This window comes from Aquarana catesbeiana, linkage group LG02, assembly GCF_042186555.1.
Source record: "Aquarana catesbeiana isolate 2022-GZ linkage group LG02, ASM4218655v1, whole genome shotgun sequence".
Taxonomy (NCBI): Eukaryota; Metazoa; Chordata; class Amphibia; order Anura; family Ranidae; genus Aquarana; species Aquarana catesbeiana.
The window spans coordinates 591,310,451-591,382,539 of NC_133325.1; the positions used below are offsets into that span (position 1 = coordinate 591,310,451).

Below are 72,089 nucleotides of genomic sequence, written 5' to 3' on the forward strand. Positions count from 1 at the left end.
CCTGGTGGATACATGGAGACATCGTTAACCAGCGGACAGGGCATTTTCCTGCTTCTCAACCACACATAATTCTATGTCACGTATAGACCTAATATTAATATCCCGTAATATTCTCCCTATTTTGGGCAAGGTAGGCTTTAATCCACGCATCCTCTCTGACCATGCTCCATACTGGATTGAACTACGGATAGATTCTCCTCTCACGACATACACCTGGAAGCTGAATCCCTTTTGGTTGATGATTGTTCCGGACTTGAAAGATGCTGGTACTGAGTGGGAATTTTTCTTTTGGATTAATAGAGACTCTGCACCATTTGACATGGTCTGGGACTCTTTTAAATCACATGCCCGCATGATATTATGCCAACACATAGCCAGATATCGCAAAAATTCCTCTCATGTGGTTAGACAGGCGGAACAATCCCTTGCGGAAGCGAAAAAAGCTTCTATTCCAACCCCTCCCCCTCTACAGTGGACCAGCTAAAGTTACAAGCCAGGGTGGTAAATAGTCTCCACTTTGAGAAGGAGGAAAATATTCTATAGCAAACAGAGGCTGTATGAGTGTGGGGAACGGGCAGGATGTCTCCTGGCATACCTTGCTCACTTGGATCATAGGCCTCCTACGGTGGTCTCCCTTCGTACTGCTGATGGGGTTCTGTTAACTGATCCTGATATGGTGGCTGAGGAGTTCCGTTCTTTCTTTGCATCACTGTACTCCTCTATTACTAATAACTCCCGGGAGGAGATAGTGACACTCTTGGCTGACATAGAACTGCCCACTCTCTCACAAGACCAGACTGAGATGCTAGAGACTCCCTTTTCCAAAGATGATATACTAGAAGCTATGTCCCTGCTTAAACCGTCCAAAGCACCTGGTTCGGATGGACTGCCCCTTGAATTCTACACGACATACGCTGAGTCCCTGGTCCCTAGACTACATTAATTATTCTCCCATATATTTGAATCTGGCTCTCTGCCCTCTTCTATGAGTGAGACATATGTTGTACTTATACCCAAACATGGTAAAAACCCAGAACTTCCTGAATCATACCGCCCAATATCCCTACTTCAGTTAGACATCAAGATCCTGGCAAAGTTCCTGGCACTACGTCTGAATAAAGTGATTCTTACATTAATCCACCCGGATCAGACTGGGTTCATGCCTGCTAAAAATACGGCATACAATCTCCGTAGACTGCATATGAATATACAGGCTGAACATGATCAGTTGGGTTCCAGAGTAGTCGCGTCTCTCGACGCCGCTAAGGTGTTCGACTCAGTCGAATGGGACTATCTTTGGGAATGCCTAACACATTTTGGATGTGGACCCAACTACATTAAATAGATTTGACTCCTTTATCAGAGTCCGTGTGCCAGGATCTTGGTCAATGGAAAAATCTCTGCTCCCTTTCCCCTTTCGAGGGGTACACGCCAGGGTTGTCCATTGTCCTTGTTACTATACGCTTTAGCAGTGGAACCCCTCGCCTCTTCTCTTCGAACACACTCAGGTGTCCGGGGTCTGAGGTGTGGAGACTTGGTGGAGAAGATCAGTCTATATGCAGACGATATGCTGCTATACCTAGCAGACGCTGGCCCATCCCTACAATTTGCCCTTGCAACTATTCAAAATTTCGGTAAATACTCTGGCTTAAAGATTAATTGGGACAAATCCCGAATCCTTCCCATAGATATTTGTGTCCCTACAGAAATGCAAGCCTCCTCCCCACTTCTGAGGGTTAGTTCCATATCGTATCTTGGCATAATAATCACCCGATCACCAGATGATTATCCACTTCCCACCCGGCCACTGCACATAAACGGCCGGGTGGGAGCTTCCTCCTTCTGACTGGACGTTCCCGAACGTCCTTCAGAAGGAGTGGGATCGCGCGGGCGCGTTCCCGCGCAGCCGCGCGATCACGATGCGTGCGTGTCACCCGGACACGCCGCATCTCGGAACAGCAGGAGGGCAATGTGATTTGCCCTCCTGATCCGCACGATGGCTGTGTGTAATCACAGCCATTGTATAGTAAACATGGGGGAGGGGTGGCACTTGACAGGAGATCGCGCCGCCACATGCCCACGCAGCGGCGTGATCCCAATCTGCCTGTGCCCCCCAGAGACAGAGTAGTGGTATAACACAGGAGGGCCCTGTGATTGGCCCTCCTGATCACATGACGACTGTGTCCAATCACAGTCATCATGTAATGTAAATAGAGAGCGTTATAACTGCTCTCATCTCTTCCTCTCCTCACACAGAGCCTGTCAGTAAGGAGCCTGTCACTGATCTCCCGCCTGCTGCAGCCAGGAGATCAGTGAGTTTTATAGCTGTTTGTCTGCTGTTTACCCACTGATCACCCAGCTAGTGTCCCCAAAACACAGTGTCCCCAAAACACAGTGTCCCCAAAACAGTGAAAACACCTGTCAGTGAACATCTGCCCGTCAACAACTGGCACATCTGTCCGCCAACAGCGGGCACATCAGCCCGTCACCATCAGACACATCTGCCCGCCAGTCATCAGGCACATCTGCCCGCCAGTCATCAGGCACATTTGCCCGCCAATCATCAGGCACATCTGCCCGCCAGTCATCAGGCACATCTGCCCGCCAGTCATCAGGCACATCTGCCGCCCGCCATCAGGCACATCTGCCGCCTGCCATCAGGCACATCTGCCGCCCGCCATCTGACATATCTGCCGCCCGCCAACATCTGGCACATCTGCCACCTACCATCTGTCACATCTGCCATCCACCATCTGCCCACGATCAGGCACATCAGCCCGTCAACAGCTGGCACATTAGCCCGTCAACAGCTGGCACACTGGCACTTTGTACGTTTTACACCATTTATAAGGATATGTTTTTGATGGTTATTTCTGATTTATTCTATGTATTTTTATTTAGAATTATTCACATGAAGTAGTGTTTATGTCCCTTTGTGCACCTACACATGATTATCTAGATTTATATGTTTTTAGTGTCAACACTTATTTATGCGATTTTACATACGATTTTTTTTTTTTTTGTCATTTAGTATATACCAACTGAAAAGGATTTTTTATGCACTTTTTTTCACATACACATGATGCTGATTATTAAGACTTAAATGTTTTTATTGTCAACACCCATTTATGCGATTTATGCGATTTATTATGCGATTTTATGTCATTTTATTAATTGACCACAGACAGAGATTTACAGCTTTCTTCTGGTTAGCGCAGCACCTCCCCCCCTATACCTCAGCTGGCACATCAGCCCGTCAACAGCTGACACATTAGCCCATCAACAACTGACACATCAGCCCGTCAACAACTGACACATCAGCCCGTCATCAGCTGGCACATCAGCCCGTCAACAGCTGACACATCAGCCTGTCAACAGCTGACACATCAGCCGCCCATCATCAGGCACATCTGCCTGCCATCATCAGGCACATCTGCCTGCCAATCATCAGGCACATCTGCCCGCCAACATCAGGCATATCTGCCGCCCACCATCAGGCACATCTGCCGCCCGCCATCAGGCACATCTGCCGCCCGCCATCAGGCACATCTGCCGCCCGCCATCTGACACATTTGCCACCCGCCAACATCTGGCACATCTGCCACCTGCCAACATCTGGCACATCTGCTGCCCGCCATCTGGCACATCTGCCACCCGCCACCTGCCCACGATCAGGCACATCTGCCCGCCAACATCAGGCACATCTGCCCGCCAACCATCTGGCACAGCCGCCCACCATCTGGCACATCTGCCGCCCGCCATCTGACACATCTGCCGCCTGCCATCTGACACATCTGCCGCCCGCCATCTGGCACATCTGCCCGCCAACATGACAAAAAAGATCTTACAGCGCAGAGGAGGCTCTCCAAATACTCCAGAGTATGTCGGATGAGAGTAGCGGGGAATTCTCTCCGTCAGACTCGGATAGCAACTATGAGCCAGTGGAAAGCAGTGGCTCTGAGTTGGAAACAGAGGAAGATAGAATCCTAACAAGGAGAATCAGGAGAAATGAGCAGGAGGAGACATTCACCAGGAGCGCAGCACTCCAGGGCATCCACCAGCAGCGCAGCACTCCAGGATGATATGCAGGCATCCACCAGCAGCCCAGCACTCCAGGATGATATGCAGGCATCCACCAGTAGCGCAGCACTCCAGGGCATCCACCAGCAGGCATCCACCAGCAGCGCAGCACTCCGGGATAGGCAGGCATCCACCAGCAGTTCTGCAACCTTCCTAGAAGATAGGCCAGATGCTAGCAACGGATCCCATCAACGAGGCAGTGCCCATACCAGCCTCCCAGATGTTCTACTGTATCCAACATGGCTGCCCGATACGTCAGTAGAACCTGTAATACCCCTTTTTACAGCCCAGCCAGGCCCTCAGATGCAGACGGAAAATATAACCTCACTTTATTATTTTCATTTATTTTTTACCAATGATCTCCTAACCTACATTGTGGAGCAATGTAATCTATCTATACGCCAGCCAACATATAGCCAACAATCCAAGTTCCTCATATGCCCGTCCTTTTGTTTGGAAGCCCCTCACCATGGAAGAATTTAACATTTTCCTTGGCCTAACCCTCAACATGGGGCTGACAAAAAAAAAAATGAACTCCATTCCTACTGGTCTACCCAACCTATCCACCACATGCCGGTCTATACGTCATTGATGCCCAGAACCCGTTATGAGATGATCATGAGATTTTTACACCTCAATAACAATGCCCAATGCCTCCCTCAAAATCATCCCAGTTACAATAAATTATTCAAAATTCGGCCCCTAATCAATTTTTTTTGCACCAGCTTCAAGGAGATGTTTACCCCTGATAGAAATATATGTGTGGATGAATCCCTAGTACACTTCACCGGAAGACTCGGAATAAAACAATACCTCCCCAGTAAAAGAGCCAGACGTGGGGTAAAATTTTATAAGGTGTGTGACAGGGCCACGGGTTACACATATGACTTTATAATTTATGAGGGAAAAGACAGACAGCTAAACCCCCCCTCCCCCTGGATGCCCTACCTACATGGGAACAAGTGGCAAAATTGTCTGGCAGCTGATCCAACCATTACTTGGGAAAGGTTACCACCTATATGTAGACAATTTCTACACTAGTCTCCCACTTTTCCGCCATTTGTACCTAAAGAACACTGTGGCCTGTGGGACAGCACGGACCAACTGCAAAGGCTTCTCACAAAGATTGGTCGCCAAGAAATTGAAGCAGGGTGAAATGGCCAGTATGCGGACTGAAGAGGTACTAGCGGTGAAGTGGAGAGATAAAAAAAGAGATGTCTACATCCTTTCAACAATACATAATGACACCTTGGTGGAACTTCAGAGAAAAGGAGGCCCCATACAGAAGCCAAAATGTGTGCATGAGTACAACCTATACATGGGGTGTGTGGATATGAACGACCAGATGATGCAGCCCTACTTGGCCACCAGGATATCACTATTTTGGTACAAGAAAGTCGCCATTTATTTGATGCAACTTGCCCTATTTAATTCATATATAATTTTTTCTAAGTGCACCCAAAGTTCCCTAACCTATCTAAAATTCCAAGAAGACGTTGTCACAGCCCTTCTCTATCCCCAAGGCCAAGCCCCTCAACTAATTCGCTCCAATTCATTAGCCAGACTCCATGAAAGGCACTTTCCCGAAATCCTCCCTCTTACCCAAACAGGTCGCAAACCCCCAAAAAAATGTTGTGTGTGTGCAAGTAGAGGAATTCGCCGTGACACCCGATACTACTGTCCCCAATGTCCCTCCCAGCCAGGCCTCTGTATTGGAACGTGCTATCAGAGCTATCATACTTCACTACACTATTAGTACAGTGAAGATGATTTTTTTCCACTATCTGCCATTTCTGTGAATGACCCGGACTGTTAACGATTATGCCTCTGCCAAACATGTTTCTGCCTGCAACGTAAATTGACCCGGACTGTTAACGACTATGCCTCTGCCAAACTTCTTTCTGCCTTCAACGTGAATTGACCCGGACTGTTAAATGACCATGCTTTTTGCCTGCCTCCTGAACTGATCATTTGCCCTGCCACTGTACAGCACAGGGGTCTCACATATGTGAGGGGCTCCAGAAATTTTTTCCAAGTGGAGAAAACATTTTTCTCCGGGTTTTTAGTTTTTCTCGGATTAGGGTCTGGAGACTCGGAGACTTTTAGAGATTTGGGTGGGAAGAAGCCTCTACCCCTGTCCTCAGGTCTTACCTGACCAAGGCCCAATGTACAAAGTGCTGCCTGCTGCCACCTGAACTGGTCATGCCTCTGCCTGCCACATGACCTTGCCATGCCTTTGCCTGCCACATGACCTTGCCATGCCTTTGCCTGCCACATGACCTTGCCATGCCTTTGCCTGCCACCTGGACTGGCCATGCCTATGCCTGTTACCTGAACTGCCTGCTAAACCTTGGACTGTACTGAACCATGTTCATACTTTTCTATATCTGTCTGCTGCCTGGACAATTCCTGGACATTTCCTTTGGCTGTCAGGACAAATGCTTTGGATGCTCTGGAACGGTATTCCTGCCTGCTAAAACCACAGGTAAGCTTTTTTTTTTACCTCAGCAGAATGTATTTTGGGGTGTAATTCTTGGTGTGTACATGCTATGTGTTAGAAGCCTGGAGGTGCTACTTGCATGTTGGGCCTCTGTATGTGGCCAGGTAGTGGAAAAGTCTCACACATGGGGTATCGCCATACTCAGGACGAGTAGCAGAATGTATTTTGGGGTGTCATTTTGGCTATGTACATGCTATGTGTAAGAAAGATCTTCTAAATTGACAATTTTGTGAGAAAAAAAAATAGGTTTTCATTTTCTTTCCACATTTTCCAAAAACTTGTGGAAAGAAATGACATGTTCAAAAGATTCATTATGCCTCATAGAATATACATTGGGTTGTTTTCTTTCCAAAATGGGGTCATTTTGTGGGTAATTCCATTGTCCTGGTGCTCCAGGGCCTTCAAAAATGTGATAGGTATTAAGGAAATGAAATGTGTAATTTATGCCTTTAGAACGTCTGATGGTGCTATATGGATGTTGGGCCTCTGTATGTGGCCAGGCTGTGGAAAAGTCTTACACATGGGGTATCGCCATACTCAGGACGAGTAGCAGAATGTATTTTGGGGTGTCATTTTGGCTATGTACATGCTATGTGTAATGCCCCGTACACACGGTCGGACTTTGTTCGGACATTCCGACAACAAAATCCTAGGATTTTTTCCGACGGATGTTGGCTCAAACTTGTTTTGCCTACACACGGTCGCACAAAGTTGTCGGAATTTCCGATCGACAACCACGCGGTCACGTACACCACGTACGACGAGACTAGAAAAGGCCGGTTCAGAACCAAGCGCGGCACCCTTTGGGCTCCTTTTGCTAATCTCGTTTTAGTAAAAGTTTGGTGAGAGACGATTCGCGCTTTTTCAGACTCGTGGCTTTCAGATCGTTTTCTGCCGTTCAGTTTGTGCTTGTGGGTTTCTATCTGTTCTTCAGTGCGTGCAGCAAGTTCCGCGTGACTTTAAGTAGTCATTGTATTCTTGTTCATTCGTTACTGGTTTTCAGGTCGCTCTTCACAGGCCTTGCTGTTCTTCAGTGCGTTCTGTTACTTCGTTCTGAGCAGCCGACCGTTTTCTAGCCATGTTTCGTATGCGTACTCCTCGTAGAGTTTGTGCTGTGCAGGGGCTTGGTGTTGGGGTCCTGACCTTGACACAAGTCCAGTCCATGAACAGGGTGAGGAGGAGTTCATGGACCAAGAATTGGTTGCTTCAGCATGACCAGTTCTGTCATATGCCTTTGCTCCGTGAGATCCGTGAGAATAATCCTGATGATTTCAGGAACTTTCTCAGGATGACGGACCCCGTATTTCACCGTTTGTTGGCTTTGCTGACCCCCTATATTAGCAGGCAGGATACCTGCATGAGGCAAGCCATCACTCCGGAGCAGAGGTTGGTCGCTACCTTGCGGTATTTGGCCACAGGGAGAAGCCTGCAGGACCTCAAGTTCTCAACAGGCATCTCCCCCCAGGCTGTGGGGATCATTATCCCAGAGACCTGTTCTGCCATCATACAGGTCCTGCAGAAGGAGTATATGAAGGTAAGATTTTTATCCTTTTATATCACATTTTATTGTATTGAATGTTTGCTAATATATTGTATTTCTTCCCTCATTCCCTAATTACCATGATTGTAATATGCTGTGAATGTCCCCTTTGTTCTCATGCATGCTGGATCTTTATGTAATTATTATTTTATGTTCTTCATACATATTTGCCCTTCAATAACCTCCCCTGCATGGTGTCTCCTGGCCTATATTCACCTCATGTAGTCACTTAACAATGTATTTTATCAGCTCCATAGTAGTGCTTTACCCCAAACACCCCCTAAAATGTTTGGAAATGTTATTTTTGATTTAAATTCAGGCAGAGTGCCAGAGGCTTTTTTTTGTGGTGTCCCCAAATTTTTTGTAACCCTCCCTCCCCCAACTGCTAAGTCAGCTGATCCCAATTCTCTATCCTCAATCATCTATCTGCTGACTTTGCCAAATCCATACACACTATACCCACCTCTTTACTGGTCAGATTTATGGATGAATTCCCCAAAGCATGTAGTGCAAGGACCTGCCTGTATACTTTCCAATGGTACTGTTTAAAGTTTTTGTATCCTATTATTATCTTGATAGGTAATATCAGAATGTTCAAATGTGCTCAAATGTGTACAGTGTGTATTTATATCTTTGTATTATGACACTTCTTACCTGTCCAGTGGTCTGCCAATAGTGTAACTAAGGAGGGGCTGTTCCAAGTAATACCCTGTATTTAGGCATTCATCTCTCAATGAAGTGAAGAGGGTTACCTGTCCAAGAGTTCCCCCCCCTATAATGTTAGAAATGGCCCATGAGAGGGGGGGAGGGGGAATATGATAGGTGTACCTTATACTTTGTTGTTGTTAAATTCCCCTTAGTAAATGCTATCTGGAGGTTGCCCCATAATGTTTGTGTATAATCTGCTTGCCATGTATCTTTGAAAAAATAGTAATGTTTATTGTTTTTTTCCTCAACAGTTTCCTTCAACGCCACAGGAATGGCAGACTGTGGCCTCCCACTTTGCCCAGCGGTGGGACTTTCCTAACTGCGGAGGGGCAATTGATGGGAAACACGTCCACATCGTCCCACCACCCAACTCGGGGTCGTACTATTATAATTACAAGGGGTTTAATAGTATAGTGATGTTGGCGGTGGTGTCGGCTAATTACGAGTTCTTGTATGTGGACGTGGGGAAGAATGGCCGGATGTCCGATGGTGGAGTCATCGCCCAGACGGAGTTCTACAGGCGTCTCCAGAATGGCAGCTTGGACTTGCCACCTCCAGAGGACAATGTTGAAGGTCTCCCATTTGTGTTCGTTGCTGATGAAGCATTTGCGCTGGGGGACCACCTGATGCGGCCATTCCCAATGAGGACCCTCACCCCGGAACAGAGGGTTTTTAATTACCGGCTGGCCAGAGCCCAAAGAGTGGTGGAGAACACATTTGGAATCCTGGCCAGCCGGTTCCGATTATTTCTGACACCCATCCATATGGCGGAGTATAAACTGAACCATATAATACTTGCCTACTGTGTTCTCCATAATTTTTTAAGAAAACATTCAGCCAACTATGCTGGCTCAGTTGGGCCTGAGGCCGGAATCCCAAATCCATCAACACTGACGGCGCTTGAAAGTGGCCGTCCTGGCTTGCCCTCCCTGAATGCCCGTGATGTCCGGTTACGATACCTGGAGTTCTTTGCGGGTAGGGGGGCTATCAATATGCCAGACAATCTGTGACACCTTTTTCAAATAAAAAACAACCAAAAGAAATTCTTGGTGGACATTTACTGCTTGTGTTTGTTTTAGCTGACCCTGACAGAAATGTGTTGAGTGCAGAAAATGTCGTGATTGGGTAACCTTATAAAAAACACTGTTGGCTGGTACTTCCTAAATGCAAAAACACATTTCACTACAAGTGCACTTGCAACTGCACTGAACCTGCACTTGTAGTGCAAAGTGTATTTGCCCTTAGGAAATAACCCCCATTTTTGCATAATACAGCAATTACATCACCCCAAAAGTGTTGTAGTGTTGAGACAATAATCCACACATTCTTGAGTAAGGCACTTTTTTATACCTGCACAATCACATGTGCATTTACCAAAGGTTTTTAAAACAAACCAACATGTTTGTTGTATAACAATTTTTGCAGTAGCATTATCAAAAATCGAAATATCCATTTCAGATAAAACAAGCCTGTGTAAAACCAACAAGAAAGCCAAAAAACTTGAACTTACAAAGTTCACATATGGTAAAACCTGAAGGCTATATCAGACATCAGTATTTAGGAACTGGGTTTGATATAGCGTTCAGATGGGGGGAAATCACCCCTGGAAAAGCCAAATTTGGAAGATGCACACCAATTTACGAATGTCAACATGTGCTATCTGCCATCAGGGGGGATCAAGGGACGTGTTTTGGGGGAGCAAGCCCTTCCTCAACGCTACTTTATAATTGAGGAAGGGGTTGCACCCCCAAAACGCGTCCATTGATCTCCCGTGATGGCAGATAGCACATGTTGGCACACTGTGTGCATCCTCCAAATTTGGCTTTTCTAAACATTGAAAAAAATTTGGTAAGATTGGACCACGATAAAACAGATGATTTTGTGGGGTTTAAATTCGCCCCAAAACATCAATGATGTTATTATTTTTTTTAATAACATCACTGATTTGTTGCTGGATGTTTTGCAATTGGAGATTACACCCCATGATCTCCCCGATCAGTACTTGGGCACTTTCAGATGGAAAGCGTTCTGGATCATGATCACCTAAAAAGAGATAAAGAACAAAAAAAAAAGGTCTCAAAAATCTGCCACCATCCATCTCTTTTACCTGAGCCTGTGGTCGCAGACACTCACCTGTTGTGGTGCCAATCTCCACCACATCTTCTTCTTCCTCCTGCTCAGCTTCTTGGGTTGGGATTTCCCCTTCTTCCAGAGGGGGGGGGGTCTCTGGTCTCCTGGGATGAGGGGTGTCCTCCGAGTCTTTTCTCCCCTATGTAAAACAAAAATGGTATAATTAGCACACAGATATTTGATGGCAGAACTAGAAATAGGAAACATTGCTTGGAAGTGGGGTACAATTGTCTATTTTAGCCGAGTTCCAAGATGTATATTTTTATTGCCCTTTGTCAAGCTGCAATACTTTACCTGTTTAGTACAAGCTTCACAGATGTAGCCCCCCCTATAGTATACACTGGAGCATCAGTGTGCCCCCCCTAATAAAAATGGTGTTCTTGTGTCCCACACTGGTGCTCCAGTACCCAGATGTGAAAACAGCTGCTTAGTGTCCTCTCCTTACACACAATCTAGTTTGCATTTCATTCTAGTAACAAACCCATCTACACAAACAAATATTTGGCATCCAAGTAGGCCCCAAAAAATGTGTGAAAATGCATATGGCCTAAACAATGGTGTTCTAGAGGCCGAAAGAAAAATGTTTGATACGAACGAATAATGGGCCCATGAACATTAAAGTTGACCTTTTTAAACGTTACAATTAATAAAAGCATATGGAGCAGAATGAACGTAATAAAGACAGAAAGAATAGGAGCACAGCACAACTACTTACTTTTTTGCAGCACTCTCCGGATCTTTCGGTACTGCTCTGGCTCTCTCAACTTCAGGTCCGACCACCGCTTCCTGAGCTGATCTTTAGATCTTCGTACCCCGAAATTCCGCTCAAGACTCCTGACCACTTTCGCCATGATTTTGGCCTTTCGGATGTTGGGGTTGGGGTAAGGCCCATATTTTCCGTCATAGTTAGAATTCCTCATGATGTTGACCATCTCCAACATCTCCCCAAATGACATATTTGTGGCCTTAAAACGTCTCCTTCTGGATCGGGACGTGCCTGGATCCGGGCTTTCCTCCTCCTCGTTGCTAGAATTAGCACGCACCTGTTGTAACTCCGCCATCATGCTCTTCCCCCACTGCGCCGAACGAAAAGGGGCGGGGAATACACTAGAAAGAACGTCAGGGGCGGGCGGAGTTACACACATGCGCAGTGTGTATAAAGCGTAACACGCGTGCGTATTACGTACGATCTGTGAGCGGAGGAAGGAGCATTGGACGCGCCGATCGTAAGAACGAAGGTAAGAGACAAACTTGTGCCTATACTGCTTCTAGATTGAGGCCTATATTGTAACAAGATTAGGAGAGTTTTGTCTGACATTAGGCTTTGTCTTGTGTTGTGTCTTGCAGTGAACATGGATATCTTAATGAAAGACAATGACTTCATGTCAGTATTCATAGAGATGCTAAGTGAGCTGCCCTGTCTGTGGGAGATTACCCACCCCCATTTCAAGAACCAAGCAAAGAGGAAGGCAGCACTGGAGCAATTGTGTGAAATTGTGAAGCAGGTGATCCCCACGGCAGACATCACTTATTTAAATATTTTAATTGGTGGCCTGAGGAGCACATATCTGAGGGAGCGCAAGAAAGTCCTGGATTCACAGAGATCCGGAGCAGCAGATGACATCTATGTCCCCAGGATGTTGTACTATGACATGCTGCACTTTCTGGCAGGCCAGACTGAACCCAGGTCATCACTCTCCAGTCTTCCTTCCACGCTTCCTACCCCCTGGCTGAGGCTTCTGACGCCCAACCTGGGCCTTCCAGGCCACATGTAGAGGAGCCCAGATTGAGCCAGGTATAGCATTCCTCTAAATATTTCTGCTTGTACAATCAATGATGTTAACTAGATGTTAGTTGGGAGTACTAATTGAGGATTGTGATTGATGATGCAAAAACTAAAACTATGTCCCTTTTTCATACACAGGGAAGTCTCAGCCAGGAGGTGGCCGGGCCGAGCCGGCTGGCTGATATCAAGGTCCCTCCACCCCCCCTGAAAAGAGAAAGTGGCAGTAGGAGGAGTACCCTAGAGGAGGCTGCTATAGCATTCTTTTGGAGGGCTACAGAGGTCCTGGGAGCACCACACACCATGCAGGAGAACATTGCTGCCTTCATAGCCTATAAAATACAGAGGATGGAGGAGGGCCAAAAAGCCATGTGTGAGGCCCTCATATCGGAGGCTCTGGAGAAAGGTATGAGGGGCCAAATTACACCTCACACACATCTTTGGGATGGTCCTCCTCCTCCTCCTGCAGGTCCTCCTCCTCCTCCTCCCTCTCCTCCAGGTCCTCCCAGTCCTCCTCCAGGTCCCCCCAGTCCTCCTCCTCCTCCAGGTCCTACTCCTCCTCCAGGTCCTACTCCTCCTCCTGCCACATCTCCAACTGCACAGCCACAGCCGTGAAGGAAGCGTGGAAGGAAGACCAGACAGTGATTGCCCTGGGTTCAGTCTGGTCGGCCAAAAGATGCAGCCTCTTGTGGTACCACAGCCTTGGGACACAGATGTCATCTGCTGCTATCCAGATCTCTGCGAATTCTGGACCAGACTGGCCTCCCTTACATATGGACTCCTCAGGCCACCAATTTTGATGTTGAAGAATTAATGTCTGCCGTGGGGGTCCCAGGCTTCGCTAATTTCTCATGTTGATCCAGTGTTGCCTCCCTCTTTGTTTGGTTCTGATCCCTTAATAAAGGATTTTTGTTTTGAATTATACTCTCCTATGTGTTTTACTTCAAAAAGGACAGTTTGTTTGTGAGGATTCAGGTACAATTCAAATATACAATGTGAAATGAACAAGGGACACCAACAACAAACAATCTCCTGGAGATTAAATAATAAAAGATATCAATGGTGTTGGGGTAACTTGACACACAAAACACACTCAAAAATATTCTGGAGTAAAAATAAAAATAACATTGAACAAAGATCAGCCTTGGAAAAAATCCAAACATTAAAGAAAAAAAAAGGCTTAAAATCCAAAATAAAAAAAAATTAAAAAATATAAAACTGTCAGATGTGACAACTAATAACAATATATTCAGGGAATCCCACTAAAAAAACACAAATAAAAGTTTGTGAGAAGTGTGTGTGAATATGAGCAGCAAAACGACTTAATTCTTGTCACATTATAAAAAAGAAGAGAGTGCGCTGTATTAAACCATTTTTAACATTGCAGCGTGACGAAAGTGCTGTATCCATTACGAACGCTAAGAACAGGTGTTCTGTTCTGTCTGTATACTTGTATACTGCTGGTGAGGATTTTTATTGTACATTGCTACTATTTCCATTTTGATGTAGGTGCAATTTTAATAAACTATGTGAAAGTGTTTTAAACTATCGGAGTGCTTTATTTTCATATCCCTATGTGAAATCCTGCAAGAGGATGTTTTGCGGAGGACCACCATAAAATTTCTTGTCCCTTGGGGAGAATGTCTAGAGCTGCTCCTGATGACCTATAACCGGGTCATATTGTTTTAAGCTTTTATGACCTTTCTAGAGCTAAACGGTCATTTGCAGCTGTAAGCATGCATTTCTTCCATAAGAGGTGGCGGTTTTACACAAGGATTTTTTTTACCATTGGTGACGGACTTTTGAAGGATCTGTTGATTCATATATGGTGCACATGAACTAATTATATGACAAGTATGTTGATTATCAATGTTAGCGCAGCTCAAGATGTTGTGACTCTGTATCAATGCCTAGTGTAGCCGAGAAGAACCCACAAATGGGTAGTCCTCTCGTGTGACCCAGATGTGCCACCAACAAGTTAATGGGAAAACATGGAGGAAAGGTCCATTGTCAACCCTACCCCGCCTATAGGTGGCCCACATGCCAGATTCAACATTGGAATGCCCAGTGCCTGGTTACAGCTCACGTGGTCATTGGTATCCTATCTGAGCACCGGGGGGTGAGAATCTGTGGAATTTATATCCCTAAGTGTGGCCAGGAATCTTGGGGATTGATGGAGCCCAGGAGATTGTGGGAGCCCACTGGATTGTGGGAAAAGAAAAAAAAGATTCCTGCACTCACTGCTATATAAGAGGGATGCCTTTATAGGGCATCATAAACAATAGCCATCTTTTTCATTTAACCAGGTATGACTATTGTGAAAACTGCCCTGGGGTTATTTTGTATGGCCATTTTAGTTACACATAGTGCTCAAAAGATGACACAGAGAACACTATTTGCAAAGTATGTGTGTGTGTTTAAGAAAACTTAGAAAATACATAGACTTCATGCACATGGATGTTTATCAGCTTACAAGCCCTCAAGCATAAAATCTCCTTCACCTTCCTGTATACAAGTGAAAGGTTGTATGTGGCCATCATGGTGAAAGTGAAATGTGACGTATTTGAGGAAATATGCCATAAACACATGCACAGGTAAACACCGATGCAACCGCCATTCACAAGACTACAGGCACATATAGCCATTCACTTGTATTGGTGGTTGTACATGCTATGTGAGATTTTCTGCTAGATAGTTGATAAATGTCTGAGTGCATGGGGCCATAGCCTCCAAGTACTAAGCTCTGCTTTTCAATGATAGCAGCCTAACTGCTAATCCAAAGACATCAGCACTTTATGAGTCAATAACCTGTAAAAAAATACACAAATCAGGTATTCTGAATTTCCTAAAAGCGTAACTAGGCTCTCTCAATCAGCAATATCTATTTTCAATTTTTATGCTGCTAAGATTAGTAGATACAGTATATAGTAAGGTATAATATAATCTACTTGTTTACAACTTTCTTTTTACATTTCTTAAGTTGCCTCCTGGATTCTGGCCTAGGCCACAAATTATGTCATACATCCCAGGAGTCTTCATGGTCATTTTTTCTTTCATTTGGAGGAGGGGTTTTTTTTAGCTAAGCACACCCTCCTGCCTGCAAGCCCAAGCTAAGGGCAGATGGATTTCAGGAAGTAAAGGCAAGTAAATGGGGACATGGATAGATGGGTGAGTTTACTTTGAATAATAAAGATGAATTAAATAGCGTTAAAGATATAAAGATTAAGTAAACTGCTTAGATGCAGTTTAGTTGCACTTTAAACTTTGCTAGCTGCATGCTCATTCCAGACCAGTGACCTGTAATCTATTGAGACCAGAATGAGACAAGTAGTATTTTCAGAGGGAAGTCAGCAATGGCAGCCTCCATATTTTGATTGTTACAGGTTTCCTTTAAGATGTAGTGTTGGATTTATTTGCTTATTAGTGAAATCCTACAGCCTTTATCATTTTATTATGCAAATTACAAGAATGTGATTTGTTTTTAAATGCAAAGTGAATTCTTGTTTTAGTTCTTTCACAAACCTTTAAAACCAATATAAAGACTTCAATGGCTAGATTTTCAATAAAAGTTATAATTATTAGCCTACTAAAAGTGAAAACACTCTTGCATACAATCTCATCTGATAATTAGAGGAGAAAATATATTCCAGGCAGTAATTTGTGACTATGTAGTACATAATTTTCATGACATTTGACTACTGTTTATCTGTCTTTAGTGCTGTTATAAGAATGTGAGGAATTCCACTGATCATTGTTTGAGTGCGGATAAGGTTCAATGGTTGTCATGATAATAGAAACCTAGCCTAAATGACTAATCGAAACTGGATTTATTAACCTTTGAGCGTGGGAAAGTGAAGATTAACTGTCTTCAAAGCAAGAAACAGTCCTTCCCGGAAGGATGGCTTTGAATTCCTGTGGTTAGGACAACTCATGTTTTAAAAATGAAAGCTGGTAAGTGTAGGTGATTCCCTCCTGCTACTGTATTTGTGCCATGTATCTTGTGTCTCTGCATCTAACATTATTATCCATAGTGGAATAAAGGAACTTTTTACATGAGATCACAATTGGGATGCTCACTAATCTTAGATATGCTGCTTTTCAGTGTTCTGCACTGTACCAAGCATTTCCAAACATTCCACCGTTCTTACAGATAGATATTATAAAGCCAAGAAAAAACATTATTTATTATACATTCCAACCACCTTTCAACTAACATGTCAGCTGACAAATGACGACTGGTCATATAGCAACATAAAAACCAATGCAAGTGTAGCACCCTTTAGTGTGCTACTAGTGTGAAAGTAGGTAAAACATAATCTGGCTCATGATTAAGCGTGAGCCATGGAATCTGGGTCAGGGTTTACCTGAGTTTAGGCTGGATGACTCATGCAGGCAAGTCTCTGGTGCCTCCCCCTGGGTCTGGAAGTTTTGAGAAACTTCTAGAGTTTAGTGGGCGGAGGGCAGGAACATTAATCTGCATACTCAGAAGAGCTTGGCCAATCCCCAGGCAGTGGGCCTGGCAGGGGGTTAAGCCAGCCTTTAAGTATGGGTGAGTCATGTTGGCAAGGGGAGTCAGGTGGAAGATGGAGATGGAGTGCTGAGGGGACTGTCAGTGGCCCTTGAGGCGAACCCCCTAGTCTAGGGGTGGGGGTGCTCTGCCTCAGGCTGGAGCTCGGCCTGGCTTGGGAGGATCTTGATAACAGGAGCAGTTTGGAAGGAGTGTTCCATGAGAGGCAGCAGGAGAAAGGAGGACATTGTGCGTACTACAGCACAGTCAGGGACTTACAAATGGAGAGACTGCAAAATGTAGCAGGTCCCTCTGGAAGATTCCCTATGACTAAGCCCTGGGGGACAGGATGAAACACGTTGGGGTGTGCCCTGGTGGGAGCCCAGGCTGAGGTAGTCTTTCTCATATCACCATAGGACTCCAAAGATGTGCGGCACCAGGGATCTTTCCTCCCTTCTCTCTGGAAGATAGTGGTGTGCCTAAATCTTCTCTAGCCTTGCCCTGGGAGATCTCAAGAGTGTGTCAGGTAGATTAGTGAAGAGTCAGTCAGGTAGACTAGTGAAGATTCAGTTGGGTGAGTACATAGTAAAGGAGAGGAATAAATCAGGGTTGTACCTAGTAAAGGAGAGGAATCAATCAGAGTTGTACATAGTAAAGGAGAGGAATAAATCAGGGTTGTATAGTAAAGGAGAGGAATCGATCAGAGTTGTACATAGTAAAGGAGAGGAATCGATCAGAGTTGTACATAGTAAAGGAGAGGAATCAATCGGAGTTGCACATAGGGAGTAGGCATGGACGAACGGTTCAGCCCAAGCATAAGTTCGGGCTGAACTTTGGTTGTTCAGACGTTCGGTGAACACCGAACAATATGCGGTGTTCGGGGCAAGTTCGAAAGCTGCCGGAACACCGTTAAAGTCTATGAGATACTAACATGAAAAATCAAAAGTGCTAATTTTAAAGGCTTATATGCAAGTTATTGTCATAAAAAGTGTTTGGGGACATGTATCAATGCAAAAAAAAGTTTTAAAAACCTTTGCCTTTTGGGGAGATTTACCTTCACTTTCCCATAGCCAAACAGGAAATTAAAAATTAATCCTTGAAAGTTAGGGAAATCTATTGGGGACCCCCAGGTCATTAGAACTAGTGTCCCCATTGGATGATTTCCCCTCTATTACTTTTCTGGGAAATTTGGAATTTTCTTTTACTTTCACTTTCAATGAAAATAGTAAACAGGACAAACAGAGAAGGAGAATCTCCCTAACAGAAGCACAGACAGCAATAAAAACCTGACATGGGTTCTAATCCATCTCCACTCTATCCAAAACCAAAAAAAGAAAGTTTTGCTTTTAGTTATACATTAGGCCGGGTTCACACTATGTGTGGCCACGGGGCACAGCAGGGGTTCCGGTGCGTCCCCGTTCACCGTTTCAGGTCCAAATTAGGTCCACATTTTTGGCTACATTTGGAATTGAAACTGAGCCATAGACGCACAGGACTTCTGTGTGCTTTGCGGCCGCCCCAGAGATGTGTGAAAGGCGGTCACACTCTCCTGTCATGCGAATTGGATGCGGGCAAGCCCACATTCAATTCACATAAGTGTGAACCTGGTCTTAAGCTTTTAAAATGAAAGGTAGAAGCTGAATGGTTGCCATGCACAACTGCTCTGAATTATGTCTGCTCTTGTTTTAGTAAATGCTCCTCCCTGCATCTCATGCATGCTGATTTAAATATGTTGGAATATTCTAAGCCAGTTTATGTCCAGTTAGACAAGTGTAGGACCCTCCTAGCGTAAGTTGCTAGACAAATTTAGCTTTGGCTCTTTCTGCAATCAAGAGGTTCTCACAGGCTGGGAGTTTGATCACCACCCCTGCCTCTGGAATAAGCTTCCAGAGCTTAGACAGGAGATTCAGAATGACGGGCCTGAATATCTGTTGGGTTTCAGCCTATCCCTGGAAGGGAAGTATCCAGTAGGGGGCTGAAATGTGAATAAATAGCCTGAGACACTGGAGAGAGGGGTTCCTTCTCCTCGGGAGAGTTCCAGAGGTGCAGGGGCTGCTGCTTCCAGGCAGCCCATGGACTGAACAGCTACTCTAAGGCCTCATTCACACTGGCACCATCAGTTTAGCCATGTTAAAACGTATCAGTTCTTATCCGTTGCTTCATCCGTCTTCCGTTCCATTAATCTCCATTTACATCCATTTACATCTGTTAATTTACCCATTTACATCCATTTTTGCATCCGTTTCGATACGTTTACAGCAGTTTCTGTGACTTTTATGACATTACCTAGAAAGCATTGCTGCTCCCATGCTGCATTGCAGTTTTCGGTGAGTCCTTGCTGTGTTCTTCCTTTGTCCTTGTGGGTGCTATCTGCGTTGTGCAATGGATTCCAACAATTTTTGGGATAGCATGACATTGTTTGTCATATTTGCCTATATGTGAAGAAAGGAGAGCAAGAAAAAGCAGATGGTGGCTAGGAGACGTCAATTTTGGACCCACCCCGTGCTACTGAAGCAGTCTTCTGAAGGTTTTGTGGCTCTGCAATATGCTGATCTCCGACAGTATACTACAAAGTTTTTCAACATCACCAGGATGACCGTATCCACATTCGACTACTTACTGGACCAGCTGCACCCACAGCTGCAGCGGAAACATACCAACATGAGAAGGTGTGTACCTGCAGATGAACGTCTCTTAGTGACCTTGAGGTAAGAAGTCATTCATTTATCAAGTGTAATTTTTTTTGTTGGTCTACTGTGTGTGTGTGTTTTGTGTGTATATATACAGTTTGTATAGATAATAAATATCATATCCATGTATGTGCCAGTAGAATGTTGTTTTAGTTAAAAAAACTAAAAAGATGTTAAATTTTTGTCTAGGTTTCTTGCAACTGGCCAGTCTTTTACCTCTTTAAATCATTATTTTTTAATGGGTATTTCAATTATTTTGGAGATAATGCATGATACTTGCTTAGCCATATGGGAAGAGCTGTGTCCACCAGTGATGCCATTACCAGATGGAAACATGTGGCGAGGAATAGCAGATAGATTTTGGAATCGAGCAAACTTTCCAAATTATATCGGAACCCTTGATGGAAAGCATATCCGTAACCAAAAGCCTCCACGTTCCGGGTCCAGATTTCATCATTACAAAAAATATTTTTCATTGGTCCTCATGGCTATCTGTGATAGCAATTATAAATTTATCACTGTGGACATTGGGGCATATGGCAGCAGTTCTGATTCCAGAGTGTTCCGTGAGTCTGTAATGGGTCAAAGACTGCGAGAAGGGTGATTCAACATACCATCTGATCAGCCTCTGCCTGGAACTGAAGGACCAGACCTGCCTTTTGTGCTTTTGCAGATGAGCCCTTCGCACTTTCTCAATATCTGCTTAGGCCTTATGCCAGAAGTAATCTGGACGACAAGAAGAGGATCTTTAACTATCGGCTGAGCCGGGCAAGATGCCTCATTGAATGTACATTTGGCATATTGTCCAGTAAATGGCGTGTTTTCCAAACACCGTTGCAACTCAGTCTTGAGAATGCTGAGTTAGTAATTCAGGCCTGCTGCATTCTGCATAATATTGTCTGGGATAAGGAGGGCATCCACATTGAGGAAGAGGAAGAACTCCACCTGCCCTCCGTACAGTACAGCAAAGTACGTGCAAGGAGATCCTATATTGCCATGTGGTAACAATTTGCCGACTACTTTCTATCTCCACCAGGAGGTGTTTCATGGCAATATCAATATATGTAATGCAGTGCAAATTTCAACAATTGCACAAATATTTTCTAAGATGTCATATGAAAATTACTTGTGTTATGTTTGCTATTTTTGTTTATTTCATTGTGTTTTGATAGCATAAAAAGGCACAAAAGCACATGATATGTTCAAAACAGTTTTAGTTTTATTATTCTGCATAACCCGTTTAAAATGAGAGGTTTTTTCACTTTACTTTTTTTCATTTTAACAAAGCATAAAATATGCAAGCTTTCCAAAAAATCTTAATTTTACATAAAAACCAGGTTACAAATCCTGATAAAAAGAGATGGGAGATGGGGACTATGAAGTAGAAGGTTGGGAAGAAGAACCAGATCTGGTTTGGCTATTAGCTTGAGAAACATCTGCAGAATTTGAGCTAGTGTTTAACACTCGGATGATATGTTCCCTGTGAGGAATGAGCAGGAGAGGAACTTACATAAGAAGGCCTCTGGGTATTGTGCATTGAGCTGTATGGGGTCTCTGGATAGGGTGGTAGATATAGCTGGGCCGGAAGGCATGGGTACTCGTACGAATATTGACGGTATGACCTCTGAGGGGGTTCATATTGGCTAATAGTGGGCAATGGCATTCCTGACTCGGCAGCTCTAATACATGCCCCCACATAATTAAATATACCCATATGTATCACCATCTGCCTCTCTGCTGGTACTTTTTGAAGTGTATGATAAATTGTCCTCAGGAAGAACGCATTTGAGTTATTTGGATCACAGATCCTTATTCTCCTGTCTTTTGAAGGAGGTCATCTCGTCCATTAAGGACTTTGTCCATCTCAGGATTTTCAGGCTTTTTGTCATGCTGCGAGGATTGTGATGTTGTTGGGCTGTCATGACTAACCTGTAGAGAATAATATGCCGACTGAGCAATGCAATGATGCCTTGGTGGAAATCAGATATAGCTTAGTAAACAATAGTAAGCTTACATGTATGGATCTTTGAGAAGGGCTTGGACGTGCACTCAGACGTGTTGTCTCATCCACAGACTGGGACTGGCCTTCTTCCTCTTGTGTGGCTTGTTCACCTCCCTGCACTGCTTCTGTCTCATTATCTTCAGTGTTCTCCTCACACTCTGATCCGTTTGATGATGTACTACAATAAAAAGGAGGAACATTTGGTCACAAATTCTTACTATATGGAGACTTACTTTTTCACTTTTTAGATGGAACATCCAAACGTCACTTACGGTCTAACGTCCATGACTTTCCTTAGGAAGGACAACATTTCAAAGAACACTGATTTCTTCTTTTTGGTAGCTCCGGAACCGCTTGCACACTCTGCCTCATCATTCAAATCTCTTCGAAAATGGTCTCTCAGAGAACGCCACCTTCTGTTAATTTTGAATCCTGTAAACACACATTGAGAAAGATTTTGAGTAAAGATTTTGATTTTGAGTAAAGTGGCTAAGAAAAAAACCTATAACCAATAGGACTCCATAGTCTGTGGAAGAGTCAGCATACCCTTGCCTATTCGCAATATTAAACATAATGTGCACAGAATATTCAGACAGCAATATTTTTATGCTTAGGTCACCACAAATTTAGCATGCAACAAAGACAGCAATAGACACAAAAATTATGTCTTTCTGGGACAAGGTGCGCACCCTTCAGAGAGGCCAGAAAGGATGTGCACTGACCTCAAATTCACATGCATTACTACAAACGGTAAATAACAATACATACAAAGCAGATTGCCACATGATTTGGCTCTGCTGCAGCGAGAGACTGAACAGAACATAACTCACATGTTTCCATAATCTCATGATTCCATAAAAACAGTGACAAGAGAGCATACTGCAGTTGGGCAACACTTACCACATTGATCACGCTGTTTGGGAGTCAGGGTGGACCAATTTGGTGTCACGAGCTTAGAGATTTCATCTTATAGTTGCTGTGTTGCCATTCTGTCACTGTGGTCCCGACATGTTGAGTCCCACAAGCCTGGCCTTTCATGCACCAGGTTTATTATTTTCTCCTTGGAGACATCTCTGGTCATGTTTCTCCTTGAGGATGTACTTCCAATGTACTTCCTATTATCCACCTACTGCCTGAGCCATAGGTTCAGCTCACAGATAAACAAAAAAAAAATTATTTCTTCAAAACGGATCTTAACTGATCGGACGTTGACGGACATTGTCCGTTAATGTCAGTTAATATCCATCTTCACGGATCTCGACGTAGCCTTGTACGTTAAAAAAACATAAAATGGGAAGTGGAGGTTAATGGATGGTAACAGATGGTCATCTGCTTGCCCATAGGAATGCGCTGTCATCCGTTGACGCATGGAAGAAAAACGGATAGATGGTCCGATCGTGTGAAAGGGGCCTAAGAGGCCTTAGAAGTGCCAAGACTAAGACTAGTGCATGCATGGATGTTGCGCAGAGCTGATTGCAGAACCACACCACTAGGGATCCCTTCCTGAGAGGTTCCATAGCATAGCTCCCAACTGTCCCTGATTTCGAGGGACTGTCCCTGATTTGGAGCAATGTCCCTCTGTCCTTCATTCCTCCTCATTTGTCCCTTATTTTGGTCTGATCCATATAGATGTATATAAAATGCAATATTTTTCTATCAAAAAGTGTTTTCCAGTGCTAAACCTTTCATTTGATTTCTAAACCTCTGCATTTGTAAATTCCAAAAGCCAATATAAAGGAATAGTAGTGGTAAAGAAAAGCACTTGTGGGTTTGACCTATCTTTATTTTTTTGTACAATTCTCCTTTAAGGGGGTGTGGCAAGGGGTGTGTCCTATGCCTGCATACTTTTGCTGATAGGTGTCCCTCATTCCCATCTCAAAAAGTTGTCAGGTATGCCATAGCACTCACTGGGTTGTGTCCAGAGGAAGCTGGAAGAAGACAGCTGTCCTGGGGACTTTTGAGTAGTGACTTTCTTTCACTTCGTTTTTATTGAAAAAGCTAAATAAACATACCCCAAAGACATGCTGGTAGGTTAATTGGATCCTGTCTAAATTGTCCCTAGTATGTATGAATGTGAGTTAGGGACCTTAGATTGTAAGCTCCTTGAGGGTAGGGACTGATGTGAATGTACAATGTATATGTAAAAGCGCTGCGTAAATTGACGGCGCTATATAAGTACCTGAAATAAATAATAAATAAAATATACAACCAGTACATGAATTTTGTATAAAAGACAAATGTGGATGACCATTGTACAAAGTAACATAACTGTCAAAATCTAACATGCTCTACTCACCAGCAGAGTTAGCAAGGATGTGAGTAGTGACTTTTAATTGATCCCTGCGACTGTATGCCAGAAACTGTACTGTGTACGGACAGTTGCGCATTGACACAAGGTAACCATAAACACAAAGACTTGTCCCATGATCTCCAACTGTGGGGCCTTGGACTGTCCACCATTAACTACTGCTACTTGGATTGACTGTCCTCTGATCATTATTTACTACTGAATGTTTTTGGAGTATCCCATGCCCCCAACCCATCTCCTGTTGAAAGTTTAACAAGCAATAAATTACATAAAGACAACCCTAGACTGCGGGGTCTGTACTGTTTGGAAAGAACCAGTTAATATCAGTGGCCCCTGCGGGGTAGTGCTACACCGGAAAATGTTTTGTGTAAAAGAGGTGGTCAGTGGAAATATAGATTTACAAGCTTGTTTTACTAAGCTAATATTTGTTTTAGCTATGATACCATACTATAACAGAGTCTATATGGGTTATTCTGGTGCTCAAAGCTCCAACTAAAATTAAATATTTGCAATATGTTATTGTTGTCTTTTTTCATTTTTGTGTCAACAGGCACAGACAAGGATTTTGTTCTCAGTTTTACCAGGCCTTGAACTGAATTTGTTATAGCACAATGTTCCCTTTTCAATTAATGGTTTAAATGAGTTAAGCAAATTATTGTGACTCTGTCAATGAAATTAAAGGATAAGTTCCCCTTTATGGAAAAAAATAAAATAATTGCACAAATTTTTGGAGAAAAAAAAATGTGTATTTATTATTTTTTCCTGCAAGAGCCTGGAAAACATTGCGCTTGCGGTCAGTAGATCTTGGGTACAATGTGAGCTTCTGCAGACCTGTTCTCTGGCTTTCAGTCTGTGCTTCTGTATGAACTTTCTGTTTAAAAAGCCAGAGGACATGTCAGTGGACTATGAGAGCGCTCATCAGTGTCCCGCAGCCCATTGAAAGTATATGTCTGTCTGCTGCAGTGGAACCTGTGAATGAATGACTTGACTGTGTGGGCATAGCCCTGCACTCCCATGCTGTTCTCAAAAAGTGACAGCGGGTGCATCAAGAACAATGCCCGCCCACTATCACAGGGCTGGGGGGCAGGAGCTGGAACATGTAACATGTTCAAAAGGTGAACCTAGCCTTTAAATTCTCAATAAAGATTTCTCCCTATATTTAAGAAAGTAAAGACTTACCTCTCCCACTGTCTGCACTGCTGAACACTGCTTTAATCATGACTAGGGATGGGTGAACGGTCCGGTCCGAGCATAAGTTTGGGTCGAACTTTGAGTGTTCAGGCGTTCGGCGAACAACGACCATTATGCGGTGTACGTGGTAAATTCAAAAGCCACGGAACACCGTTAAAGTCTATTGGACACTAACATGAAAAACCAAAAGTGCTCATTTTAAAGACTTATATGCAAGTTATTGTCATAAAAATTGATCGGGGACCTGGGTCCTGCCCCAGGGGACATGTATCAATGCAAAAAAAAGTTTTAAAAACAGCAGTTTTTTCAGGAGCAGTGATTTTAATAATGCCTAAAGTGAAACAATAAAAATGAAATATTCGTTTAACAGTTTAGAACAGTACCACAGCAAAATGACATTTCTAAATGAAAAAAGCCACCGTGCAAGGGTTGTGGGGATGAGGCTCTTGTCCCCATCAACATGGGGACAAGGTGCTTTGGGGGTGACTCCAAAGCATCCCCCCATGTTGAGGGAATGTGGCCTGGTACAGTTCAGGGGGGGGCGCTTTCTTGTCCCCACCTCTTTTCCTGTGGCCTGCCAGGTTGCGTGCTTGGATAAGGGTCTGATTTGGATTTTGGTGTGGATACTACGCCATTTTTTTAAATTTGGCGCAGAGTTCCCCTAATATCTATACCGGACATTAAATGTCTGGTATGGATTTTAGGGGGACCCCCACGCAATTTTATTTAAAATTTTTGGTTCGGGGTTCCCCTTAATATTCATACCAGACCCAAAGGGCCTGGTAATGGACTGGGGGGGGCAATGCCGTTTTTTTCAATGAGTTTTCTCTATATTGCCGAGACCTGACAATTCATTACAGCCGCGATCAGTTTTAAATTACTTTTTTTCCTTTGGAAATGTCATTTTGCTGTGGTAATGTTCTAAACATGGGAAAACTGTGCCACTTTACAGGCATACTATAGACACCCCCAGGTATGATATTTAAAGGAATATTTTATTTTTATTGTTTGACTTTAAGCATTATTAAAATCACTGCTCCCGAAAAAACAGCCCTGGGTCCCCCAAATACTTTTTATGACAATAACTTGCATATAAGCCTTTAAAATTAGCACTTTTGATTTTTCATGTTCTTGTCCCATAGACTTTAACGGTGTTCATGTGTTCGTCCAAATTTTTTGCCTGTTCGCAAGTTCTGGTGCGAACCGAACCGGGGGGTGTTCGGCTCATTCTTAATCATGACTAAAGTATTGCTGATGTTGCGGCTGCCATGACCTTACCTCTATTACCCACATACCATTCTTTAACCAAAATAATGACAACACATCTCTTCGATTTAAATGGCCATAGCAGCCCTTTTATTAAAAACCATAAATAACACAATAACTTTTAATTCCATTTCACGTAAACAAGAACTTTCCAAACATAACGTACTGTATCTAACTGCCTGTTTATATGTCTCAGGTAGATTGAGACGCACTCATCCTTTTATGGACCTTGCTATGTGCACTAGTCTAAATCATTTAGTAGAGGGGGGATTATGGTGGGGGGTTGTTTTTCAGGAGTTGGGCTTAGCCCCTTAGTTCTAGTGAAGGGACCTCTTCAAGCAAAAGCAAAAGTGGAAGCTTCCCTTATCTGTCTCCTCCCCCCCGCTCCAGTGCCACATTTGGCACCTTTTGGGGGGGGGCGGGTACCTGTCCCCACTTCTGTCAGACCTCGCCGCGGCGAGGTCGGTCAGAAGCTCGGCCTCCCTCCTTTTCACCCCGCTGCCGGGCCATTCAGAAAGCGCAGCGCGCTTTGCGCATGCACAGTAGGGAATCAGCTGTGAAGCCGCAAGGCTTCATTGCCGGTTGCCCTTACAGGCTATGGCGGCGGCAGCACCTAAGAGCCAATAGAAACTTTGGCTGGGGTGCTGACATTGATGGATTCCAGGACAGGTAAGTGTAGCTGCTGACTTTTTTTTCCATGGGGAGGCTGGAGCACCCCTTTAAGGTGTCAGCATACCAAGACATTTTGGAAAATGTCATGCTCCTGACTTTGTGGGAACAGTTTGGGGATGGTCCCTTCCTGTTCCAACATGACTGTGCACCTGTGTACAGACAAGGTCCACAAAGACATGGATGAGCGAGTTTGGGGTGGAGAAACTTGACTGGCTTGCACAGAGTCCTGACCTCAACCCGATAGAACACCTTTGGGATGAATTAGAGTGTAGACTGTGAGCCAGGCCTTCTCGTCCACATCAGTGCCTGACCTCACAAATGTGCTTCTGGAAGAATGGTCAAACATTCCCATAACCTTGTGGATGGCCATTCCCAGAAGAGTTGAAGCTGTTATAGCTGCAAAGGGTGGGCCAACTCAATATTGAACCCTACGGACTATGACTGGGATGCCATTAAAGTTCATGTGTGACGTGTCCCAATACTTTTGGTAATATCGTGTATTTGAACTTGACCATACAATTTTTCTGCATCACTAGCTCTGAAGAGTGACATTGCCTCTATATTTGCCTAGTGTTTGAGTCTGTATGATTGTGGAAAAACACATTAGTTTACAACATTAGATTATAAGCTTATGGGGGTAGAGATTTATGTAAATAGTCTATGTGCTTTTTACTGAAGAACCTGTCAATGTTATATAAAAGAATATTTTTTTAAAGAAAACTCCTAATTGAAAGCATTAAAAATCACCTACAGTCACACAGCCTGGAGCAAATAAATTTTCATGTACATGATTTCTGTCTGCCTATAGTAAAGATAAAATCTGGTATTTTATAAATGTTATATTTGAATGTACTGCTGTCTTAAAAGCACCTATTCTTATAACAGAGTATTCTAAGTGGTTTTGATTATCATTTGCTATAGAAACAGCCTTGAGGATTTGACACACGGCACAAAAGAGAATTAATTTAGGAAAAACTTGAGATTTCAAAATTTTGAAAAGTTGTACTAAATGTAATTATTGGTCTGCAAAATGTTCTGAACATTAGCAAAGCGGTCATGGCAAAATTACATTGCTGCTTAAAATGTTTAACTGTATCTGTAGCAGGAACCCACATCAACCGTGCAAACTCAGTTTTTCACTAGTTAGTTACTAGAGTTTACTGAAATTAGCAGATAATAATAGATTTTTGCAGCGACTGATTAAATTCCAGTGTGTGTTCTTAAACCTCATAAAAAAAGCTCAGAATGGCATCTTTTAAAGAGTGTTTATCTCTGTGCCATTTATAAAAAAAACTACTTGTTTTGTTAGCATTATGTTATAGGCTTCATGCACATGGCTGGTTTGAGGAATAAAATTCTCCATAGTGTAATATCCTGGCTTTTTTCCATACTTGGGAGCTACAGGTGGTGTGTACAGCCAGCCCAGCCATAGAAATTAATTTTTGCATTCGTGGAATACATAATATGCACATGCACATGTTTACATGGTGTATCAAAGCTTTGGTGTACATCCAAGTACAAGCAAATATTGCAAATCACTTCTATATCTAGATGTAGTTGCCTGCAGCTCCCTGGGTGCGGAAAAATGTCAGGATTTAAAGCCAGGGCTCGACAAAGCTATGGCGACTGGAAATTGCGTCCTGGTGTCTGGGCTTCACCGCAGCAGCGGTCTGGATTCCTCCCATGTATCCCCCCCCCCAAGGACTAAGGTCGGGCTGGCCAATAATTGAGGCTGCGGCCTTACGGCTGTTGGAGCAGGATACACGCTCCTTTTTGCGAACCGGCGCCCTCTGCTGATGGGCGGTGCTGTCATGAGTGCAGCTAACTTTCACTGCCCGCCTACCTCAGACATAATCTTCCCAGTTTCACAGCTGGGGTTGAAGTTGCGGGTTTGACCAATCACCCTTTCCTTTCCACCGCTGAGTGGATGGGGAGTGCTGCCTTTCAGGGCACATCAGTGCCGCCTGTTAGTGCCCCTCAGTGCCACCTGTCAGTGCCCATCAGTGCCACCTGTCAGTGCCCATCAGTGTTGCTTATCAGTGCCACCTCATCAGTGCAGCCTATCAGTGCCGCCTTATCGGTGCCCACCAGTGCAGATCAGTGCTGCCTATAAGTGCCCACCAGTGCAGCCTCAACTGTGCCCATCAGTGCAGCCTTATCAGTGCCCATCAGTGCAGCCTATCAGTGCTTATCAGCGCAGCCTTATCAGTGCCACCTCATCAGTGTCCCCTATCAGTGCCCATCAACGGCACCTCATCAGTGCCCATCAGCGCCACCTCATCAGTGCTCATCAGTGTCACCTCATCACCGGCCATCAGTGGAGCCTCAGTGCCCATCAGTGCAGCCTTGTCAGTGCCCATCAGTGCCGCCTCATTAGTGCCCATCAGCACCGCCTCATCAGTACCCATCAGCGCCACCTCATCAGTGCTCATCAGTGTCACCTCATCAGCGGCCATCAGTGGAGCCTCAGTGCCCATCGTGCAGCCTCGTCAGTGCCCATCAGCGCCGCCTCATCAGTGTCCATCAGCACCGCCTCATCAGTGCTCTTCAGTGCCACCTCATAAGCGCCCATCAGTGTAGCCTCATCAGTGCCCATCAGTACAGCCTATCAGTGCCCATCAGTGCAGCCTCATCAGTGCCACCTCATCAGTGCCCGTCAGTGCAGCTTCATCAGTGCCCATCAGCACAGCCTCATCAGCGCCCATCAGTGCAGCCTATCAGTGCTTATCAGCGCAGCCTCATTAGTCCTGCCTCATCAGTGTCGTCTATCAGTACCCATCACTGCAGCCTCCTCAGCACCCATGAGTGGATACTCAGGGCCCATTAGTGCAGCCTCATGAGTGTCCATAAGCACTGCCTCATCAGTGCCCATCAGCGCCGCCTCATCAGTGTCCATCAGCACCGCCTCATCAGTGCTCTTCAGTGCCACCTCATAAGCGCCCATCAGTGCAGCCTCATCAGTGCCCATCAGTACAGCCTGTCAGTGCCCATCAATGCAGCCTCATCAGTGCCACCTCATCAGTGCCCATCAGTGCAGCTTCATCAGTGCCCATCAGCACAGCCTCATCAGTGCCCATCAGTGCTGCCTAACAGTGCTTATCAGCGCAGCCTCATCAGTGCTGCCTCATCAATGTTCTCTATCAGTACCCATCACTGCAGCCTCCTCAGTGCCCATGAGTGGATACTCAGTGCCCATTAGTGCAGCCTCATGAGTGCCCATAAGCACTGCCTCATCAGTGCCCATCAGCGCCGATCAGCAGTGCTGTTCAGTGCCACCTCATCAGTGCCCATCAGTGTAGCTTCAGTGGAGCCTCATCAGTGCCCATCAGTGCCACCTATTAGTTGCATATAGTTACATAGTTACATAGTTAGTCAGGTTGAAAAAAGACACAAGTCTATCTAGCTCAACCAATAAAAAAAAAGAAAACACACAACCATACAATCCTATATACACAATCCTATACCCAAAGTTGATCCAGAAGAAGGCGAAAAACCCCAGCAAAGCATAATCCAATTTGCTACAGCAAGGGAAAAAAATCCTCCCTGATCCCCCGAGAGGCAATCGGATATTTCCTAGATCAACTTTACCTATAAAGGTTAGTACCCAGTTATATTATATACACCTAGGAAAGAATCCAGGGCTTTTTTAAAGCAATCTACTGAGCTGGCCAGAACCACCTATGGAGGGAGTCTATTCCACATTTTCACAACTCTTAATGTGAAGAAACCTTTTTGTATTTGGAGATGAAATCTCTTTTCCTCTAGACGTAAAGAGTGCCCCCTTGTCCTCTGTGATGACCTTAAAGTGAATAACTCAACACAAAGTTCACTATATGAATCCCTTATGTATTTGTACATGTTGATTATAACCCCCTTAATCTCCTTCTCAAGAGAGAATAAATGCAGTTCTTTTAATCGTTCCTCATAGCTAAGCTCCTCCATGCCTCTTATCAGTTTGGTTGCCCTTCTCTGCACTTTCTCCAGTTCCCCAAGATCCTTTTTGAGAACTGGTTCCCAAAATGGAACTGCATATTGCAAATGAGATCTTACTAATGATATTTCTCTCTCTGCAGTCCTTACCTCTCCTAATACAATAAAGGATTTTGCTTGCTTTGGAAACCACAGCTTGGCATTGCATGCTATTATTAAGCTTATGATCTACCAAAACCCCAGATCCTTCTCCAGTTGAACTCCCCCTAGGATGTATGATGCATGCATATTCTTAGCATATTCTTGCGTAACTTTACATTTATCTACATTAAACCTCATCTGCCGCATAGTCGCCCAATTAAACAGTGCATTGAGGTTGGCTTGTAAGTTGGAGACATCCTGTAAGGATGTTATTCCACTGCATAGCTTGGTGTCATCTGCAAAGACTGAAATGGTACTTTTAATCCCAGACCCTATATCATTTATAAGTGTATTAAAAAGTAAGGATCCTTCCAAAATTTGGGAGTTGTGGATAACTCTGAAGTTAATCCTGATTCATTCCCTCCTATTTCTGAATAATTGTCTCCCCTTCCCTTTTATATATTTAATTGGACTGACTCTTATCCCTTAGTCTCCTTATACCATGGTTTATTCCCCCCCCCTTTCTGTGTAGATACCCCTCAAGACAGCTCCCTCTTTTGTTTTAGCCTACCTATACTGGGCAGTTTTCTAAGTGGTTACTCCATGGAGCTATAATTAATGTTATATGTTGGTTTTTCCCTGCTTCCAAAGCCTGTTCCAATGGGTTACCATTTATATAAAGCTCAAAGCTCCGCCTTGTTCCTTTGTTTTTGTTTCTTTCATCTTGCAGTTTGTCAAAATCCTGTTTTTTCTGTATCACGCATGTAATTTATTTTAGTCATATTGTCCTATTCTCTTTAATGATACTTTTTTTCTGTATACGTATTTTTTTGGAAAAAATTTCAACAAGCATACAATTAAAAAAAAAAAGTAAGGGTCCTAACACTGATCCTTGGGGTACACCACTGATAACCTTAGACCATTCAGAGTAAGAATCATTAACCACTACCCTCTGAATTCTGTCTTTTGGACAGTTTTCTATCCATTTACAAACTGATCATTCCAAGCCTGTAGACTTTACCTTACACATTAGCCGTGCGTGGGGTGCTGTGTCAAACGCTTTTGCAAAATCCAAGTATACCACATTCACAGCCACCCCTCTGTCCAAGGTTTTACTTACCTCCTCATAAAAAGAAATCAGGTTTGTTTGACAACTTCTGTCTTTCATGAATCCATGCTGTCTGTTGTTTAAAATATTTTTTTCCAGCAAGAATTCATCTATGTGGTCTTTTATTAAACTCTCCAGTATCTTCCCGACTATAGAAGTTAAACTAACAGGTCTATAGGTGCTGGGTAAAGACTTTGATCCCTTTTTAAATATAGGCACCACATTGGCCCTACGCCAATCCAGTGATACTATTACAGTCATTAACACGTCCCTAAAAATTAGAAACAATGGCTTTGAAATGACAGCGCTCAATTCTTTTAGGATCCATGGTTGAATGCCATCTGGTCCAGGTGCTTTATACACCTTTATTCTGTCTAAATATTTCTGGACCATATCACTTTTGAGCCATTGAGGATCATTTGGGGCTGTGTCAATACCACCCCCATTATGTACATGAGCAAATATTTAATAAATTTGCCTTCTCTTTGTACCCAGTCACCCATTCCAGATTACATGCTCAGACCTGACCTTTTCACTTTTAATATATTTGAATAATTTTTGGGGGTTTGTCCTACTATCTTTTGCAATCTGTCGTTCATTTTAATTTTTTGCGTCCTTGATTTCCTTTTTACATATTCTGTTATATTCTTTGTAACATTTAAACAATGATAGTGTACCTTCATTTTTATATTTTTTAAAAGTTCTCATCCTATTATTTATGGATTTTTTAACTTTGGCTGTGAGCCATATAGGTTTTATTTTTAGCCTTTAAAACTTATTGCCCATGAGAATATACTTTGCAGTGGGTTTGCATACAGTCTTTTTGAAGAATTGCCATTTCTGTTCTGTGTTCATCGATGTCAATATTCCATCCCAGTCTAATGCCCGTACACACGGTCGGACTTTGTTTGGACATTCCGACAACAAAATCCTAGGATTTTTTCGGACGGATGTTGGTTCAAACTTGTCTTGCATACACACGGTCACACAAAGTTGTCGGAAAATCCGATCATTCTAAACGCGGTGACGTAAAACACGTACGTCGGGACTATAAACGGGGCAGTGGCCAATAGCTTTCATCTCTTTATTTATTCTGAGCATGCGTGGCACTTTGTCCGTCGGATTTGTGTACACACGATCGGAATTTCCGACAACGGATTTTGTTGTCGGAAAATGTTATATCCTGCTCTCAACTTTGTGTGTCAGAAAATCCGATGGAAAATGTGTGATGGAGCCTACACACGGTCGGAATTTCCGACAACAAGGTCCTATCACACATTTTCCATTGGAAAATCCGACCGTGTGTACGGGGCATAAGTCTTGGAGAGCAGCCCTCATCCTTGGAAAATTTGCTCTCTTAAAGTTAAGTGTGTTCGATCGTTTGTCGAAATACGAACATTATGGGGTGTTTGTGCCAAATTCAAGCGGCGTGTCATGCCCCATAATGCACTATGACATTGCAGTGCATTGCTGTCTGATGATTAGCCAAGCATGCACTATGACCTGCATGCTTTGGCTAATCCGAACACTGTCAGCAAAGAGAGCCAAAATTGACTAAAGGCAGGGTGTCTTTGGCCAATTATGACTCAGGGGGTTAAGTCCACGCCCACACTATATAAGGCCGCCTGCACGTCGGCCCTGTGTAGTGTGTTGCTGGCGTTGACCGAGAGAGAGTGTCATTTAATTTAGATTGAGCAGACAGGTGATTCAGTTAGCTGCAGCGTATTTACTATATGTATACATCCAGGCTTGTATATATATATATATATATATATATATATATATATATATATATATATATATATATATATACACACACACACACTGTTTCCAGTTTAGCTAGATCTGACTGCAGGCCGTTCCTGGTGTACTGTTTCTATCTAATATACTTCAGGCAGGTAGGTGATTCCGTTAGCTGCAGTGGATTTAATATATATATATATATATATATATATATATATATATATACAGTCAGTATCGTATATATATATATATATATATATATATATATATATATATATATATATATATATATACTGTATATCCACTGTATTTAATATATAAATATACATTCAGTTTTGTATATATATATATATATATATATATATATATATATATATATATGTATCCACTGCATACAGTTTAGCTATATCTCACTGCAGGCCGTTCCTGGTGTACTGTTTCTAATATACTTCTGGCAGGCAGGTGATTCAGTGAGCTGCAGTGCATAAAATATATATACAGTCTCCTACATATATATATTCACTGCATTCTAGTCTAGCCAAGCCTATATCTGACTGCAGGCCATTCCTGGTGTACGTTTTCAAGTATACTTTCAGGCAGGCAGGCAGGTGATTCAGTGATCTGCAGTGCATTAAATATATATACAGTCTCCTACATATATATATCCACTGCATTCCAGTCTAGCCAAGCCTATATCTGACTGCAGGCTATTCCTGGTGTACTTTTTCTAGTAAATTTCAGGCGGTGTTTTGCTAATAAAATTTTACAGCATGTCTGGAAGGCCACCAAGGAGAGGCAGACGCTCACAGGCCACTAAAAGAGGGCAAGCAGGCTCTGTGTCAGCCAACAGTGCTGGTCGTGGACACTGTGCATCCTCAGCACGTGGCCGTGGGACATGCTTGTCCTTTTTTTCAGCAGCTGGCTGTGTTGATCCACAACATGCAGAAGAGATGGTAGAGTGGATGACTAAGCCGCCCTCATCCTCCTCATCCTCTGTCACCCAAGCTCAGAGTAGTTTTCCTGCCAATGCAGCAGCCAAAGTGGCTCAATGTCATCAGTCACGCCTTCCGTAGCCCCACCATCATGCATGGAGGAGTCTCACAAATTGCTCAACCACAGTGTCAGGTACATGCTGCAGGAGGATGTGCAGCATTTTGAAGGCTCCGATGATGGTACCCAGGTTGAGGAAGGAAGTAACGTGAGCCCAGAGAGAGGAGGTGCCCAAGAAGGACAAGAAACTGGCAGTCATGTTCCCCTAGCTGCAGCATACTGCCAGGTTTGCTCCAGTGACAAGGAGGGAGGGGACGATGAGGTCACTGACTCTGTGTGGGTGCCTGATAGAAGAGAGGAGGAGAAGGAGGAGGAGGCACATCTCCAACAAGGCAGGATGCCCTCCAGGGGCCAGCTTAAGGGCAGCCACCTGACTGCATCACACCGCAGAGCTCCGCATGTGCAGGGCGCTGCTGACTCCCCACGTATTTTGAAAAGTTCTTTGGTGTGGGCCTTTTTTGATACATGTGCATCAGATCGCAGCATTGCTGTTTGCAACATATGTCTGAAGCGTATCAAGCGTGAGCAAAACAGCAGCTGCTTGGGCACCACATGCTTGACCAGACATATGTCGACCTCCCATACAGTCCGTTGGCAACAGTACTTAAAAGACACACACCAAAGAACAAGGAGGACCTCTCCTTGCTCCTCATCAGCTGGGATCCCCAACCCCACTATACCTTCAGTCCTCTCAGAAACCTGCACTGAGAGGAATGAAGGTGTAGAATTAGGTGTGCCAAGTACTTGCGGGCAATCGGCTATTGCTACACCAACATCCGATTTTAGCAGGCAAATTTACCTACCCCAGTTGCTAAACTGTCAAAAGAAATTCGGTCCCAGCCATCCACATGCTCAGTGGCTGAATGCTAGCTTGGCTAATTTGCTACCACTCCAACTGCTGCCTTTTTAGCTGGTAGACTCTGCCCCCTTTTGTGAATTTGTGGAATGTGCGGTTCCCAAACGCCATTTCTTTTCACGGAAGGCCATTCCGGCTTTCTACCGGCATGTGGAAGGCAATGTCTTGGCCTCGTTGGACAGGGCGGTCAGTGGTAAGGTGCATATTACTGCTGACTCATGGTCCAGCAGGCATGGACAGGGACGTTACCTTTCTTTCACAGTGCCCTGGGTAACTCTGCTGGCAGCTGGGAAGGATGCAGGACAGGGTGCAGTATTGTTGGAGCTGGTTCCGCTACCACACCTCCAAAATGCTAGTAGTGGTGATTCTGCCACACCTCTCTCCTCCACCCCCTCCTCTTCTCCTTCCTCAATGGTCTCTTCCTCTGAAGATTTGTCCTCGGAACCAGCGGTGCTCCTTAGGTGTTCAAGGGGCTATGCAAGCACTCAGGCAAAAAGATGCCATGTGGTGCTTGAGTTGGTCTGCTTAGGGGACAGGAGCCACACTGGGGCAGAGATTCTGTCAGCTCTGCAGGGGCAGACTCAGAGGTGGTTGACTCCATGCCAGCTTCAGCCAGGAATGGTGGTTTGCGACAATGGCACCAACCTCCTCTCCGTCCTCTGACAGGGACACTTGACCCATGTTCCCTATTTGGCTCACATGCATAATTTGGTATTGCAGCAGTTCTTGTGCAGGTACCCAGGCTTACAGGATCTCCTGAGGCAGGCCAGAAAAGCCTGTGGGAATGCAACCTGCCAAAGAACCACCTCATTTGTGACATGCCCACCAGGTGGAGCTCAACGTTGGCAATGCTGCAGCGGCTGCACATGCAGCAGAGGGCCATCAATGAGTACCTGTGTGAGTATGGCACCAGGACAGGGTCAGGGGAGCTTTGTTTCTTTTCGCCACGGCAGTGGCTACTGATCAAGGATGCATGCACTGTCCTGTCACCATTTGAGGAGGCCACGAGGATAGTGAGCAGTGACAGTGCATGCATCAGAGATACTGTCCCTCTTGTCCTTCTGTTGGAGCATACACTTCGTGGAATAATGGACAGGGCACTTGAGGCAGAACAGAGGGAGGAAAAGGAGAACATCCTTACCTCTCAAGGCCCCCTTCATCCAGACAGTATTCCTGCGGGCTCGCCGATCACACAAGAAGAGGAGGAGGAGGAGGTGGAGCCTAGCACTCAGCATCAGCAGCAGTCTTCAAGGGATCGTTTTTAGTCTCCAGAAACCCATGGACTTGTACGTGGCTGGGAGGAGGTAGCTGTGGATCATGTCATCCTTAGTGACCCAGAGGACTCTGGATCAAATGCCTCAGCAAACCCTCACTGCATGGCCTCCCTGATCCTGCAAAGCCTGCAAAAGGACCCTCGGATTCGTGGTATCAAGGAGAGGGATCATTACTGGCTGGCAACCCTTCTTGATCCACGTTACAAGGGTAAGGTTGTGGAACTTGATACCACAATTTCCTGGTCCTCCTGGACAACGTATTGCTGAGGCTTCGGTCAGTCACAGAGGGAGCGGTGGAGAAGGTGGCCGTCTGACTGATGCATTCAGACAATTCTTTAGTCCGCAGCCCCAAGGTCTGATCGGTTCCAGCAACCATCGCCAGCGTCTGATTTACATGGTGCAGGAATACCTAGGGGCAAGATCAGACTTGGAGACCTTTCCAACTAAAAATCCACTGGGTTACTGGGTCTTGAGGATGGATCACTGGCCAGAGCTTGCACAATATGCAATTGAGCTACTGGCCTGTCCTGCAACCAGCGTTCTTTCTGAACGCACATTCAGTGCCTGTCCACAGACTCGGTTGATCAGCTCACCTTCATAAAAATGAATCAGTCTTGGATCACTAGCTACCAAGCACCTGATGCTGATGTAACCAATTAATTTTTCTATGAATGTGAGATCCCTTATAGACTGCCTATGCTGAGTGACTATCCTGTTATACTGAGTGACTATCCTATTCCTCCTCAATGTTCATGTTGATAGCTTCTAAGAACATTTTTGTTTCAGGGCACCACCACCAGTGCCTAAGGCCCAATTTTTCTGCCCCTGTTTAACAGTGGCATATAATTATAATTTTTGCTGTAATATTTGGCAGCAGGGCTTGTTCTTGCGCTCAACTAGAGTATCTGTGAGGGGTTGCAGTGTTGTGGCACCATCACCAGTGCCTAAGGCCCAATTTTTCTGCCCCTGTTTAACAGGGGCATGTAATTACAGTATTTGCTCTAATATTTCACAGCAGGGCCAGTTCCTGCGCACAAGAGTATCTGTGAGGCTTTACAGTGTTGTGCCACCACCACCACTCTAATAACCCCACATTTTCAAAATCCAATTGTCTTTGGGACAGAAAGTGAGGTGAAATCTTCTGAACAGGGGCACAGATAGCAAAACAAATGTTACAGGGGTGATTATAACCCTTCCCTATGTTATCCAAAAAGCTTAAAAAGTATTTTTTGGTTAGAGCTACACTTACAAAATGTACCTGTTCCCAATTACAAACAAATTCAACTTAAGAACAAACCTACAGTCCCTGTCTTGTTTGGACCGCCTGTATACTGCTGTTCAGAGTATATAGGGCCTGGGGGCCCCACGCCATTTATTTTTTTAATTTGGGTGCGGGGTTCCCCTTAATATCCATACAAGACCCAAAGGGCCTGGTAATGGGCTGGGGGGGTACCCATGCCGTTTTCCTCAATAATTTTCATCCATATTGCCGGGACCCGACATTACATTACAGCCGCAAGCAGTTTTAAATGACTTCTATTCCTTTAGAAATGTCATTTTGTGCAGGGACTGTTCTAAACATGGAAACACACGCACTTCACAGGTATACTATAGTCACCCCCAGGTACGATATTTAAAGGAACATTTCACTTTTATTTTTTCACTTTAAGCATTATTAAAATCACTGCTCCCGAAAAAAACGGCCGTTTTTAAAACTTTTTTTTGCATTGATACATGTCCCCTGGGGCAGGACCCGGGTCCCCAAACACTTTTTAGGACAATAACTTGCATATTAGCCTTTAAAATTTGCACTTTTGATTTTTCACATTCAGGTCCCATAGACTTTAACGGTGTTCAAATGTTCGCGCAAACTTTAGGTCCCTTCGCATGTTCTGCCGCGAACCGAATCAGGGGGATGTTCGCTTCATCTCTAATCCTTATCAGCGCACATCAGTGAAGGAGAAAAAAAGACTTATTTGTAAATTCTTATAACAAATAAAAATTATTTAAATTTTTTTCAGTCTTTTTTCGCTTGGCAGTAGGCGTGAGCAATTCTTATTGCCCAATGTCCCAGACATGCAGTTCTGGGTGCTGGGCAACTGATTTAAAAAACTGGCTCCTAACTTTTTTAGCTGGCTCCTAGATTCTAAGCAAATATGTCAAACCCTGTTTTAAGTGATGCCACTTTACAAATATGGCAAGCCTCAAAATTACATTCACATATGAAAAAATTCACATATGATAAAAAACTACACCCACAATTGTCAATAGGAGACACTTTAAAAACCTTTACAGGTCACCTATTTAGAATGAATAATGAATGATGGCCCTAGAATTAATGCTCTCACTTTAGCTGTGCAGTGATATCACGTAATATCATGTGTGAGGCAATCGTTGTTTTTGTTTGCATGCGCATCCAACACATACATTTATGTTTGTATATGCATATACAGGGGATATTTACAGTTAAAATTTAGTTAATTTTTTTTTTTGGTTTACAGCATATATCATACCTTTGATAAAAGTTTTTCCTATATCCTGCTGGCTGCTGTTAAAATCCTCCCTTCAGTGATGCCAGATACCCCTCAATTTTCAGCGCTGCATGGGTTAAGAGCAGCTACTGATACCCTGAAGGACTCCTGATTTGCCATCCTTCCTCCTCCTCCAGTACCATAACTCCTTTTATTGTTTTCACAGAAAGCAACATATTCTGTGAATGGGGGGCATCCTGTCATTCATTCATCTCTTTTCTATTCAAAGAACGTATTACATTTTGTGAAAAAAATACAAGAAGTTCTGTTAATGGGGGGGGGGGGGGGGGCAAGAAGGGGAGGGTGAGAATTGAGAGTCCTTCAAAGTCACTGGAGCTTATAGGCTAGTCTAATGCTACTCCACATGGCTGAAGCCAAAAGCTTGGGCCCTATCATTACATAGGACTAACCAAGCCATTCTCTGTATCTACCAAAGCCTTTTCAGACCTGCCTGCCAAACATGTAGTAGGTGGCAATTGAAGATGTTTACACTCTATCCCCCTGATCTAAGGTTAGCCAGTTGCTGGGCTACAGGAATATGGAGTTGAAGGCATTGCCCTTTATTCTTTTCTCCCTCTACTGATGTTGTGCTGCACCATCCTCCTCTGTCCAGCAGGGAGAGAACTTCAGCCAAGCAAGCCCATTAACTTCTAAGCAGAGCCCTGAGAATCCTTGGAGTTGTGGTTTGAGATGGCAGCCATATGATGGCTACACTATAATGGTTACACTACATTTTCCAGTATGCACTGTGCATTAGGAGGAGCGGAGAAAGAATTTTTTTTTTTAACTGCTCCAGAAAGTTCTTCCTTTTGGCATTGAGAAGAGGGGGAGTATTCACCTACTAGGGGGTATGCAAGCCTGAGACTGAGAGTGAGCACACCCGGGAGCAGCGCAGCACCTTTCACATCTCAGATCCTGCTTCACTGCTACAGAGAGGCTGGAGCATTCACTCACCCTCTGCTTCCCACAGTTGATCACTGGAGGCTTTCAGGGAAAGACAGAGGCGACTCTGTCTACAGCGAATGTTCTCAGCAGCATCTTGGGAACTGGTGAGAGGAGTATCTGTCCAATTTGACACTCCTAGCAGAGACTGAGCCTCTGAGAGCAGGACACCAAGTGTCCCGAATCTATACCACACCTATACCAACCCTATACAGCATTATGCCAAACCTTTACCTCATCTGAACCACATATACCTTGCACCTATGCCAAAACAATACCATACCTATACTGCATGTGGGTTAACTGGTACTGGAATTTTTTTATAGAAGAAAGAAAAAACTTTATTGGTTACTTACAGCTCAAAAGAACATAGCCAGCCACATAAACTGTACATTATACAAAAATAAACCTGATTCATGCCAACAGTATCCACCAATTGTATACATCAAAAAGCAGTCAAACATAAGACAACGGACATAACAAAAATACCTGACCTTGTTAACACCACACCCAAATGGAGTTCAGATTATGCAATCAGCCCATATAAAGACTCAGAAGCCTATCTATGGTCAGATCCACCAGGGCAAGCCCAGGCACATCCAGCCATGGATCCCAAAATTTCTCATATTTACGTGCACACCCCCTATGCTGGTGAATAAGCTTTTCCATACGAATGGTGTTTCCCACAGCAACCACCCACTTTTAACCGTAGAAGGAGTCTCTGATTTCAAGTATAGCATTTTAATTTTACGAGCTTTAAAAAGGTTCTAGTAATAGCCTCTCTAATATGATTTTCCCATTCAAACTCATCTAATAAATTAAGCAAACAAGGTTTAGGGTCCAAAGGAAGCGACAATTGAAATACCTTGTTCAGGGTGTTCACCACCCCTCTCCAATATACTGTAGATGCAGTTTGGGGCACTTCCATAATAGATGGATCAAATCACCGTGGTCACGCCTACACTAGTGCACATTGACGTAGGCAGCAATCCCATAGTGTGTAATCTATGAGGGGTATAGTACCCTCACTCTCAAAAGAATGTAGAGTTGCGTCAATCTCTGGGTTACATTCAAGGAGCAAGTGTTCACAGCCTGCAATGCCTCCTCCCATTGATCCCCATCTACTTGACCAACATCATCCTCTCACTTAGGCCTTACTCTTAGGGGATGTTTCTTCAGAAATAACTGAAACAACATAGCATAACCTTGGGATATAAACCCCATTGGATGTTGCCGCCTCCTTAAGGATAAATAGGGATACTGAGAACATAGGCCATTCAGACACTGTTAAAGATTTGTCTCAAAGAGCATGTCCAGGCATTTCACCAAATACCACAATAAAAATCCTAGCCATCTCAAATTTTGGGGGATTGTACCGTTCACCAGACCTTGGTGCTGAGGCCATAAGGTAAGGATCCTCAGCCAACTTGAGTCCAAATGGATATTTTCCATGGACACTTTTGCACCTAAAGGGCTCAACATTGAGTTTGATTTTAATTGTTTTCTTAGCGATTTCTAAGTTGCATATACATTTTTGGGGGGGTTTCTCCCCTGTTTTTTCCTTTTAGTGGTTTATTTACCACATAATTCTGTCCTTGCTTACCTCTGTCACCTCTCTTCATATGTCATTTACATTAGTATCAGGAAGTATATTTTTAACTGCATTGTACCTATATGCATGCATTTTATATTTTATATTTTCATATTTTAGATTGTAAATCCCTTTCCTGCCATTAGTGATAATACAATATTTATCTTTGCCATTGGACATTTTACTTCATCCTCCACGTCATTATAATGTCCCTGGGGCTCTCCTCCTCCTTTTTTAATATATATTTTTAATAATAATTTAATAATAATCATTTTAGACATATATATTTTATTATTTTTAACATTAACCTCCCTGGCGTTATGATTATTTCGGATTTTAGGTGCTGAAAGCGGTACAATTATTTTGCATGGAAATTTAGCGTTCTATATTGTAGGTCTGTAATTCTTAACAAAAACACACTTATATCTGTCCACCAAGAGTCTAGTAGATATCCCAGGTATGATGAAGTTTGAAACACAAAAACATAAATTATAATATAATAAATAAATATAAATAATTAAAAAAAAATAATAATATAATAATAATAAAATAAATTTCCCCACAATTTACTATCGCTCAATTCTGCAAGTGTTCTAATTTACTATCGCTGTTTTCTAGCTGGTCTAAAGCCACTTTTGATGTAAAGGGACACTTTTTGGTTGCTATGGACAATCTCCAGTTTCCAGGCAGAAAGAACAGTGTATATAATATAAAACTGCATGCAGGGCATTGGACAAAGCACTGGGGACAAAAAGGATGTGAAATAATTTCATACAGTACTGTAATCTGTAAGTTTTGTTGTTTTTTTTTAATGATTTTTTCTAAATGGTGAATGCATGTCCCTGCCTTGTAGATAAACGTTAGTGACCTGCCCTGTATTGCCATGCTAATGGATAATTAATTTTATCTATTTACACTACAGTGTATTTATTTACGTTTATTAACGTTCATCATTTCTCCTTTATAAATAGGTGTCATCCAGTCAGAGGGGGAGACTCAGGAGGAGGAGGCTGAGGCAGCAACGCCCACATGTAAGTTAGTATAATCTTGCTGGTATCTGCTGAGTGATCATACATGTTTCAATGTTCTTGTACTAATGTGTTAGATTGTTGTACACTGCAGATTGTAATGTTCTTTTCTATCATTAATCAACAGCTGCTGAGCAGGAGGTGGAGGAGACCTGCCCTGTAGAGGCTGCTGGGGATGCGGAAGAACAGCCAGATGCGGCAGATCCAGGGAGTAAGCATAACTTTTTTGTATTTTCCAGGCAAATATAGTATTTTAAATATGAAATGCTGATGGCATACCTTGTCTAGAATAGCTTGTGATTTATTCTGCAAGGCTTCGGTTTAGCTGGAATTATTAATTATATTAGTTCCCCTCTGCAGCTGATTCCAGTCTTCCTGTTAGTGTGACCTGCGCTTGTTATTTCCTCAATGTCCCTGATCACGCCACCTTCTTGCTGCAGTTCAGATTCCCAGTCTGAGCCAATCACTGTTAATCATTGTGAATAACACAGCAGGCTGGAGGGGGTGTGTCAGAAAAGAATCTCCAGCTATTGGCTGGCAGTCCCTGGACATGTTCAATCTCTGGCATGCCCCTAATGCATGCATTAACACTTTTCTCGTGATGTTATACCTGTTATACCTCCTAGCCTAGACCAGGAGTGAGTAACCTACCTAGCCTAGAACAGAAGTGGGGCTTATTCAACAATCAGTGGCCTTACAAAATTATCAACTTTAAATAGTAGCCTGCTATATTTTATTAAACAACTTTTTATTAGGTCATCCCAAATGCAATGGCTTGAATGGCTTCTCTTTGGTGAGTGTAATGTTAAAAGCTGGTATAGCTGATATGTTTTTCTGCAAGTGCAACTGATCTTCCATATTTGCCAAAGTCAGTCAGTCTGGATGAGGTAGATTAGTTAGCACTTAGGCGTCCATTACACCTTAAGTTTTTCTCCAGCCGCCCGTGCGACCAAGCGGATAAAATCTTTGGGAGATTCCCCTTTACACTGCTCGATGTGTAGAGGGGAATCCCTTTGTACTCTGGCCGGGGAGGACACTCAGCTCCGCCCCGGTCAGAGTACAGTAAAGTAGTACTACACCTTCCTGCACAGCTCTGCAAACTTGGTATGACGCAGCTAATTGACACAGACACCACTATCTCCTACACACAAATTGATTAGGTGCATCTCACCAAATATCAAAAATGGAAAACTGGTATGGAAGTGAAAACATTTCAAGATGTTACAGGATTGTCTACAAGGGCTGGGAGATCTTTGCCTTTATATAATGTTAGGGTGAAGAAGCCATGTGTATTGTATTATCTATCTATCTAATGTATTTTCTTTTCTTCACAGGTGAAGTCTTCATCCTTCAACTGCACCCTGTGGACGAAGGCCTGGACCTGCCCGCGTCTGGTTGGACCGACTGTCCTTCCTCCCCAGTGGTTTCTACAGGGCATGTTCTCCTCCACCCTTCATCAACATCCCCCCACCTGGACAGTGACACACCCATTGGTGCCTCCTCCCCAGTGCATCCTTCTCCACCCGCTCCAGAACAAGTACACATTCCCCACCCTCCAGAGCCACATGTGACTGATTATCTGCGGTGCATTGTGGAGGTCCAAGAGAGACAATATGCCTTAACCCGGAGGCTACCGGTACCTTGGTGACCAGTTGGCTGGGATTAATATGTCCCTACAGCGACTGGTCACCAGGTTGGGGGAGAATGTACTTTAATTTTTTTTTATTTTAATTTTTTGTTTGTTTTGTTTATGTTAAAAATCAAAAAAATTTTGTTCAGAAATAATTGTTTTCTTGAGTTTTGCTTTCGTTGTTAGATTTGTGTGATATTTATCTAAATGAACTAGTCCATATATTGTTACTAACTTACTAGAGGCCTTATAATTGTAGCTTTTCTACATTTAACCATCAGGCTGAACTTAGAAAATTGATGAGATTTCTCTCTACACTATTTCAATGTGCAAAGGGTAATCCCATGTATTGTGTCCAGTCACACTGTTCAGCTTTCCCTCCACCAGAATACACAGCAGATAGTTACAGCAGGGGTTACTATACAGTCCTCAACAGTTCACAGGACATAGGTTGCAGGCTTGCAATCATGAGGGCAACAGTTAACCGGACAGAGGTTCACAGGCTAACGCAATCACAAGGGGCAACAGTTCAAAGGGCAGTGTCATGGTTATGCAATAGAGTTTGTCTGTCAGCATACCCGTCTCCATGTGTTCATCTCTAGAGACCAGCTGACCCTCACCTGACTGCTTTTGTAAGCTCTCCTCTAGCATGGCTCCACCCTAGCTCCTATCAGGGAACCCTATATTAACCTGTGCACTGCAAGCCAGCAGTGCTGATCAACCATTGTGTGTTAGCTTTCGTGTGTACTGGCTGTGTTTCCTACGTCTGATTCCAGTTAACCGACTTTGGCCTGTTCTCTACTATTCCTGTCTGCTCGTGACCCTGACCTTTGGCGTGTCCCTGACCATCCCTGTTTGCCTGTGACCCTGAACCTTGGCATGTACTCTGTTGTCCTTGTCTGCTTGTGGCCCCGACCTTGGCTTATCCCTTACTTGCTTGTTGTTCCAGCCTGCTGCCTCTTTCCGCTTCTCCTGTAGTCTACCGTGAGCATGAACTGTGAGACCCTGGGGGCCGCGACCTGGAGCCAGACTGCAGCGCAGTCCATCCTCACCACTAGAGGCTCTGGTGAACACCTGCTGGCTCTTAGACTCCACGCCCTGGGGAATCTATGCTCTAGCTCCCAGTGGGATCTGTGTTAGTGATCCAGTAGACCTGCTTCCTGAACCTCCCAGGGTTCAATCCACAGCAGTCAGTCCTAGGGTCCACTACCTAGCGGTGCACTTCCGATTCCTACAGAGTGCATCTGTCACCTAGCCTCAAGGTGACCTGGCAGGCAGTCATCATTTCCAGGGCTTGAGTAACATGGCAGCAGGGTAGATTACTCACTCACACTGGTGACTTTGGACAATTGCAGATGGTCATGAAACAGGCGGAGGATCAGAGAGGGCCCTGGTGTCCCCAGGGTCAGAGATGGTAAATGGGGAGGGTCCTGGGCATCTGGATGCAGCTCAGCAGTGACCAACTAATCTATCTTGCATAGAATCACGTTTCCAACTGTATGCTTCTTTGTACTATGTTGTGTTGGTAACATATTCTGATCCTTGAGTTGACAGTCTCTCCATCAAGAGGAACTGTCATGCTGTTGAGGTCATCTTTAATCATTGTCTCTTATTTCCAGACCACCAAACAAAAATGGTTAAATTACAAAGACAGCAACACGTGAGCAGTAACGCCACGTCAAGGCTTCAACCCTTGCTACTGTCCATTCACACAACATTCATTCATGCAATCACGCACACTCTAGTCACTCTACACATCATTCATTACAAAAAAAAGGGTGATGGAAGGAATAAAGGGAAAAATTTGGATTGCTTAAAACAATATAATTCTATTTAAATCTTGGGGGTCACACCAAAGTCAAGTAGACAACTGCTATTGTGTCAAGTGGTAAGAAAATAAAAAAAAATGATTTTCCTGAACATTTGGATGGTTCCTCTGAGTCCCATCTATCTTCACTGTCCTTTCACACAACATTCATTCATGCAATCACGCACACTCAAGTCACTCTAGTCCCATCTATCTTCACATGGTAACAATGATTCAGGTCTCACAAGTTAAGGGTAGGGTAACCCAGCTTGGGGAGGTTAAATTTGAGGAAAGTTATTTGTTCCATCAAATGGGGTGTTAGTTGTGAACGGTGTGGATTAAGGATATTCCCAGTAATAGAGAAAACTCTCTCACTTTGCACAGTGGTTGGAGGACGGGATAGTAGTTGCTGGGCAACCAGGCAAAGACCAGGCCACAAACTTTTCTTACCATCCCAATAGGTCAAAGGGTCCTCTGTAGGAAGCAAAGGTGTGTTTTCACATTAATTGCAGCTTGGTTGGGGAGCTTGGTCCACCCCTGTTTTGGTACTGGATTAGCGCAGTTTTTTCCTTTTTTATTTTTTGCTTTATATAGGTAGACCCTGACCATTTCAGAGGCACTGCTCTCCTCTTGATTACCTGCTGTTTGACCTGCATCCACCAGATTGTCAAGTGCCTCTACCCAACATGCACATGCTCCACTCTGTTGTTTTTGAGTGATGGTGCCAGGCCTTGGAATAGTAGACATGGCAGGTGAATCTTCCAAACCGGCCTCATCCGTCGTACATCTCTGTTGCTGCAAATTCCGGACCCTTTCAATCAATTTTTCTTTCCAGTAGGAGAGGCTGTTGTCTCTGAGTGCCAGTTTACCTTTGATCCTGGGATCACGCAGGGAAGCCAGCATGAGTTCAGGGCTTTTGCGGACACGGTCATTTAGCCGATCTTTTAAGTTAGCTTGTAGCTTTCTGATGAAAGACGCTACATCGGCATGAAGTGGGCAGCCACAAACAGGCTCACTGTTTTCTAGGAACGATCCCATCTTATCTATGAGATAAGTAAACAAGGGTATGACCTGTCCTAGGCTGGCATTGCTCTGACTCAAGTTTTCCGTCACATTCCGAAAGGGTTTTAAGACATAAACGAGCTGCCTAATTATACACCAGTCATCACGTCCCAGTGTGGAACCAATCCCGATGCTGTGGCGGGATGATAGATTGTGGATGGCTGTCTTTTGCTCCAAAATGCGTTCCAGCATTTCCAGGGTATAGTTCCACCGGGTGCTGACATCTTGTTTCAGGCGATGTATGGGGAGCCCTGATTGTTCTTGCTCCTCCCTTAACAGTTGACTAGCCCCTACACTGCAGTGGAAATACCCTGCAATCTTTCTGCAAAGGTCCAAGATTTGAGCACTGGGATTGCACCTGTCAGAGGATCTAATTGACCAGACCGTGTGGACTGCACAGAGGAGACCAGAAACACATGTAAGTGAAATAATGGTGTTTATTAAATAAGTGACAAGTAAAAGGAACAGTGCAAAACCAACACAACAAACCTACTACAAACAACAATGTATACAAGTAAATGGAGATACCGGAATCGTAAACAAAGCCAGGCCAAGGTCATACACAGGGAGGTCAGCAGATGGGCAAGGGCGAGAAACCAAACAGGACAGGGAGAGGATGGATGGATGGATGGATGGGATACAGGGCAGGGATCCAAGGTAACCAGGAACAGAAGGGACAGGACCAGGAAGGGCTCAGGATAGGGATTGGATCAGATCAGGTCAGGTCAGGTCAGGACAAGGCAGATGCAGGCTCAAGGTCAAAATAACAGGCAGCAAGGTCAGAATGCAGGGAGAGAGATACCAAGGCAAGCCTATGAGGGCTTGCTGGGTATTTATAAGGCTGTGGTAATTGACTTCAAGTCACACCTGAGCGCAGGGAGTGTTGTCTGCTCCATACTGCCAGGATCCATCCGCTGGTGGACGTCAGTACTGCGGCCAAAAGATGAAATGACACCAGCAGGGAAATATTCTCCTGACAGTTCAACACTGCCAGGAGACACCTGCTGGTGGACCCCAGTACTGCATGCCAAATGATATATCTTACCAGCGGATGAATCCTTTCCTGACAGTACCCCCCCTCAAAGGAGCGGCCTCCGGACGCTCCAACTAGTCTTAATTGTCCATAGTCTATGGCATCAGGCAGAATGGTGGAAGAAGGCTGGTCATCAGGCCCATCCAGGCAGACAGCTGGCACATCAGAATCATTGAGCTGGGCAGCGGACAGGAACAAACCAAGCTGGGCAGCAGACAGGAACAAACCGAGCTGGGCAGCAGACAGGAACAAACCGAGCTGGGCAGCAGACAGGAACAAACCGAGCTGGGCAGCAGACAGGAACAAACCGAGCTGGGCAGCAGGCTCCGGGTCATCGAGCTGGGCAGCAGGCTCCGGGTCATCGAGCTGGGCAGCAGGCTCCGGGTCATCGAGCTGGGCAGCAGGCTCCGGGTCATCGAGCTGGGCAGCAGGCTCCGGGTCATCGAGCTGGGCAGCAGGCTCCGGGTCATCGAGCTGGACAGCAGGCTCCGGGTCATCGAGATGGACAGCAGGCTCTGGAACATTAGGCCGAACAGCGAGCACTGTAAGGGCAGGCCGGATTACAGGCACCGGCTCAGCAAGCTGGGTAACGGACCCTGGCCCAGTGGGCTGGGTAACAGGCCCCGACCCAGCGAGCTGGACACCGGGCACTGGTTCAGCAAGCCGGATAATGGATGCTGGCTTGACAGGCAAAGTGACGGACTTTGGTTTAGCAGACTGGGTAACGGGCACCAGTTCAGCAGACCGGGTAACGAGCACGATTCAACAGACTGGGTAACGGGCGCCGATTCAGCAGGCTGAGACACAGGCACCGAAACTCCAGGCTGAAACACGGGCACCGAAACTTCAGGCTGAGACACGGGCACCGAAACCTCAGGCTGAGATACCAACATCACGACATCAGGCTGGAAGACAGGTACCAGGATATCAGGCTGGAAAGTGGGTACCGAGACATCAGACCGGGCAGCAGGTGCTGGAACTTCAGGCTGGACAGCAAAGACAGGTGCTGGCACATCAGGCAGAACAGCAGGTACTGGCGCAACAGGCTGAACAGGTACATCGGACTGGTCAGTAGTCGCTGGAGCGTCAGACTGGAACATGGACACTGGGATTTCGGGCTGAGCAGCAGGCACTGGGACCTCAAACTGGGCAGCGGACACAGGCATTGGCACAACTGGCTGAGTAGCAGACACTGGCACATCAGGCTGGAAAGCGGACTGGAAAGCCGGCACCGAGACATCAGACCAGGCAGCAGGTACTGGAACTTTAGACTGGGCAGCAGACACAGGCGCTGGCACATCGGGCAGAACAGCAGGTGCTGGCATACCAGGCTGAACAATAGGTACATCGGACTGGACAGTAGTCACTGAAGTGTCAGACTGGAACATGGGCACTGAGATGTCAGGCTGAGCAGAAGGCACTGGGACCTCAAACTGGACAGCGGGCACAGGCATTGGCACAACTGGCTGAGTAGCAGACACTGGCACATCAGGCTGGAAAGCGGACTGGAAAGCCGGCACTGAGACATCAGACCAGGCAGCGGGTACTGGAACTTTAGACTGGGCAGCAGACACAGGCGCTGGCACATCGGGCAGAACAGCAGGTGCTGGCATACCAGGCTGAACAATAGGTACATCGGACTGGACAGTAGTCACTGAAGCGTCAGACTGGAACACTGGTAGCAAAACTTTAGGCTGGAACATGTACACAAGGTCATCAGACCGGTCAGCAGGCACTGGACCGTCAGGCTGGGTAGCAGGCACTGGACCGTCAGGCTGGGTAGCAGGCACTGGACCGTCAGGCTGGGTAGCAGGCACTGGACCGTCAGGCTGGGTAGCAGGCACTGGACCCTCAGGCTGGGTAGCAGGCACTGGAACGTCAGGCTGGGTAGCGGGCACTGGAACGTCAGACTGGGTAGCAGGCACTGGAACGTCAGACTGGGTAGCAGGCAGAGGTTTGGCAGAATCAGGTGGGTTAGTTGGTGTGGAAGCAAGTTGGGTTACTGGCAGGATCGTGTGGGTAGGAAAGAATTTTTGTTTCTTTTTTGGTTTAGCCCGTGCAGTTTTGTATGTAGGTGCAGGGCTGTAAGAAAAGAAAGTAGCTGGATCGAAGGAAGACCAAGGAACTGTAGCTAGAGAAGGGTTTTGTGGGACTGTTACAGGTGGAGGAGAAGAGACAGGTGGATTGAGGGCAGGATAGGTGCAGTGAGTGGAGACTGGGTAATAATACTTGGTGGAAAGCTGTGTATACTGGGCTGTAGCTGAGGTTGCCATGAGCGATGGGGGAATAGATTCTTGGGAAGGCAGGTGATTAATGGCAGGGCTGGGTTGTTGTGGCTTGGCTAAATTAAGGAGATCTGACCATGCCTGTAGCACAGGATGAACAAACATTGATTCACACACAGCTTGACTAACCAGCGATTGCACTGAATGGATGCAATCAGACAACACCTGCTGTGAACAAGAGGCATAACGTTCCATGAAAAAGGCTGGGTCATCCTCTAATAACCACACCAGAGACTCAACCTGATCAAAACTGAAGGGGGGAGAAAAATCATCCCTGCCCTCTGGAGTACTGGACAAGGCTAGCTCTGCACACAGTTGGATCAGAGGCTGAACATTTTCAAATAGCATACCGCCCTCATCCACCAGAGAATGGGCCAGACGGATACACTCTAATAGTTGATCCCTGGTCCACTCCTTCAATACCAGACGGCAATAACAATTATCCTCAGTTACCAATGAGGTAAGATAAATCACTATTTCTGCCTGCATTTTCAAAAAGGCTCCTCAGTGCAGTCACGTCTGGTAGGGATGGCCTTGGTATACTGTCAGAGGATCTAATTGACCAGACCGTGTGGACTGCACAGAGGAGACCAGAAACACATGTAAGTGAAATAATGGTGTTTTTAAAATAAGTGACAAGTAAAAGGAATATAAACAGTGCAAAACCAACACAACAAACCTACTACAAACAACAATGTATACAAGTAAATGAAGATACCGGAATCGTAAACAAAGCCAGGCCAAGGTCATACACAGGGAGGTCAGCAGATGGGCAAGGATGGGAAACCAAACAGGACAGTGAGAGGATGGATGGATGGGATACAGGGCAGGGATCCAAGGTAACCAGGAACAGAAGGGACAGGACCAGGAAGGGCTCAGGATAGGGATTGGATCAGATCAGGTCAGGTCAGGACAAGGCAGATGCAGGCTCAAGGTCAAAATAACAGGCAGCAAGGTCAGAATGCAGGGAAAGAGATACCAAGGCAAGCCTATGAGGGCTTGCTGGGTATTTATAAGGCTGTGGTAATTGACTTCAAGTCACACCTGAGCGCAGGGAGTGTTGTCTGCTCCATACTGCCAGGATCCATCCGCTGGTGGACGTCAGTACTGCGGCCAAAAGATGAAATGACACCAGCAGGGAAATATTCTCCCGACAGTTCAACACTGCCAGGAGACACCTGCTGGTGGACCCCAGTACTGCATGCCAAATGATATATCTTACCAGCGGATGAATCCTTTCCTGACAGCACCCTTGACCACTAAATGCAGTATGTGTGCAGAACAGCGCACACCGACAAAAGATCCATCTTGGAGAGCTTTAACCATGTTTGAACCTCCGTCTGTCACAATGAACCCAACAGAGACATTGGTGACAGCCCGCTCTTCAAACCAAATTTCCAACATTGATCTAATTGCCCGCAATATGTTGGCAGAGCTGTGTTTGTCATCACGGACTTCTGTGTGGAGCAGGAAAGCTTGATAACCCTGCTGGCCTTGCGCTGCAGACCTGCTTCCTGATGGAGTTTGAACTCTTACACCAGTGCCACCACCAACAGGCACAGTGGCCTGCCACCAGTGTGCAGTCAAAGACAGGAAAGCGTGTTGACCGCTGGGAGCTGTCCACAAATCTGTCAAATGAATTGTCTGACCCTCAGCTTTGGCCATTTTTTCCTTCAATAATCCAATGCACGAGTGGTATAGTGCTGGAATAATCTTTCTGCTGAAAGTTGTTCGTGCAGGAACAACGTATCCTGGAGCAAGGGCATGCATGAGTTGTTTAAATGGCTCCCCTTCAATCATGCGAAAAGAGGCTCCTCCAACAGCAATGAATTGGCCAATGAGGCGGGTGATCTTGTTGGCCTGCTGTTTTGACATGCCCTTGGAACTAAAGCCAACAAAACTATCGAGGGTAGGCTGATGATGTCCTTGGGAGGATGAGGAGCCTGATTGGGTCTACAGTGGAACTACTGCACATGGACGGGTTGTATTAATTAAACTCTCTATTGCCTCCTGTGCTCTGAGTAAGTGGTGTGCTTGAGGAGGTACCACCAGTACAGTCAGAGTCCGTTATGCTGCTTCCTGCGCTACCATCTTCTTTTTCTGCCTCTGCCCACAGTAAAGTAGAGTGGTGGTAATTTTTAAGGTGTAGGTTCATACCAGCATTGGTTAAATGACCTAACTTTTTACCCCTACTTACTTGCTTCCCACACAATTTACACTTGGCAAAGAACCCGCCTTCCAATGTTTGAAAGTATTTCCAAACGTTGCTGCGGCGGGATGCAGCCCCTTGACCCTGTTGATATCTATTTAGGGCTGATATAGCTGCAGTAGATAGCACACCAGTGGTGGAAGCTGTTGCCACTACAGTTACACTTGGTGAACTAGAACTAGTGCTGCTAATGGCAGGGGTGCTGGGGACTGGGAGGTCAGTGATATCATCACAGGATTCTTCCATAATAACAGAGGGAGAAGGGGAGTTAGCAGCAGATGAAAAAAGTGGACTGCTACCTGTCCTACTCCTCACAGAATATCCCTCTTGCACTTTCCCCAGGTCAAGCTATAAGTCCTGTGGGCTAAGATTGTATAAAACATCCGCAGTGTTTGGGGAAAGAGGAGCATCACATTCTAAATCATCTTCTTGGGCCAATGAAAAAAAAGTTGAAAAAAAAGTTTCACACTCTGTCTCTGCTGCTGTCTCCCTCAATTGCTTCTTTGGGGAGCTGGGCAGTGGCACTGGTAGTGTGATTGGTGGTGGTGACTGTAAAGGCAACTCCACTTTACTAGGTTTCTTGCCTATTCCATAAATATATGCAGCCATGACACCTGTAGAAGTGGAAGGAGGCGGTGCACTGGCAGTGGAAGTGGCAGCAGATGTTGGTGGTCTGGCAGGAAAAGTAATATTAGAAGAACTGGGGGTGGTGGAACTAGCTTTGCTGGTGGCACTGGCGGTGACACCCACTGCTGTGGATGGCATGTTGGTGGCAGCAGAAGTTTCAGAGGCACTAGTAGCAGAGACCTTGCCACTTTTTTTAGCAAGGCATCCACCGCGACCGCGACCACGACCACTACCTCTACCAGCCTTCACTTTTACGTTAGAACGGTACATTTCTGAACTTTACAGCAACTGCAAGTCAGCAAATGGACTGGAGTGGAGATAGGGTATATAGAATCTCAATCTATAAATCACCCCCCACCACAACACGTGCAGCCTCTGAGGCTATCACAACACTAGCAGCAACACTAGTATCACTAGTCTATCTATCAAGTTCACAACACAGATGTAGCTTGCTTCACTACTGTTCTGCTGCTGTGCTTAGCTTATGCTCAAATGAAATAGTTCAGGTTCTCTGACAAAGTGACAATTCAAACGGACCAGCTAAGATTGACTGTTCTGAAATGAAACAGCGTGTCTGTCTCTCTCTGCTAGCAAATCGTAAGTGAAACTAAGTTGGCTGTACATGCGGTTCTAGCTATTTTACTGCCCCTCCTCTTTGGTTACAATTGGCCAATAACCATCTTCATCATTATTTTTATTTTACTTAATTTTTCTCTCTACGTCAAATCTTTTCTCTCTATGTCGAATCTTTTCTCTCTATGTCGAATCTTTTCTCTCTATGTCGAATCTTTTCGAATAATCTTGGACTACTATGGTGGATAGACTATAGAGTTAAGGTTAGGCACATTCGACCACAGGTTCGATAGACACAAATTGTTATTGTTAGCGTCATGTAGAATTTCCTATCAATATCGAACTGTTGTCGCAACGAAAACGAAAATAAAGCATTTGTTTATGTCGGATCTTTCGTTTTTCGGAATCTGCGCTTTCGTTATCGTTTGTTAAAACGATAACGAAAATGCCTGAAATTCGGACGAAAATGCATTCGGACGAAAATGAATGCACGTGTCTAATGTTTTCCCATATGCCTTAATCTGCCATCGAGACCATTCAAGAATATACACAATCAGGAGGGAATCATCAAATTTTGCATCTGTGATTAACCCATGCTGTATACCTTACGGCAGTAAGGTAAGCTGCTTGCAGACACACAGGTGTCATCACTGAAGACTTGCGTCTTCTCTAGCACTTATGTGTCATATGGTGGTGGTGATTATATTTTACACAGATTTTCGTTGGATTTTCTTCACTCTATATATTATATTCACTTTATATATTTATAAACAAACCTTTTTACTTGATTATGTAATTTGGTTTGCCACGTTTTACACCAGGATTGCACTATGTTTATTTATGGAGTCTCATGTTTGATATATTTGTTTGATTTTTACTTTATGTACACTTTATATACACATACAATTAATTAATTCTGTTCCCTCATCACACTTTCTTTTACACAGCGCAAACACCACCATTTATCACCCTTTTCTGTTTTGGATCATATTCACAGGTATTTGCAGCGGTGCCCCCTAGGTTAGTTTTTTTAGACAGCGCGGGAGTTATCCACAAATTACCTCTGGGATGGTGCGCGTTTTCTTTGATGTAGCACTACTAACTACTATTGGGTAGTAAGTATTACTTTTGATGATTTCCTGTGATATTGTATGTTTGTGCACTCAGCTCCTACTGAGGTAGTGCTATACAAGTTCACAACAATCCCCAAATGCCTGGGGCACACATCAAGCAGTTCCAACTTGGTTCAGATTAGGGCTCCGGAATTTAGCCAAACACTCAGGGCCCATGAGACACCTGGGTCACCTGGCTATGCTTTATACATTTTTATTATATTTGTTAGTACTGCAAAAGGAGAAGTTTTATTTCTGTTTTGCTTTCAAGGAGAGTGTAGGCTTCCGAAGTAAGGGTGAAAAATGTGTGTAACACACTGCATCCTTTGGAGAGGCAGGTTGGCACAAGATCAAAAGAAGTAACACCGGAGAAAGGCTGACAGTAATGCTCGGTCAGTTGAATGCCTGTAGCTGGAATAGTGATCCAGAGAGAGGCTTGGAAATCAGGAAGCTTTGACAGTATCATATCTCTCAACTTTTTAAGATAGGAATGAGGAACATCTATTAGCAAAAGGATGTAGGCATATGACACACCCCCTGCCACGCCCCCTTAAAGGAGAATTATACAACAAAAGATTAGTTAAACCCACAAGTGCATTTTTTTATCACTACTAATTCTTTATACTGGTTTTTGAAATGTACAAATGCAGCAATTTATAAATTGCATGAAAGGTTTAGCCCTGGAAAACATATTTTGATACATAAAAAGTGCATTATATATAAAAATTATATAGATCAGACCAAAATGAGGGACAAATGAGGAGAAAAGAGGGACTTTGTTCTAAATCAGGGACAGTCCCTCGAAGTCAGGGGCAGTTAGGAGCTTTACAGTATCATCCACCATTGCTGAGGCTTGGAGCACAGTGAACTGGAACTGCACAAAGTCAAACAAGCTCAGTGTGGTCAGGTTTTTGACATTTCTACATTTAATATGCAATACAGCAAGTTTGATTAACAGAGAGAAATCTAGGAAGAGAAAAGCTAACTTGAGACTGCTCCTAGAGAGTAAATTTTTTACTTTGATTTGTATACATGCAGGATTAAAGCGGTAGTAAACCATTTTTTTTTTTTAATCCTGCAAGGCAATGCCATAACATGCTAGTATGCATCACATACTAGCACATTATGTGAAACTTACCTTAAAACGAAGCCCTCCAGTGACTTACTGTCACTGCTGAAGGTGCTTCCATCTTCACCCAGTCTTTCTTCTGGGTTCGCGGACTCCGGCTTTGTGAGTGGCCGGAGCCACGATAAAGTCACTCCTGCACATGGGAGCCGCCCTTCATGTCACAGGACTCTGAAGTAAAGGCATGGCATGCTGTTTCTTCAGAGCGCATGTGCCGGTGACATCACCAGCTGCATCAAAAGCAAATGTCTCCTAATTAGTGCACGTTTAGAAGTTATTTACTGTACCTATAGGTAAGCCTTACTATAGGCTTACCTATAGGTAAAAGTAATGCAGAGTTTACTCCCACCTTAAGTGGCTGAGACTTGCTTTCTTTTCCAGGAGGAGCACTATCTTTTTTTTTTTTTTTGTGTTTATTAATGTTTGTTGTGTATTTACTTTATTATTTAGGAATGTTGTTATGGTATGATGGATGTTAATGTGGTGTACAATCCCATGTAATTTATACAAGGTTTGACATCATAATCAAAATCCAAACCTGGACCCTATTGAAATAAAGAACTCTGTGATCCACATATGTATGCCACATATGTTATTGGATGGAATAATGCTGGTCCTTTTCTCATTAGCAATTTGGTAACATAAAATGCTATGAGATTGACTCTTCTATGATAGTGACTAAAAAAAACAAACAAGTTTAAAGATAAAAGCTGACCAGAAACATTAAAAATGGGGACCTATATAAAATTTCTTGCTTGGGGCCCTAAAGAGTCTTTTGTATCTGACATATTTGAAGCTTAGCTTGGCTCTTCACCAACATGAGTTATAACATGTATAGGTTTACACGTAACAACAAGAACACAATGATTCACAGGACAACTTTTCTTACAATGCATGAGTCATGAGCAGCCCTAGTCCTTGTGGCATATATATTCCCCAAGGAAATCATTCTTTTCATGCTTTCAAGTAGGATTAGATCACTTTAAATAATACAAAATATAATGAGAAAGATTGTGAAAGAAGGCCACAGGAATGTCAAAAAATAACTAAACGTGGGCCTATGTGAAACTCATATTGAACATACAGGCTGATGGTGGTCGTGTAATGGCGTGGGGAATATTTTCTTGGCATGCTTTGGGCCCTTGGTACCAATTGAGCATCGTTTAAATGCCCCAGCCTTCCTGAGTATTGTTGCTGACCATGTCCATCCCTTTATGACTACAGTATACCCATCTTCTGATGGCTACTTCCAGCAGGATAATGTACCATGTCACAAAGATCAAATCATCTCACCACTAGTTTCTTGAACATGACAATGAGGTCACTGTACTCCAATGGCCTTCACAGTCACCAGATATCAATGCAATAGAGCACCTTTGGGATGTGGTGGAACAGGAGATTTTCATCATGGATGTGCAGCCGACAAATCTGCAGCAACTGCGTGATGCTATCATGTCAATATAGACCAAAATCTCTTGATTCACCACCTTGTTGAATCTATGACACAAACAATTCAGGCAGTTCTGAAAGCAAAAGGGGGTCCAACCCGGTACTAGCAAGAGTACCTAATAAAGTGCCCGGCGAGTGTATATATGTATTTTATGAAACAACATCCATAGACAGAGACAGAGCAAATTTCTTTCCTGCAACACTGACAGTGTTGACAGGGGAATATCTCCCGCCGAGCCATTGTGTTCTCTCCGCGGGGAGCGGTAGAATCCATCCCAGCTGGGAGAACACAATGATTATTGCTAGTGGCTATAACAGCCGCTAGCGATATTTGTATGTAAAATCCTTCTGGCTGGTTGTACCCAAGTTGAATAATTGATCAACTTGAGTACATTTAGCCTGTCCATGCATGGCTTGAAGTCTCTGATGAACTGGCCGAGATTTTTTTCTTTTTTCTTTTTTTTTTTTTGCCAGGTCAGCGAGACATTTTTCCAGGAGTCATGTTTCAGTTGTTAAAATTCAAACTCATCCCTTCACTTCATCACATCATAGTGTCAATTTTTGTCTGCGTTTTTACAAAAAACAATATTTCACAGAGATATCCTTTTATTTTTTTTTCACTAGAAAGCCCACTTTTAGCATCCCCGCCTCCCACCACCTCCCAACCCCCTAGCCACCCCTCACTTATTTCGCCCCCCTCTCCCTCTCCTAATCTGCTCACCTCTAATCTTCACCAATATCCTCTCATCACACCCTGACCCGTTTTTCATCATCTGGTACTGTCCAGATCCTTAAGCTAGGTACCCCAAATCTCGGCAGCTCTTAGTGAATCTTTATACTCCACCCATTCCCTCCACTTTGATGCGAAAGCCTCTCTTTTCGTCCCTTCGCTAAACCTAGATATTCTAAGGCTTTGAATTTCATTGATTTTGTTAAACCAGTCTCTCATCGAGGGTCTTCCTTTCTTTTGCCAATACCTAGGTATAAGGCCTTTGGTCGCATCGGTAAGCTGTGGTAATAGCGTTTTCAGGTATGTCTTGGTGGGCATATCGCTCTTGTGGAATAAACATGCCCAGGGGTCGTCCGGGATAGCAATATTGGTAATCTCTTTAGTTATTGCTCTTACCTCCCCCCAAAATTTTTTAACTTCCGGGCAGTGCCACCAAATATGCGCCACTGACCCTATTTCTTTGCAGCCCCTCCAACATAATTGCAAAGTTTCCTTCTGACATTTGTATACTCAGTCAGGGGTCATGTACATTCTCGCGAGGCACTTATTGTTCAACTCCAAAACTTTGTAGTTAACCAAGGTGGCACTAACCCTCTTCAGTATCTGCCACACTTCCGGGTCTTTCAGTTTGCTGTCGAGTTCCTTCTCCCACTTCCTAATATATGGAGGGGTTGTTCCCCAACTCTATTAATACTTTATAAATCTTGGAGAGCCCCCCCTTCCTTTTTTTTTCTATACATATTTTCTCTAATGGGAGTAGGTTGTCTGCCGATCTAATTGGCTACGGGAGTGAGTTAATGAAATGGCTTAGTTGATTGTACCTCCATGGGTCGATGACTAACAGGTTTCCCCTATCTTAAAGTTCCTCAAATGTGCATATTTTATCCTAACACATTACATCCTTTAATTGGACATCTTCCTCCAGAATCCACTTTCCAAACAAGTCCTCCTTCTCCTTCTTCTACAAAATATACTGAATTGTTAAGTGGAATTAGGGGTGAATTAAACCCCCAATGCTCCCTTTTGTGCAGTGTGTCCCAAACTTTGAGTGCGTGTCTTGTTATATCATGTGTTTCAGTGCTACATATTGTTAAGTGTGGTGGGATCCATATTATCTTATTCAACGTGGTTTCATTAATTTTATTTTCCAATATTACCCATTGTTTTTCTTTGTTATTTTTAACCCAGTCTATTACTCTTGCCAAGGCGATTGCCTCACAGTACTTATGAATATCTGGTGCTCCCCACCCTCCCTTACCCTTCTCTTTAGTTAACTGTGTAAAGTTTAAACAAGGTTTTTTTCCTCTCCAAATGAATCTTAAAAACATTGTGTGTAGACTTTTGAGATATGCTTGTGGAAGTGATATTGGAAGCATCTGCATTTTATATGTAATTTTAGGTAGAATTACCATTTTATAGACGTTGATTCTTCCTGCCCAGGATAACTGACCGCGTGAAATTCTGTTAAGTTCTTGCTTTATTTCGTTAAGGAGGGGCATAAAGTTCACCAGAAACAGAGTCTGTTTGGATGTAGTTATTTTAACTCCTAAGTAATTAAGTTCTTTTTTCCCCCCAAATAAATGGGAAGTGTTTTTGAAATGAGTAATCTCTGAGCTTGCTTTTGTTAATATCTAGCGTTTCCGATTTAGTCAGGTTAACCTTAAAGTTGGAAAGCTTCCCAAATTCTATTAATGTAGACATAATATTCGGAAGGGTGATCCTCGGGTGCGTGACATAAAACAGAATATCATCCGCAAAGGCAGCCAGTTTATACTATCTTTGCCGATCTTTAACCCGCTGATGTCCGAGTTTTGCCTGATCCTAGAGAGAAGCGGTTAGAGGGCCATCACAAATAGCAACGGGGAGAGTGGACACCCCTGTCTCGTTTCGAATGGCTCAGAGAGTAGGCCATTTACCCTCACTCTCTCTGTAGGTCGTGAGTACAATGCCTTTATCCATCTGAGGATTCTGTCCTTAAGTCCAGTCTCCTCCAATGTACACATCAAGAAGCCCCAGTCTACTCTGTTAAACGCTTTTTCAGCACCAATTGACAGAAGTAGACCTGGGGCTCCACTCTCTTTGATTTTCTGTGCTACTAGGAGTGTTTTAATACCATTATCACGTCCCTCTCTTCCTGGTATAAACCCGACCTGGTCTGAGTGTATGATCTTATTGATTATTTGTTTCAATCTTTCAGCGAGCACTTTGGCGAATAGTTTCGTATCCACATTTAGTAGCGAGAGGGGTCTATAGCCGGAACACAGTGTACTGTCTTTATCCTCTTTCAAGATAATGGCTATGATGGCTTCCAATGCTTCTCTCCTCATTTCCCCTTTGTCCCCAGTTTCATTCATGTACGAACACATTTTGGGGATTAGATAATCCTGATATTTTTTATAATATAGGACTGTCAGCCCATCAGGACCCGGGCTTTTGCCTAATGGCGTATCCTTAAGTGCCTTTCTTACTTCTTCCTCTGTTATGGGAGCCTCTAAACTACTTTGTTCAGTTTCCGTAATTTTGACCAATCCGCTGTCTTTTAAATAAGTTTTAATTATCTCTCTTTTTTGATCCCTCCCCTCCTAGGTATCATTTATATTGATAGCGTACAACCCCCCGTAATACTCTTGAAAAGTTGTCACGATATCTTTATCTTTATATCTGATGTCTCCTGTCCTTGTTTTTATTTTATCAATATAATTGGTGTTTTTCTTTTTTCTCAGGGCCTTTGCCAGGAATCTACCGGGTCTATTACCACTAAATTGTATAACTTTCGGGTTTCTTGTTCGATTAAATCTCGCATAGCCTCTCTCCTCCTAAATAGATCCACCAAAACCTCACTATCCCCCGTTATCTTGTGTTGTTGTTCAAGGTCGTGGATTTCTTTTTTCAGGGCAAGTTTCTCTTTCTCCTTTCTTCGCTTTTCCTCAGAACCGACCATCATTAAAATACCTCTGATGTATGCTTTGTGGGCCTCCCACACTATAGCTTCTGATGTCTCACCAGGCACATTCATTTTAAAATAGAGTTCCAGTACCTCTTTAATTCGCTTATCGATTACTCTATCATGGAGGAGATCCTCATTTAATCTCCAGCTATTGCACCAATTTTTACGCTTACCTATTTTCAATTGTAGGCTTACAGGCGCATGATCAGAGAATGTCATTGTGCCAATGTCTGTGCCCTCAACCACCTCAAGGAGATAGTGATCCACAAGTAAGAAGTCCAGTCTAGAGTACGTCATGTGGACGGGGGAGTAGAATGTGTAGTCTCTTAAGTTATAGTGTTGCATCCTCCATACATCTATGAGTTGACATTGGTGCAACTTCTTTTTTATTTTGTTCAACCCCCCCCCCCCCGTGTATGTGACATACTATCTTTACCTGGTTCCAAACAAAGATTAAAATCTCCTGCTATTATGGCCCTCCCTTTCCTAAACTTCTCAAACTTTACCAGGATTCCCAATAGATATCTACAAGAGTTTTTGTTCGGGCCATATACATTTGCTAGTGAGTAATCTGATCCATTTAGTTTACCTCTTAGGAACAGAAAGCGACCCTCTGGGTCAGTTATTCTCTCCTCTAGCTTGAAGGAAACTTGCATGGCGAACCCAATCGCCACTCCTTTTGTGCCCCTGGTCAGGGAATCTCCATAGAACCAAATCAGATAATCCCTGGAGAAAATGCTCTGACTCTTACCCAGAAAGAGGTGCATCTCTTGTAACAGAGCAACGTCTGCTTTCAGGAATTTCAATTCACCCAATATGTTTGCGCATTTTATGGGGGAGTTTAGACCTCTTACGATATATGAAATTATGTTTAACCTGGACATCTCTTTATGAATAAAGTAGGGGGAGGTATACATGTCCTTACTGACCAGAGATGGGGAAGACGATATGGTGAATACTTACCCCCAAGCCCCCTCCCCTCCCTAACCCCCCACCCCCCCACCTCCCTCATCCTCACTCAACCTGCCCCCCTCCCGGTCCCCCCACCCCTCCCCCACTCGATTGGGGGTAACGGACCTCCCCAAGGCCCAAATAACTGTGGCCCCACTAACACCACCCGGCCTCACAGTTGTCCCCCTAGAGGTTGAGCTCAGAGTGGTCATCATTGGTTCCGATACTCTCCCCTGGGATTGGGAAAATTCCCATGCCGTCCACCCCCCAACCTTCCCCCTGCCACCCGACCCCCTCCTTCACCCACACCCCCCCAACACCCCCGTCCAATATACAAGCAAGCCAATGCTAAATTCCTTTAAATCTAATTTTTCTTTGTAGCTAGTCGTTTTATATTAAAGACTGGTTTCCAGGATAGCAGATCCTCTGTAGACTCTTGGTTTGCAATTTTTTCCCACCAACCTGGGATTTCCATTAATGATACATCCAGGCGTTGGCAGAATTTTGGCGTATCTTCTGGAAATCTCAATGTAGCTGAACGGCCTTCCTTGCATCCAATTAGGCAGGCTGGGAAGTCCCAAGAGTATTGGACATCATGGGTTTTAAATAGAGCCAGTAATGGTTTCAGGATTCTTCTTCAAGTTGTCTCCCCTGCCAAGTCCGGGAAGATCTGCAGATTTGTTTCACCAAACTTCACTAGTTGGTTCTTTTTCATGTTGGCTTTGATATGTTCCTTGTCCTGGTAGTTATGGAATCTTACAATAACGTCTCTTGGGACATCTTCACTTAATTCTGCCGGCTTTCTGATTCTGTGCACTCTTTCAAGTTTAATTTTACTACTGGTTCCAAGTGGATTGATCAGGCCTCCAAAGATTACATCCATTTTTTCTTGTAGGTTCTCTTTTTCACCTTGTATCTCTGGTAGACCTCTAATCCGAAAGTTTTTCCGTCTATTTCGGTTCTCTTGGCCTTCCAATCTATACATCATATTTCTCTGTTCTTTCTGTATCTCTTCCATCTGGTGTTTTAGCCCTTTTATCTCAACCCCTTGCCTGTCCACCGTTATTTCTACATCTTCTACTCTTTTTAGGATGTGATTCATATTCTCGTGCAGTGTTTCTATTTCTCCTTTGATTGATGTTTCAAGCTTTGCAAACATTTCTGCCATTTCACCCTTAGTAGGGAGCTGTTTTTTTTGTTGGGGTTCCGTTGTTTCTTCCTCCATTGTCTCACTACGTGCGGTATGAATGTCTGTCTCAGCCAACTGTCTTCTTGTCCCAATTTTAGAAAGACACTCTGAGGTTTTGCTTTTAGCGCCCGTAGATCTTCCCGGGCTCTCTTTACCGCTGTCTTGGACCATATATTTTCTAATAGTTCCCGGGCTTACACTTGTCCTAGGCGGATTTGCTGAAGCCCCTTTCTTTGATTTACCCCTCATTTTCTCTTTTCTTTCTTTCCTGTCTAGAGCGCTTAATACAGGTACTCTGTCTCCTCCTGGCTGTCCCCCGCCCCCTATCTATCTATTCAACCCACTCTTCTTTAGCCACAATCACAGACAAGCATACCCTGAAGATCCCTAAACCAGGAAAAATTGCTGGATATAGCGTAGGTATAATGTGGAAATAATCCACCCGAGGGTAACCCGGATCTGCTGAGGAAGAGTTTCAAAACTATTCTGGGGAACAGACGACATTCAAACAGTCAGCGCAGGGAAAAAAAAACCACGGTACAACAGGCTCATATATCTGCGTCCTGCTATAATATCAAAGTTATATAAATGTTGATAAAGTAGGGGAATATCATCGCCTACATGGGTGTACTTCCCATGTCATTTCCTATTGTAATGTGGAATAGCCCAAGTCCACTTGTTTCCCTGTGCACTGTATATATATATCTTTTTTCCTCTTTTTTTTTTTCCTTCCTCCCCTTGAGTTGATATGTAGGCGTTTTTATTGGTTGTTAGAGAGAGAGGTATGTAATGAAACTCTACCTTTTACCATGGAGACTAAGTGGCATGGAGTGAGATAGAATTTAGCCTTGGATCATACAAACCGTTGATCTTTTATTACCTGAGTTCATCTTGTAGGTAAAGTCACTTAAAATATAGGTATACAGAGTTAAATTACAGTCTAAGTGATTAAGCTACTTGCCACTCTTCGTATGTCCCTTGTACCAGGTTGCTGTAACATGTAACTTCTTATAGCTTCTTATAATTCTTGTAGTTCACTTACCCCATCAGGTGGGTCTGAGTGCTTCACTGGCTTACCAAACTCTCATCCTCTGGATCTTTGAATCGTTTACCTTCACTTTGACACCGATGCTCTGCCTCCACAGTCAATGAGCAGTCACTGACAGCTGAAAGCATGGAGTAGCTTGTGGTTCGCTTAAAGATCAGGTTCCCAGTCGCCGGACACCGTGAGCGCCGTGTGTCTCTCATGTACAGGAGCATGGAACGCTTCACTCATACCGCTCGTGCCGACCACAGCATCCACAGCGGCATACACACTAGGATGGGGATATCCGGGGGGATGTCCAGTGGGAGGGGGGGGCGAAGGCATCGGGTCAGGGAGTCCGCAGGGGGGCTGGGGGACGACCTGTGTCTAAGCCCTAGCCAGCGTCACAGGAGGGGAGATGCCAGGCATCCCAGGCTCAGCGTCGGCTCCAACACGACGCCCACATCCGGCTCCTCCCTCCTCAGAAAAATGTGATGACACCCCTTCCAACTGGCCGAGATTTGAGCCGTCTATGACCGGCTTTACTCTCCGGTGGCCCATGTCTTTGCACTTCATTACTTTGCTGTTCCTTGGCTGTTGCAGGTATTTCACTTTGTGAATACCTGCACCACCATCACACACTTTATTTACTCTTGCCAGCTCATATGTCACTACAAGATGCCAGATGTGTGAACCTGAAAGTGTCAAATACCTGCAGCTGCCAAGGAACAGTAAGGCAATGGGCCTTCTGAAAGATAAGTATAGATGTTCTTATTTTACTGTGTGCTAAGTATCAAAGTGATCCTATGGTGACAGGGTCACTTTAGGTAAATCGATCCATCTTTATTTTATCTCAACTTCACTGTACTGGAAAACATTAGCAGTTCACTAACTGGTTTCTACTCTTTTGCCTAAAGTATAAACCTCTTTATTTAACCAATATTCTGGGGGCTCAGACTATTTAAAACCTTAAAAATGATTGTTCAAAGGTTAACATGGATTTCTCTATCAGTTATATGACATTATAGCAAAAATGCAAACTCTTTTTGTTAAAATGTTCCCAATTTTTCCACAGAAATTATATCATAGACATTATTTGTATCATATTTATTTTCTTCAATCCTGAATAATCAAATATATATTACTTTAAGCAACTCCTTCTCTCTCTTGCTTAAACACCCACGTGCAGCAATCACACCAACACAATGAGAAGGCTTATGAAACAGCAATCTCAAGACTATAAAAAGTCAGGTATAAAGGAATTTCCCTCCCACTACCTTTCATCAACAATATCAAGCGAACTTGTTCCCAATTTTTCATGTGATTCAGCTACCTATGAACGGTTTGTAAATACCAGAATGAGTCAATCAATGTCAGGCGACGCAGGCGACTTGGAAAACTGCAATCAAAAGAGATTTTAAATGACTTATAAATTAGCTTTTGTTTGAAGTTCAGAAAGCTTTTTTCTAAGAACAGCAACCCGACTGTTCTCTCCCTACAGTGGTCTCTAATTAAATGTTTTTTTTTTTTTGAAATGGGCATTAGAACCACACTGTGTTCCTTCCATATAAGAGCCTGTGATTTGCAATATTCATTTTCTGATAATAGAGCATTTTAAAGGGCTAATATTGGAACTATACAAAATATCACATTTCTGAACTTAAAAATTCATGGTTATAAAGAACTTACAGTATGTATAATATACTTCCAAGAAAGGACAGTTCCCCTTAAATTCAAAACACTTTTTTATATAATTTAGATAAATATATTTGAGTAATGCAAAAATGTTTGTGGAGTATATTTTACTATAGGAGATAAATGGGCTACTCTTTTTTACATCTACATGTGCTGGATATAGCCAAGAACAAAAGAGCCTAAATAAGTAATGAAGGTATTAAATAAATAAAATGTTTGTTACAAATATCATTCAAGTAAAATGTGCCAAAAAGTGCCAGTGCCTGAATTAAAGTGCAATCCGTGACTCCATAAAAATAATATTCATTAAATATTCAAACAAGAAAGTCCATTGTGAAAAGCAAGTGCAAAGCATTCATTGAAAAATTGGTTGGTGTATAGATCCATTACACCCTCTAATAATCGATGCCAGTGCATCTTAAAGTGACAGTGCAGTGCTATTCCACTTCAATTCACTCCATGTGTGCTGTGCCCCAATGGGTCCATAATCACCAAATGTAGTTGACCTCTTATGGCTTATGCCCTTAATATGTCCTTAATGCTGTTTCTTTTTACACAGACTAGTATCATCGCGCAAAAACATCTTTATTAAAACACATCAACGCATCATAATACTAAACTACTCACATTGTTAAAGAGTAACTACACTTTTGTTGAGAAAAAACATTTCCCTCTGGGTGATCTATGTACATTATAAGGATTTTAGCAAACTTTGTTGCAGATTCCTACCTTTTGTTATTCTGAAGAAATCACTTTGTTCCTTTGTGCCCCTGTGCTGAGTAAGTCTAATGGGAGTGGTTTCATAATCAAAAAATTGAGGCAGAAGGTTTGAGGCAAGTTGTGGACTCTTCATGGTAGCAAAGACTCACATACATATTTGTATAAAAAAGTATAAATATTTAAGATGAAAAGATTATCATCATTAAAATGGTCCTATAGAGGGAAATATACAATACACAGTATCAGATCTCTGAAGAGGAACTAGACACTTAGACGCATGTCCACCCAGACAGGAGCACAATAGATCTTGTCCTATGCCAGTTCAACCTCGACATGTTTCATGATGTTACCGCTTCTTCAGGAGTATACTTCAGAGGATAATGTGTGTGAACATCTCTACAAATACAAATAATAAATAATCAATTGAAGAACAAACAACATATATGTATAGCATGGATTAGAACAAGATCAGTTCTGCCATAGAAATTGGTCAGTTCAAAATCCAGCTATCAATTATGGTAATCTATAGCAGTGGTCATCAACCCTGTTCAGGGCCCACTAACAGGCCAGTTTTGCAAGATAACTGAAATACAACACAGGTGATATCATTTGCTGCTCAGTGATTGCAGTATTTTAGTCTGCATCTTCCCAAGGTATTCCATAAAACCTGGCCTGTTAGTGGGCCCTGAGGACAGGGTTGATGACCACTGATGTATAGCACATAATCCCCAAAACATAAGTGTTCCCGTGTATGTCGGATAATAGGAGCTTACCAAGACTGGACCAATTCAAACCAACAGGGCGTCTACAGGCCCCAAAAGTGGTAGTATCTCGGGCGAGTGTGGAAGCCAGGTCATAATGTGCAAATTCGGACATAAGCTGTAAAGAATAGAGAATTTATGTATATAAAAATAGATAGAAAAAAATATATATTTAATAGAAAGGACCGCCAGTATGGTGTACAGGTTGTCCACATACTAAGTGTGCTCACTTGAGTCACACTCATATAAAGTATATGCAAAGCATGGTCTAGCATAGATCTAAGTGTGTCTAAACATTTACACACCCCTAGGCGTTGGAGTATAGGATGGACTTCTCAGAGATGGGCTCATCAAAGTTTTAAGCTATGGACAAAGCCTGAAAAATATGTATATATATATATATATATATATATATATATATATATATATATACATATATATATATATATATATACACACACACACACATATCTCAGCTAGTGAATGAATTAAAATTAGAATGAAAGGAGAGAAAAAATATATCACAAGGAGATATATGACTAAGGTTCCAATTTTAAGAAACAGGAAACAACAACAAGGTAATAAATGTATAATGTAATGACTCACCCTGTAGAGATGAATTATACAGGGTAATTCATGAGACCGACCAAGACTAATGCTGGCCATACACTATACGAAAAATCGGCCGAACCCATTTTCAAAAAACGAACGTTCAGCCGTGAGCGCAAATGATGGTGCCATCATGTAATGACCAATAAATCGTTCAGTGGACATAAATAAATGTTTTGTTTGTTTTTTTACATATACATATGCAGACAGTTTGGACGGGAAACACATTAACCTTTCAATTTATCGTTCGTTCGGCAGAAAATTTCCAAACTTGTCCTTTGTATTTTCGGCTCAAAAACGTCCAAACAATTATCAATTTTGTGCCCATTAACTGGCCAAAAAACGAACGAATGGTCTAAATGACTGAATTTTGACCAATTTTTCGTATAGTGTATGGCCAGCATTAGTCTAATCATCACAGAGTGGTTACAGATGGAAAAGATCAGTTCTAAGCCTGAACCTCACAAGCAGTGTGAAACAGAGAGTCATAATCTAAAAAGAGAATAAAAGGAGCATACCAATAAATGTGTCAAAAAGCAGTGTAACCAAAACCCCAAAGAAGGGTTTACACTTTAGACATGCCCGCAGAGAGGAGCCTACCTCAGGGAATAGCCAGAGTAGAGAAGAGCACCGCTGTCTGTGCCTGCAACATCACCTATAATGGGAGATGACTTTCATTAAATAGGCCTGACTCCTATCCAGGGAACGTCACAATACGGTGCCGTCACTGGGTACGATCTCGCACTGCGCATGTGCGAGCGCATGCTCAGTACCGCAAAGGCGGCACTCAGAGCCAGATAGAATTCTCTCTGCTGAGAGCCGTTCGTCTGTCCCACAGGGCATCCGGCACCATGACCACCACCTGGTGGTTGAGTAAGGAGCCACAGGAAACAGAAGATCACACGCTTGGCCAAGATGACAGAGACCCACCGATGGTAAAACTCGGAATAGCAGCCATGAAAGTTTCAAACAGAGGAACGCCTTGTAAGGGGAATAATTAAACAACCTTAGCAAAAAGATAACAGCATAGTTATATACAATAAACAATATTTAAATAGAAATAAAGAATCTATGCACTAGTGTCAATAAAGCATATTAAGTGGGTTTCATAATTATCAACCAGCTTCTGCAGAATCATGGCTCTAATAAGGAAAGTGTCAGGGTCTGCATGCTTTTAGACCTTATGCCCTATAGGGAGTGTCTCACCAAAAATGACGTTTTTGTTGAAGGGGATGCCTGAAATCTGACTTGTATCTTAGGACAAATTTCTGTAAAAATCAGTGAGCTAATCACACAAGCAGGAAATTATGTTTGGGGGGGTTCTGTACATTCTGTAAACAGAATGCCTCCAAGTAGCCATATTGCATTTTCAGAAAATTACAGTGCTGCAGATTGAAATGCAAAGGTAATTCAATTACATTATGATTTGTGTCGCAATTGTAAACTATACGCTATATTATTTTTTCTTTATTTGCTATTTTTTCCCCACAAAAGCGGAGTTACCCTTTAAGTGCCTCCCTGGCACACAGGGATCATCTGCCTGTAAATATTATAACTGCCGCTGGCCGCCACTCTGAAAGCGAAAGCCGATGCTATCTGTGTATGGACACAGAGAGCCGAGACAACCGCTCGCCCCTGCTCGTATGGGCTTTGTCTCTCAATTAGATATCATCAGGAGGTGGGGCTAGCTACTAAACTCTCAGTCTTATTTACTATGCAGGCTATAATGGCACAAACCTTCTGTCCGCCCTTAGACAGGGAAAGTTGACACATGTGTCATGCCTGGCATATGTTTCTGAATTTAGTGGTGCAGTATTTTTTAATAAGGTACCCAGGCTTGGAAGATCTGTTGAAGCAGGCCAGAAGAGTCTTTAGCCCTTTCAGGCAGTCATACACAGCCAGTGCTCGGCTGGCTGAAATTCAGTGGGGATTCCACCTGCCCATAAACCGCCTGATTTGGGACATGCCCACCAGGTGGAACTCGACTTTGGCAATGCTGCAGCAGCTGCACATGCAGCAGAATATCTGTATGAGTATGGCACAACAACAGGTTCAGGCCAGCTCGGCTTTTTTTAACCCATGTTAATTGCTGCTGATAAAGGATGCATGCACTGTACTGTCAGCATTTGAGGAGGCCACAAAGATGGTGAGCTGTGACAATGCATGCATCAGTGACACAATCCCTGTTGTGTTCCTGGTGTAGCAGACACTGCATGGCATCATGGACAGGGCCTTGAGGACGAGCAGCGGAAGGCAGAGGAGGACTTACTTTCCTCTTTTTGAAGACCCCATTCTTCCTACGCCACAGTGAAGACTTGCTCGGCTGACATTCCTTCTGGCTCCTGATCCTGCTTGCTGTACTACTACGTTTATCTCTGGCTCTCTAACATTTGCTTGGCTGACTACTCGATCCAGTTAGTGAACTCTGGCTTGTTTTGACTACGCCTACTCTGTTTACCTTATTATTATTATTAAACAAGTGTGATTTAACTATACTTCTGTCTTGGTCTGATTCATGGTTCCTGATAACATCTTAAAGAGGAGTTTATATCCTGACTCTGGTAGGTTACAGTCTGATGGAAAATGTCGTTTTGAGGCTTCTGTTGGTCAAGAAGGGAGAGGTGGGGAAGGGAGCTGTCTCATTTATGCCTTTCAAAAATGTTTTAGTCCTTGGTGCCCAGGGCTCTCAGCTTCAACATTCCATCAGCAGCTTTCTAGTTGACAATTTACTGGGTTACTGGGTCATGAGAATAGACCACTGGCCAGAACTTGCCCAGTATGCAATAGAGCTGCTGGACTGTCCTGGATCCAGCACGTTTTCTGAACAGGCATTCAGTACTCCTGGAGGTTTTGTGACATAAGAGAGTGCATCTGTCCACAGACTCTGTGGACTGGCTGACATTTATCAAAATGAATCAGTCCAGGATTAGCAGCAGCTATCAAGCCCCTGTTGCCGATGTCACTGATTAAGTGCCTTCT

The 72,089-nt window shown here is 43.8% G+C and overlaps 1 long non-coding RNA gene across 1 annotated transcript; it reads left to right on the top strand.

Moving 5' to 3' along the window:
* Nucleotides 1-16,570: 16,570 nt before the first annotated feature.
* LOC141130030 (uncharacterized) lies at nt 16,571-43,784 on the top strand. Its single transcript, XR_012241955.1, has 3 exons — nt 16,571-16,692; nt 43,515-43,574; nt 43,699-43,784. It is a non-coding gene; the product is annotated as an uncharacterized lncRNA (long non-coding RNA).
* The last annotated feature ends 28,305 nt before the right edge of the window (nt 43,785-72,089 follow it).